At 44.2% G+C, this 72089-nt stretch overlaps 1 protein-coding gene across 2 annotated transcripts; it reads right to left on the bottom strand.

The window, feature by feature from the left end:
- Positions 1-21100: 21100 nt before the first annotated feature.
- On the bottom strand, positions 21101-61547 carry LOC147419138 (uncharacterized). 2 transcript variants are annotated; one of them, XM_086506057.1, is made up of 5 exons: positions 61334-61542; positions 60733-61270; positions 60138-60572; positions 59370-59924; positions 21101-21626 (listed from the first exon to the last, which is right to left on the bottom strand). In XM_086506057.1, exons 2-5 carry the CDS (start codon positions 61159-61161, stop codon positions 21528-21530), a joined length of 1518 nt encoding a protein of 505 aa, XP_086362183.1. In that variant the 5' UTR covers positions 61162-61270; positions 61334-61542; the 3' UTR covers positions 21101-21527. The 2 variants fall into 2 exon arrangements, with proteins under 2 accessions (XP_086362183.1, XP_086362182.1); XM_086506056.1 differs by lacking the exon at positions 21101-21626 and having other exon boundaries at positions 59244-59924; positions 61334-61547.
- Positions 61548-72089: the final 10542 nt, after the last annotated feature.

The following is a 72089-nucleotide window of genomic DNA, read 5'->3' as shown; positions in this document are numbered from 1 at the left end:
TAAGGATGGCAGTTGGCTGATCCTTATTTTGTATGTGGATGACCTGTTGATTGCTGGCAAACACTTGGAAGAAATTTCAGCTTTGAATTCAAAGATGGCAAAATCGTTTGACATGAAAGACATGGGTGAGGCAAGTCATATACTTGGTATGCGCATTGAGAGAGACAGATCAAAGAAGTTGATTTGGTTATCTCAAACAGAGTATATTGACAAGGTTTTGCAACGTTTCAATATGGAGAAGGGAAAGGCATTGAGTGTTCCATTGCCACCATATGTGAAACTTAGCAAACAAGATTGTCCTGTGTCTGAGGAAGAAAAGGCTGAAATGGATAAGATTCCATATGCGTCTGCAGTGGGTAGTTTGATGTATGCAATGATTGCTACACGTCCGGATATTGCATTTGCAGTGGGAGTGGTTAGCAGATATATGTCAAATCCTGGCAAGAAACATTGGGAGGCAGTGAAAGGTATCATGAGATACTTAAAACATACAAAGAGTATGCGCATATGCTATGGTAGTCAGGATTTGAGTGTCAGAGGATACACTGACTCAGATTATGCAGGAGACTTGGATAAGAGGAGATCTACATCAGGCTATGTCTTTACATTGGCTGGAGGTGCCATATCATGGCGATCTCGATTACAAAATTGTGTTACGCAGTCTACTACAGAAGCTGAGTATGTTGCAGCAAATGAGGCATGCAAAGAAGCTATTTGGCTTGGTAGATTGGTTGCAGACTTGGGAATCAAATTAGATATGCCAGAGTTATATTGTGATAGTCAAAGTGCTATAAAATTGGCAAAGAATCCAGTGTTCCATTCGAAGACTAAGCATATTGATGTCAAATATCACTTCATTAGGGAAGTACTTGAAGACAAGCAGATACAACTGCTGAAGATCCACACCAAGGACAATCCTGCTGATCTACTCACAAAGGGACTTCCAGGAGAGGGCTTTGTGCATTGTCGTGAGTTATTGGGCATTGGATAGATGGCAGCCATGTAAATCTTTGTACATTTATGTTCATAGATTTACAGTTACTTAAAGTGCCACATTGGACTTTAAGTGGGAGGTTGTTGGGATTAAAGCCCAAGTGGCCTCTTATGCGGATATGGTTGGCCGCCCGCCTAACTCACTTCCCTCTAACTCTTTGTATATACTAACTTATACTTTGTGAATACTAAGGTATTGGGAGATAACCCTTCTAACAGTTCTCTGCGTACTGTACTGTGTAAGCTCACTGTGTGTGTGTGTGTGAGAGAGAGTCGACCCACGCTCCGCTCCGTGACTTCAAATTCCTCGGCAATCCAAAGTGTTCTTCCCTTGAGGAGGCGAGATTGTTGTAGTAGTTTGGTTTGCGCTTCCTTGTCCTTCAATGTAAGAATACATTGTTGGGGTGGCACTGTTTGTTTGTATCGTTGATCCAAGAGATGGAATTAGACTTGATGTGAATTGGTTGGAGAATATCATTGATCTTGGTGATGGCTTCTTTGAGTGTGTCTTTCTCGGTGCACCATGGGGGGTTGAGCCCTCCAATCCTGACCTTGAGTCCAAGAGACTCTTGCAGTCGGTTTTCTTGTAGTTCTTTTTGTATTTGAGTGTCAATCTTCTTGTGTGTTACCTCATACATTTGTTTTTGTACCGCCGTGACAATTTTGGAGGGAAGCTTTAACTTTGTGGGATTTTGCAAGTAGAGCTTGACTCTCGGTTTCCTTTGTTTAATCAATTAAATGGAGGCGTTGCTTAAGCGACTCATTCTCCTTGATTAGCTCTTGGATGTGCGCCTCCAAGATTGTAATCCGTGCATCTTGACGGGCAAAGGGATCTTTTCTTGGAGCAGCTTCCATTGCAAGAAAGCTCTTGCGGTTGTGGGTTGGGGTACTAGGAGATTATGAACCGGGTGCGGGTTGCACACACGGTTGGCGTTGGCCAATAGGGCCCTTGTGTTAATGGTCACGAGGGTTACACCCCATCAAAAACAGAGGCCATCTCACATTTGAAATCAAGCTTTGGGTTGGCGAGTAGGACAAGTCATCAGGTGCACTTTGGGTTGGCAGGTAGGTCAGGTCGTCGTCGTCAGGTTGGCAAGTATCCCTATGTGAATGGTTGCATGACTATGTAGTAGTTGGTCGTCATCAGATGCTGTCAGCACAACTGCGTCAGAAGATGCACATCAAATTGCAGCTTGCAATGCACGTCTAGTTGTTGTTGTGGGGACGCGTTGATAGGCTAATGTTCCTCCCCCCTCCTCCCCCCCCCCCCCCCCCCCCCCACAACCACAGGGATGCCTCTCGCCCCATGGGGAGACTGTGCAAGCAGGTGAAAGGTTAGGGCTAGGGTTCGAGGAGAGAGAGAGAGAGAGAGAGAGAGAGAGAGAGAGAGAGAGAGAGAGAGAGAGAGTATTGAACTAAAGTTTGACATCACAAAATTCTCTAGATGTAAGAGAGAGAGAGAGAGAGAGAGAGAGATACATAGAATGTGCACATATATAAGAAAGTTTGGTATGTGCGGATGCCTCTAAATGTAGAGATATATGATAAGAAAATTTTATAGTGTGTTCTAACTTTATGAAATCTCACATGGAATTCAGTATTGTCAAAATGTACCATGGGTTGACAATGCTATGTATATTGTCCTCTTTGATTGGTCAATTGTACTTGATTCTTTACTTGCTCAACAAATCTTTCTTGGTCGTTGGAATTCCTTGTAGCAAGGAGCACTTGTTTGATGTTGGCACAAAATGTGTTGGAATATGGAGCACCACTTGTGAATATTTGGGTTCACTTTGTAGGATGTTCCAGATACGTCTCCCCCCCCCCCCCCCCCCCAGCATCATTAGAAATCCCCTTTTTATGGATGCTTTGATGTTTTTTTTTTTCATGATTTTTCTTACTTGTTGAATTCAAGAGATGCACGTTGAATATGTGGATAAGGTTAAGGGCACAATGCAAGAGATACTCGAGAAAAGAGTGCTTGATTTTGTCCCAAATTTTGGGTGTACCATAGTGTTGGATGGGTGGATTAGCTGCAAAATAATCCATTGATCAACACAGTGGTAATTTTCTCCAAGGGCTTGATGTTTTTTGAAGCCATTGACACATCTCCAAAAAACAAGATAGTGTTCATAACAAAGGTGTATGAGAGTGACATCTGCCTTGGAAGTCCCAAAATGGGATGACACTTGTGATTGACAACGCCTCCAACTACAAGGTTGTAGGAATGGCCATCCAGGAGAAATACCATAGGATCACATGGGTACCATGTATAGCCCATACATTGAACCTTCTCTTGAAAGAAATTGGAAAAGATCCATTTATAAAGCAAGTCATGTTGGACACCAACCATTTCGTGAAGTTTCTTAGGGAGCACCCACCCACCTATGCCCTATTTTTGTCCAAGGCACCTAGCAAGGTCAAAATTTATTTGCAAGTTGTGTAGATTGTTTTGGATGGTCTCTTGGCTATTAAACTAGCATTGATGGAGACAGTCACCGATCACAAATGGGAGGATGCCTCTCAAAGTCTCCAAGTTATCAAGACACTACACAAAGTTATGTGTCTCTTGTCAAATCAACATTTTTTTTTCATAATACCCTAGGATCACATGGGTACCATGTGTAGCCCATACATTGAACCTGCTCTTGAAAGAAATTGGAAAAGATCCATTTATAAAGCAGGTCATGTTGAACACCAACCATTTCGTGAAGTTTATTAGGGATCACCCACCCAGCTATGCCCTATTTTTGGCCAAGGCACCTAGCAAGGTCAAAATTTATTTGCAAGTGTGTAGATTGTTTTGGATGGTCTCTTGGCTATTAAACTAGCATTGATAGAGACAATCACCGATCATAAATGGGAGGATGCCTCTCAAAGTCTCCAAGTTATCAAGCCACTACACAAAGATATGTGTCTCTTGTCTAATCAACAGTTTTTTGGCATAATGTGGAGAAGGTATGCATTATTAGCAAAAAATTATGTGGAGCTCTTAAGGAGTTTTGACATTGACAAATTTGTAATTGGTAAGGTGTAGTGGTTGATGTTTGAAGCTATCAGACAAATAAAAGAATTTAACCAATTTATTGGTAGAGAGAAGAGGTAAGTAGCATGGCATATCTCATTACTAAGCATGCCTTCAAGACTATAATGGATTCCATCCTACTACATATTTCAAAATTGAGGCCCAATCTTCTTGTTAAGACTATGTGCAAACAAGCAGGAAGATTGAGACTTTTTAGATGGTGAGCTCTAGTATGTGTAGTGAAAATCAATTGTAGGCAATAAAGTTTAGAAAGTAATGTTTGCAATTAATACTTAGCACAAACACAGCAAACAGAAGACACAAAAGAGATCTAGATTTCTTAATCATTCCAAAAGGTTACAAAAGTTGGTTTTATGATGCAATGGTTATATAGTGGCTATCAATAATTGTTTGTCCATAAGCTTGGTATGAATGATAATGCACGGCCTAGTTGTTTTAGGCCATCTAATCTTGACAAGAGTGCATGTGCCATTGCTGTAGTTCATCACTTGATAAAGGAGAACTAGGTGTGGAGGTTAACTGTACACTACCTGCATTGGAGTGAGAAGGATCTCTCTTTTGAACATGGCTTCGCACTTTAGCATATGTTTCATCTTGCTCATATTTGCCCTTGAGAGAATCTAAAAATTCACTACGAAGTTTCGTGAACAAGAGCGAATTGATCTCTGGCATTCGACTTAGAGCGTCTGCCACTACATTGTATTGGCCTTTGCGATACTGTAATTTGGCGTCATATTCCTGAAGGATTTCGGTCCACCTAGCTTTTCGACCCTTTAAATATGTTTGTTGTATAAACCATTTGATGCTTTCATGGTCAAACACAATCTCGAACTGAGCACCATACAGATAATGCCGCCATGTCTTTAAGGCAAACACTATTGCATAGAGTTTGCGTTCGTAAGCAGAATAGTTATGCTGAGCTGCATCAAGCTTCTTACTTTCAAATGCAATCGACCGTTTGTCTTGTAACAGGACTGCTCCAATAGCACGATCACTGGCATCCGTTTCCAAAATGAATGGTTTCAAAGGATCTACAATAGCCTGTATAGGAGCTGTAGCTAATGCATCTTTGAGCGTATCGAAACTGTGATGTTGAGCGGATCCCCACTGAAAAGCTTTACCTTTGCCTTTTAGTTGATTCGTCATAGGAACAACAATGTGAGCATAGTTTTTAACAAACCTTCGGTAAAAACCTACAAAGCCTAAAAAGATCTGTAATTCTTCCATATTTTTAGGAGGTGGCCATTTCCTGATGGTATCCACTTTGGATTGATCCATGTATAGGCCATTAGCTGAAATAACATGCCCTAAATAATTAATTTCATCTTTGAGAAAATCACATTTAGATTCCTTGGCATATAACTTATTTGTGCGTAACAACTCAAATACCTGCCTGAGATGTTGTAAGTGTTCTTCTTCAGAAGCACTATAAACTAGAATGTCATTGAGGAAAACAATGACAAATTTGTCCAAATATGGCTTCAAGACACTATCCATAAGTGTCATGAACGTTGTGGGCGCATTGGTAAAGCCAAAAGGCATCACCAAAAACTCGTAGTGTCCAAACCGTGTTCGGAATGCAGTCTTAGGTATATCAGCAAGCCGAATACGGACTTGGTGATATCCTGACCACAAGTCGATTTTCGTAAAAATGCGGGCATGAGTTAGCTTATCAAATAACTCATCTACTCTAGGCAATGGGTAGTTGTTCTTAACTGTAACCGCATTTAAGCCTCGGTAGTCTACTCACATGCGCATACTGCCGTCCTTTTTCTTGACTAAAAGGATAGGTGAAGCCCATGGTGAAGAACTAGGTTGTATAAACCCTCTGCTAAGGTAGTCAGCAAGCTCACGTTCCACCTCAGCAACCTCTGAGTAACTCATACGGTTACTAACAGGTTTACAGCCTGCAGCCACGTCAATGCCATGTTGTACTGAGCGTGTCAGCGGTAATCCTGATGGCAAATCATTAGGAAAGACATCTTGAAATTCTTTTAATAATTTTTTGTAATTGATTAGCAACTTTTGCTTGTGTAGAATTAGCAATTGGTGGAATAGAGGAAAGAGAAGCATGCGGTGTTGAGGAATGTTGATTAGAATCACTGTTAGAAAGGAAATGAGACAGTGAGTAACACAAGAAAACCTGTTCTATTTCATTATCAAAAACGAGCTGCATAAGCTCAGCAGTACAAATCAGTGGTGATGAAGGTATATCCTTTTCTCCTAACAACAACACATGTGCACCATGGGATTCAAACATCAAGCTGTTGTGCTCATAGCTACGCTTCAGTGATGGTCCTAAGCTATGCAACCACTCCCTACCAAGAACCACATCAGCCCTTTCCATGTTCATAACCTGAAAATCCAAACAAGTAGAGTACCCTTGTACTTCCAATGGAACAGCTCGTCATTGAGTATCCCATATTTCAGTATCATGTCCATTCATCATTGCTACCTTGTAGCGGTGGGTACTCGGAGTTTGAGGCAGTTTGAGCTTTTTCACCAATCCATAATTGATGAAATTATGCGTAGCACCATCATCTGCCAAGATGCACACCTTGTGCCCTTGCAGATATCCGTGCATATGTACTAACTCATGTGGTCCAAAGGTTTGTTGCCACATGGAAGCTATGAGACAGCATTCATGCACCACCTCAGTGTGTGTTACTTCCACTGTGGAGAATTTTGAGAAAGACTGAAGAGGCAGTAGTTGCACCGTGTGCACTGCTCTCTCCTTCCCCTGAGCAGCAGATTTCCCCTTGGGACAATCATTTTTGCCATGGCCTCTTCCTAAACATTGAAAGCATAACTTCTCTTTCTTGGCTTTATCAAAATCCTCAGGAGAGACGACCCCTGGACCCCTTGGGTTTTTTAGATGCATCTGAATTAGCAACTAGAAATTTTCTTTTATTGTGCCCGTACTGAGTGCGTGTATTACCATTTATACTAGCAGGCACGTTACTATTATGTGTTTTCTTATCATCAGGGTCATCATGAATATGTGCTTTCACTATGGCTTCCTCAAGTCTTTTAGGGTCCTGGGTCTTGACATACTTGTTAAGCTCTGGAGTCAGACTTCGTATGAACCCTCGTACTTGTTGAAAGGTATCCAAGCCTTCCAACTTGAGGATAACGTCTCGATAGTGAGAGATATATTCAAGGAGTGATGGGTATTGGCGCATGGAACATGTGTCCCAAGCCGTCCAATTCCGATCGGCCTCGTTTGTAGGCAAAAATTCCTTGCTAAACATTGCTTCAAAGGCTGCCCAACTCTGTGGTATGATGTTCTTCTCCTTGAGAGACATCCACCATTTGTAGGCCTTGCCTTTCAGAGTTAAGCTCGTTTGCAGAGCTTTTATTGCATCCGGAGTACGCTGTAAGGCATGAATTCCATCCCATTTACTGAGAAAGATGTTCACTGCATCCTTATTGCGGTCTCGGTCTTCGCCCTTGAAAATTGGTGGTTTAAAGTTCTTTAACAAGTCATTCACCTCTTTGGCAGTGAGAGTACACAACGTTTCATTAATTGGGCCCTTGTGTTCCAACGTGCTCATGCATGTGGGTGTCAGCAAGACTCTTAGACTACTGTTGCATTAATTGAATGACTAATGTGGAAAATTTAGTACATTTTTATTTAAAGCTTTAAAATTTTCATCCATGACCGTCATGCGTGTCTGAAGTGCATAAAATTCTTGAATATCGAGCAATTCGTAAGTATCTTCTCCTGCCGCAGCGTCGCGGGTACTCTCCTTGAGAGGATCGGACCGCAAGCCGTCATTGGTAGGATCAGGAGTACTTTGCTCAAAATTGAATGGCATATTGATATCCAAATCCATGGCTACACAGTGCGGTGAAAGAAGTACTCATAAAAAATATACTTGATGTTGAGAGCACTCGCCAAGTATAGGAGCTTTGCTAACTCCACGTGTGCGTTGTAGCACCTGACCGTCGAAAAAGGAAGAACTTGCATAAGCGGCATAGAAAACGAACTCTGAAAATTCGCCCGTGGCTCACAAGACGACTGAAATCTTGTAGTGGAGATGGTTGAATCGTCACTGTTGTGAAGAAGCTTGATTATTGAAAGCTTTTGTAATCAGCGAACGATTATGTTGCATGAACTCCAATTGAAACTGTCGCAATTGTAAAAGTATGCAGAAATCTGGAATTTCTGCAAGGACTGAGCCGAATCGTGAGCCGTCAAGCTTGAGGGAAAACCGACACGGCTTGATTCTCGCACCAAGTATGGAGGTTGAGGCTCGTGACTTGCCTTGCTTGTGGGAAGGACCACCAAGAAGGTCCAAGGCTCAAAACATTGTTGTAATTGGCCATGCCATGTGAAAGAACACGATTTTTTTGAAGAAAAAACTCGCAGGCAGCGTGAGCAGACAACGCGAGCACAAGAGGGAGTGTGTGCGGCTTGCTCAGGCACAATTAGGCCAAACCCTGTGGGAATCCCAACAATGAAGCCATGGCGCTCCTGTCAAGCCAGAGCTCGTGCAATTCTATGCACCACACGCTCGCGTCCAAAAAAGGAAACGTACCCGATTTATGCAAGCAATACTGCTATTTTTGGAAAAATCCCTAAAAAGGCCACGGTTCACACCTTAAAGCCCTCTTTTTAGGAGCCAAAAGTGAGAACGCCTAGAGAGAGAGTGGAAGAGAGACCTCCTAGGCCACCTAAGGTTTGATACCAGTGTAAGAACTAAGGAAACTAGACTAGAGATCCTCCTCCCAACCTCCCATTATATAGGTGGGCTCCTAGCCCCTTGCCCTAGACGGATCCCCTATCCACATTGTCTAGCCCGGCCCTTGGCCGTAGTCCATGACCATCCTAGTCCTTAGGTTACAGGACCCTTGTCCTAACACCCTCTACACTATAACACGGGCATGTTCAAATGGGATTCACGACTTGGAGAATGTGGGCTGTCCAATTCACATTTGTAAATTTGGGGCTAAAAGTAGATTCAAGTAGGCTTGTAAATTCAAGTGATGTGCCACACCACTTTCTTGAATCCACGATCTTCCTCTAGTACTAAAGTCATGTGCTCTAACCAATATGTCCACATGCAATTATTGAAATATGTCAAAAATATCAAGGTAATAATGTAGAGGGCCTCAATGTAGGTGCTCTTACATCCCCTAGAGATTCTCAATGGCAAGTTGGAAATTATCTCTACGAAATTTATACTAGACCTTCATATTGGTGGGTTGCACCAGAATGCATATGTACAAACCCAATAGTTTATACCAAATCATAGTATGTATATGCTCTAGTGAAGCACTGGAATTGTTGAAGTACTTGTCCCAAGATGACGACACCAATTATCTCCACCAAGTGTCAAAGTACAAGCATCTCCTCAACCTAAGAATGGATAATGCGGTTATAAATTAAATTTTACCATCGACAATGGGTACCTACTCCACAAGGGGAGAGTTTGTGTACCGACGGACACAGACATTCGGCGCCAAATTCTTTATGAATGTCATGATAGTCCAAGTGCAGGGCACCCGAGGATTAGAAAAACTTATTCTCTCGTACGACGATAGTTTTACTGGCCAGGTCTACATGGCTTTGTTCAAGCTTATGTCTTGTATTGCCAAAAATGTCAAGTTAACAAGGTAGAGCACCTGAAAGCAGGAGGACTCTTACATCCTTTGGAGATTCCCAATGGAAAATGGGAAAGTATCTCTATGGACTTTATTGTAGGTTTACCAACCACTATACGAGATCATGACTCAATATGGGTGGTCGTAGACAGGTTGACTAAACTATGTAAGTTTATTCCGACCAAATCAACGGTTAAGACACCGGAACTAGCCAAGTTATTTGTGGAAAATCTATACAAATTGTATGGTTTTCCAAGTAACATTGTTAGTGACCGTGATCCCAAGTTTAACAGCCACTTTTGGAGAGCTGTATTTAAACGATTGGGTACACAACTAAACCTCAGTACGACTAATCACCCAAAAATGGATGGTCAAATGGAACGGGTTAACCAGTTGCTAGAGGATATGCTAAGAGCATACGTCAGCAAAAAACAGTCATACTGGGAAGAATACTTACCTATTCTCGAGTTTTCCCACAACAGTGCTAAGCATGTCACAACAGGTTTTAGTCCTTTCATGCTCATGTATGGGTTTCAACCTAGGTCACCAGTTACGGTGGGGTTGGCAACCAAAAAACTCCAACAGGTTAAGGATTTTCTCCAAGACCACATGGATATGTTGAAACTTGCTCGTCAAAATGTCCGGCAAGCACAGGATCGGTATAAGAAATACGTTGATGAGAGGCAAGTTACCTTCGAAGAAGGGGAGGAAGTATTTTTACGTGTGCCAGAACATTCAGAAAGTCTGAAAACTGGACCGACACCTAAATTATCTCCCCGCTATTGTGGGCCTTTCAAAATACTCAAGCGAGTCGGTGATCGTGCCTACAAACTATTACTACCATCACATTCTCGCAGTCATCCGGTGTTTCATGTAAACCGTCTACAAAAGCGGGTTACATGGGGACGACAGCGTCATTGACCAACAGGTTTTGATTGATTACATTGAACCTCCTATCTTACCGCATGAACCTAAACGTGTTCTGGATTATCACCAGTTGTGTACACGACATCACGTACGACAACAAGCCTTAATCAAGTGGAAAGACCGACCTGAAGAAGGTGCCACTTGGGAAAACATTAGTGTTCTTAAGAAGAACTTTCCCACTTTTGTTTTCGAGGATGAAAACTCTTCTTAAGGGGGGAGTAATGTCAGGACAAGGGTCCTGGAACCTAAGGACTAGGATGGTCATGGACTACGGCCAAGGGCCAGGCTAGACAATGTGGACGGGGGATCCGTCTAGGGCAAGGGGCTAGGAGCCCGCCTATATAATGGGAGGTTGGGAGGAGGATCTCTAGTCTAGTTTCCTTAGTTCTTACAGAGGGTCTCTACTTTCTCCCTCTGTCACTCAATTTCAAGTGTTTTCCTATTTTTAGATATCGATTTAGCTATGATTAAGAACTTACAACTCCTAAGTTCCATGATTAAGTATATCTAAAAAGTTCCACAGTATACAGGCTAAAATTGGCTTGGCATACACCCTCCTTGTTTGTCAAAAGGCAATGCCAACAAATACTATATGTTAATCATTGTCGCATTATAATACAAATGCAATGCTCTCTTAGCTTAAGCATTTCCAATATTTGAATTTGCTTCTCGCAACCCTTATTCCAAATTTGGGTTCTGAAACAGACTTTGAATTCCCAAGCCAGTACTATCAACACCACCTAGTTTGTCATTTTGTATTAAGAGGATAGTTTGTTGAGAATCAATAAGTCAATCAATATTTTTGCAAGCACATTGAGCTTGATTTTATGAAAACTCTCACCTTCAATTTTACCATAGCTAGTATTATACATGTAGTTTTGTCCCTATGTGGTAAAGAAATGACAAGAGTTTCAAATTTGCAAGATAGACACCACCAATAAAAATGTGGTCATGCAAGACATAGTTATCAATTACTTTTTGAAATAATTATGCCTCGTGGGGATGGTCACACGTGCACCAATTATTTGTCTCACATGAAACTATGCATAGCTTTTTGTAACTATGCCAGTTTTGACATAGTTGCTTCAATAACATCTTACCAATAACTATGCATCGTGTGACCACTGCCTAAGTCTTCTTAGGAGTGTGATATGTAGTGCAAGATATCATTCCACCTTTGTGTAAGGTGATGAAAAATTGATGGCCATAAATTTTAAAAATGATAAATTTGGCATGTTGATGCATGAGTACGAAAGCATCCAGTTAGGGAACATGGCAATCCTTATGAAGCTACATGCAGGAGAATTGAGGGCCTATGTAATACATAAAAAAGCATCAATACTTTTGAAACCATTTTGTAGGGATCTTTATGCATCCTCCCATTGTTCAACTTGCAAGTGCTATACATACAAATCATGTTGCATGCTCAAACAAATTTGCTACTACTAAAGCTATAACTAGTAAAACAATGCCATTAATGTGGTTAACAAGTGTCTGTGTCATTTCAATAACCACAGACATTTGTTAACCACATTAATGTTCTGCACATTTTCTCATTCTAAAACAACAAGGATGCATAATATTCGATAAATGGTAAATTGAGGTTCAAGTTTCCCACTTGCATACGCAATTAAGGGGTGGCATATGCAAGAAGGTGATTCCATTGAAAAAAATTTAACATAGATCAACCATTCAAGAAAGCAATTAAATTGTGATCTATGAAGCTTTGTCAAATAGCAAAGAACTATCAATGGTCTTCTTGATTCTTAACATAGTTATAGTGTCTACTCTTGAACTTAGGATGGAGAGTCAGTATTTGTTCTTATTGGAAGAGAATTCTTGAAAATAAGAACATTTTTTGTGTTGAAAAATGACCTTTTGAGGCTAATTAGAAAAGAAAAGATGTGCTACCTCTCTCCTAGTAGCTATACTCTAGCTGTTCTTGAAACTAAAAGACTAATAGATTGTGCAAAGAATTTTTAGAAATCCTTTTTGCAAAAATATAGGACACATGATCGTATAAGTGAAGAAAATCCCCAGTTATGAATGAAATAGACCAAGAAGATGCAGACTAATATGCCTATATAACACATGCCCATTTGGGTGTAATACTTTGATAAAAACATAACAATTTGTAACAATGCATGTACACTTCTATCAAGTATAACGGTATCTCAAATGTTGACACGTGCATAAACAACGACTTGTACAAAGTGCTGGTAAATTTGTGTTGAGATCTCTCATAGCAATTCTATCACACTCCACTTGTTATCTTTTGCACTTGCCAAGATTGAATTTGTAAATGTATTGTTCATAATCCGACTTAACGGACATAATCCTTACATTTGGTCCACTAAGTAAAGAGCTATATGAGCTCATTGATGATAGAAAAGTTTTGAAAGGTGTGGCAAGTATAGCTATGAATTCATAGACCATTTAGAAGAAAATATTGGCAAATACAAAGAGGATAATATTTGTGCCAGTGCTCTCTTAGCAATGTCTTCACAATTTTGGAGACTTTATATAAACCTGAAATCAAGAAGCATTATCTCTATTTTTACATTGCCAAGATTTATTTTCTTGATTGCCAATTGGCTGATGACAGATTACAACATATGTTGATAATATAAGAGATTTATAAGCTGAGTGGCATATGTTGATGGAATCTTGCACACTAGTATTAGTATTATGGAAGAAGCTTAACCCGCCAATAAGTTGAGCAGGGCACAAAATTTTGGAAGCTGTGGCACATATAGTTACCAGTTCAAAGACTGACTCAACTAAAAACAAGTTGGCAAGACCATTTTGGCCAATTAAATTTTGCTAGTTTATTATGCCTAAGAGGCATCTATCACAACGCCTTCACTACCTATTATTTAAGGACCTAAGAATGTGAGGATTACCCTATTGCAATCGTTGAGCATTTGCTCTAAGCGTCATTTTGCTCTTTCATAGCTTTATCTGGTGTCAATTGTACAATTTCCAATATTTGAATACATATCAGTTTTAGTCTCTTATCTTCGTATTTTCATTTCAATCTTTGTTTGGTTTGTTTACTATCTTAAGTCTGAACATATGATCAGGTCTGATTAGCTCCAAGTCTCTAACTTGGAATAATTGTCAAAAGTAACCAATTCATTCCAAGAAGATATGACAGGGATCAAGACGCTATGATCATCAAACATGTCAAATTTGGTTCAATTATAACGAAGGTGAGGGAAAGCCTAAATTACGCCCATGGAGCCTGATTCTACAAAATCTTCAGAAACAAAGCAATTGAAGTCCAAACGGAGAAATATGCTTCACAATTCATTAAGACTAATTGGAGGCTCTGAGAGAAAGTGAGTAGGGAAACCCAGCTATGTATAGTCTAAGTAGGCCAAATAGAGCCTCATTCTCACTAGTGACCTTTGGAGAAGAACTCATGGGACCTTCCGACACGTGCTTGTTTTGCACGAGACATGAGGAGTGAGTTCCAAACCTACTAACAAACATGTTTAAATGCGGGTATGTCAATGGGATAGCTCAGACAGACCCCAAGTTAGCAAAACCTTTCTAAGAAAGACGAACGCAAAGATAAACGTAGCGATCAGGTCGATGCACCAAAATTGACCAAACTGGAAGGGAGCCCTAGCATAGACATATAGAACATTCCCACAAGCTTAGATAGCCATGTGACTGGGATCTAGAGGGGTCTATAAATAATACGCTCTAATCTTGCCAAGTGGCAAAATCAATTTCCAACTTCACAAGAGGCTCCCATACAGAGGTTATAAACAAGAGGCTTCCATATAGAGGTTATAAACCATATACCTTGGTGAAATTTCACAATTCTCCCCCAAGTTTATAGCATCCATGATGCATGCTGGTAGTGTGTTTCTTCCAAGGTAGTGTGGTTCAACGAGTTATATGCAAATAACATCGTGTGCACAATGATACTTACAAACATTAACATCTTTTGGCAATTTCCATATTTCATGAGTTTTAGGAGTGACTTGCATGGGTATATCCAACAATAAACGTTTACATTTAATCAAGATAATCAACTACTCAAATGCATAATACTTGTCATCATCTTTGAGAATAGGGGCAAATCGTACACAGAGGGGCTTGTTTGCAAGAAATGACAAACTCTAGAGGGATTGAAGTGCATCATATGCTATATTTGTACCTTCACTATCGTTCAAAATGTTAGCAATAGACTATATATCCTTCATAATATCATGAGAGCACCCAGATAGCATTCCAAGTTTAATAGAGAAACAACCATTTAGTTTTTAAATCAGCATAGGCACTTAGTCAATTTAACCATTACCACCTTTTCTTCTTCAAAAAACAACCTAGAATTGATGAATTGTCAATTGTAATCTCCATTGAAACAAGTATACGGAATCATGAAATGGAATGGCCTAGCACGAAGGGAGAGGCTTGCATACATGTGAGGCAACCTCGTCATCTAAAGAGTACAAAAGTCCCTTGACTTTTCAATGCCATGAGGGTTTTCAACTCCTATATTAATTATCACCAATCACTTTTGCAATTTAGATGTTTTGAAAGGTTTTTTATTTTTCTGAAATTGTGGAGACATATTGAGATCATAGATAGACGTCTGTAAGGGGCTGCATCCATGTCACCATGACAGTCGTTTGAGATTCCGTAACGGAGTTCATCAGGATAGCGACCTAATGTACTCCCCTATCTATGTTTTCTCGTGCCGTCAAGGTCGTTGGTCGGCGGGGTCGACGGGCAGTGCATCCTGGCCCTTCATCAACTGTCAATTCTGGAGCGGAATCTTCGCTGCAGCCGACGAATTGACAACAGGTCAACAGCCGTAATAATCGAACTGCAACCTCTCAATCATTGCGAATGATTCCCAGCCCAGTCAGCAACTGTAATTAATCGATCAAGCTCTTTTCAATCATTGTGTTAGGTGCAACGGAATGAATGTTGTATTTTCTCAAGATTAGTGATCTTTATTGCTCAAGGTTCCTTTTAGTTCTTTAAGGAAAGAGAGAGCTTTTCGTCTTGTAGAGTGTTGTGGTCACGGACAAAGTGAGTGGATATTGTGCGTGCAAGTGAATGAGACTGAGAGAAGGAGAGAGAAGAGATACGACACCCGAGAGGTTGTAAAACCCTCCTCCGAAGGCCCCACTCTCGCCGACGAGAGTGGTCTATGTCTTGATTGCACAAAGGTGTACAATGCGTATGCAATGGATTGATGCAATGGGACTATGCCGATGACGACGACGGTGATGACGACAACGACTTGATGGCTGAAATCTGAGATCTTCTAATCGTTGAATTTCTTGGACTGTTTCAAGGCTGAAAATGACTATTTTGGCTGCGTTTTCATGGCTGAAAATGGGGGAGCATCTGCAACCAATTTGGAGGCTAATCTGCTACTGTGCATAGGCTGAAAACTGCGAAGATCTACTGCTGGTTTGGGCTGAGCATTAAAAACGCTGATGCTGTCCTGTTCTTGCCAAAAAACGCAAGGCAGTTTGGGGGTCAGAAAACCAAAACGCTAGGCTTTGTGGCTGAGGTTCTGGCGTTAGTAATTAGCTGCAAAAACGCTAAGGGCTGAAGTGGTTCTGTCGCGGGAAACACAAAGAATGGGGCTGATCCGCAAGCATCTGCTAACGCTAGGGCACTGTGGTCGATGGCGATCACCGCAAGAGAGGAAAACGCCAGGGCTGCTGAGTTGATGCAAAAACGCCAGGGGTGGTCTGAGGGGGGTACTGTTGAGAAGTTGCCTGTTGAGCGGGAAGCTCCTGCTGCCTCTTCTGCTAGAAAGTGCTAACTTGGGTTTGCTTATATATTAACTTAGCAAAATTGCCCTACCTACTTTTGTTGGAAAGTCACTTAAAAATAATAAGTGAAAATCCCAATAAATAGGAAAACGGGCTAAATGCACTGGAAAATTCCCCTAATTGATGCTAATGGATTCTGATGGGAATTCCGATGATCATGTTGTGTGCAGCCGGAGGATATGCATCTATGCTAAGTGACTGGGCATGCACGGTCTACGAATAGACTCACAAAAGTGTCAGATCACTGCTAATCTAAACTGACTGGACTGACTGAACCCCGTTGTGGTGTAGCTTGTCCACAGACACATAGGGTTGGGATGTGTCACGTGACATCCCCTCCTTTTCAAAGTGAAGTACTGGTACCGAACTGTATGGCGTCGAGAGAGATCGCCAACAGCATCCGGAATCCTGGAAGGGACTCTTCGCCGGCCCACTCTGATGTGTAGGTCGTGCGGTACTTGAATTTCATAAAGGTCTACAACACTTGCCTCTTTGGGCCGCGCCGAAAGCGACACAAAGTCTTCTGAATCTCCTTTCTTGCTTCAACTTCATCTAGAGTACTGCTTCTTTCGTCTTCAAGAATCTCCATGGCTGAAAATTCCTGAAACCATCTCCAACACAACCATGAACATACCCATTCCATGTAAAGTGAAGGAAAAAAATCTTGTCTTCTCTAAAGACTGTGTATGCAATGTCGAGAAACAAATACACGGAGTGACAACCCGTTCATCAAACACATGCAAACAATGCGCTCGAATCTTTTCTGTTTGATCGAAATCAATCAACTGTGGCAAATCACAATGGAAATGCCCATGCTTGGTGCTCATACAATCATGTGCTCTTTCGGAAACTGTGTCATGTCAAGGAAGAGACATGGAATGAGACTTCCTTACATACAAACTTTTCAACTTTTCATGAACAATCCACATACATTCGTGCTCATCCCTGAGAGAAACGTGCTCAACATACAATATGTCATGCCTAGGAAAAAGGATCACATAACGATACTGACTAAAATAGAAGAAACCGTCACGAATGAAACACTCGAACAATGCGTGCGTATTAATCATGCGAACACATAATACTTCCTGTGATGGTTCTTGAGACCTAGGCACAAGAGCCAAGATCTGTGCTTCCTGAAGGGGTTCTTGAGTGGGTTGTTTCTGAGGGGGTTCTGTTGACCTAGGCTCGAGAGCCAAGATCGATCCTTCGTGATCTATCGAATCTTCTTGTGGGGGATCTGTGGACCTCGACTCGAAAGCCAAGATCGGTTCTGCGTGATTGATCGACTCTACAACGAGGTTAGCTTCGCTACGAAAAGCATCCACTAACACATCATCCTTGTGAACAATCACATCTTCTTCATGCAACTCATCATGCTTGTGAAAAATCACATCTTGATCATGCAAATCATCATGCTTGTCATTGTCATCCAAATCATTATGCAAATCATTGACATCCAAATCATCATGCAAATCATTATCATTCTCATCATCATGCAAATCATTATCAATCAAATCATCATCATGCTTCACACAATCATGCAAATCCTGTGTATCATCCTTTGGAGAAGAAGAGACTGAGAGAATCTCCTTTTCGTGATTCTGTGCAAAGTACGTCTGTACTTGAGAAAAAAGTCGCAACATCTCTTTGTTCTGTACATCGCTCTGTTCTTTGAGGGCTTTGTTCTTACGATCAAATTCTGCTTGTTTTGCTTAGTTCTCTGCGTGTCTGCGTTCCATTTCTTCGAATTCACGATCCAACGTGGCTTGTCGTTCTTTGGCTTTCAAGCGTGCTTGCTCACGCTCACGCGCTATGACTGCCATTCTTACTGCATTTCTTGCTTTGCGTTGTAAAGTCTGTTCTATAAACAACAGTTCCAACTCCTCCTTTGGAGTTAATGCAATCGGTGTCGTAGATGGGGAAGGGTCGGAAAAACCTCCTGGTGGGGAAAATTCTTCTTCGCCTCTCTCATGCTCATCACTTCCAAGCGAAATATCCATTCCGCTTCGAGTGATGACCATTCTGAAGTCGTGGGTTCTTGTGGGTTCTTGTGGTTTGGGTTCTTAAGTTCTCGAGGAACTTGGGTTCTTGGGGGATCTTGGGTTCTTAAGTTCACGAGGAACTTGGGTTCTTGAGGTTCTTGAGATCCTTCATTCGTGAGAATCTAGGGTTCTTGAGGTTCTTGAGTTCTTGGGGTCTTTGATTCGTGAGAATCTAGGGTTCTTGAGGTTCTTGAGTTCTTGAGAGTCTTGGGGTTCTTGAGGTTTTCTTTCGCTTGCAAATCGCGTTGGAGAAGGATCTTCTCTTCACCCGAGTTCTACCCTTTTCTGCGGGCGCACCCTTTGGTGGCCTTGCGCTCACACCAAGGTTGCTTTTTCCCACCTCACGTCGATTGGCTGGCCGCTAAGTGCACGGTCCGCTCTCAATGAGTGAAAAGAGACACAAGGGGAGGCTGGACAAGCCCTTCTTTCTTGGGATTCCTGTCACTCTTCAACAAAACACGATTAGGAATCGCCACGCCCAAGTAAACTTGGGTTCGTGCGATCACAACAAGCAAAAAAAATATTGTGGTTCTTGTGGTTCTTTCCTTGAGTAATGCAGAACACTTCCAAAGCTCTGATACCAATGTTAGGTGCTGCGGAATGAATGTTGTATTTTCTCAAGATTAGTGATCTTTATTGCTCAAGGTTCCTTTTAGTTCTTTAGGGAAAGAGAGAGCTGTCCGTCTTGTAGAGTGTTGTGGTCACGGACAAAGTGAGTGGATATTGTGCGTGCAAGTGAATGAGACTGAGAGAAGGAGAGAGAAGAGATACGACACCCGAGAGGTTGTAAAACCCTCCTCCGAAGGCCCCACTCTCGCCGACGAGAGTGGTCTATGTCTTGATTGCACGAAGGTGTACAATGCGTATGCAATGGACTGATGCAATGGGACCATGCCGATGACGACGACAGTGATGACGACGACGACTTGATGGCTGAAATCTGAGATCTTCTAATCGCTGAATTTCTTGGACTGTTTCAAGGCTGAAAATGACTGTTTTGGCTGCATTTTCATGGCTGAAAATGGGGGAGCATCTGCAACCAACTTGGAAGCTAATCTGCTACTGTGCATAGGCTGAAAACTACGAAGATCTACTGCTGGTTTGGGCTGAGCATTAAAAACGCTGATGCTGTCCTGTTCTTGCCAAAAAACGCAAGGTAGTTTGGGGGTCAGAAAACCAAAACGCTAGGCTTTGTGGCTGAGGTTCTGGCGTTAGTAATTAGCTGCAAAAACGCTAAGGGCTGAAGTGGTTCTGTCGCGGGAAACACAAAGAATGGGGCTGATCCACAAGCATCTGCTAACGCTAGGGCACTGTGGTCGATGGCGATCACCGCAAGAGAGGAAAACGCCAGGGCTACTGAGTTGATGCAAAAACGCCAAGGGGAGAAGATGCAAAAACACCAGGGGTGGTCTGAGGGGGGTACTGCTGAGAAGTTGCATGTTGAGCGGGAAGCTCCTGCTGCCTCTTCTGCTAGAAAGTGCTAACTTGGGTTTGCTTATATATTAACTTAGCAAAATTGCCCTACCTACTTTTGTTGGAAAGTCACTTAAAAATAATAAGTGAAAATCCCAATAAATAGGAAAATAGGCTAAATGCAGTGGAAAATTCCCCTAACTGATGCTAATGGATTCTGATGGGAATTCCGATGATCATGCTGTGTGCAACCAGAGGATATGCATCTATGCTAAGTGACTGGGCATGCACGGTCTACAAATAGACTCACAAAAGTGCCAGATCACTGCTAATCTAAACTGACTAAACTGACTGAACCCTGCTGTGGTGTAGCTTGTCCACGGACACATAGGGTTGCGATGTGTCACGTGACACATTGCCACTGATTTTAAGCCACATCAGCACCCGTAATTCACCCCTACCCTCATCAGTGCGTGTTCTCTGCTGAACTGTACCTCTACTCTTGCAAGTTGTATTGGACATGCAAGGCGAATTCACAGGTGCAGCAGCAGCCCGGCTAGAACATCGAGTGTGTAACATGCAACGATCGTGGCCCGCCTTCCAGCAACACTTGACGGGAGGGAAAGGACACTCAGTGTCCTTTCCCACATAATAATGGCTCCTGGCCTCCACCGGTCGCCAATGGGTTGCCATTATTATGTGGAAAGGACACTGACCCCGTCAAGGTCGGGGATCGCGGGGCACTGCATCTGAGTCGTCAAAAACAGTCATTCCTGGCACGAATTTTCAGGGCAAGGTGTCAGATCTCTGGCACGTCAGCGATCGGAATATTTGGGATCAAAGGACAGTTCTCCTGCTGACAACTCAGCATTCGGAATCTCCAAGTGTGTGGAATCATGACAAGTCAGCTCGCAGAATCTGCAGGTGACCTGCTCAGTCACTCCCCCCGACCATTGACGGCCGGGAATGGCCCCTCAGGGACCATTACTCCCACTATAGCCTGTTTGGCACCTCATCCATTCCAATCAAAGCCGTTCTCAGCCCCAAAGTCGAGTTCCAGTCGAGTCCAAAGCTGTTGGTAGACCATTCACCCGCAAAACATGTCCAACCGCTTACCTATGCCTGTATGTATTCGTGCGTGCATGCATATGTGATACTCGCACAAGGAAATGTTGCATGGAAACACTAATCTTTCTAATAACCTTTGTACCATTTGCAGATGATTTTTAAATTCAACTTTTAGTCAGAAAACAAGGGGCAATAAGAGAATAATTCATTTCGAAAGAAGCAATGTAGAGGACAGCTTGTCACAGTGCATCATAATCATGAATCTTAAATAGCTTGATCAAGGGTTTAGATCATAATCATCAAAAGAATTGAGAAAAATCTGTGCATATCATTTTGGAGAACTTTGTTCCCAAAAATCTGGCGGCAAGCAGAAGCTTTACTTGTGCATGAATCCGCAACAAGTTGATAGCTTGCATTAAGAGGATCATTGAGCAGAGAACAAGGGCAGCTTGCCAATGCATCATCCAAACACAAGCAACCCAGGCATGTGGCTTAAGGCCCTCTCGTAAATACCTCGAGCGTGATAGAATTTGGTTCTCCAAGCATAACCTTAGCCTTAAAGTTTACCTTGCAGACAGGCTAACTAGGGGTAGCTCCAAAGTTGCTATGTTCTTTTCTTTACATGCTCAGCGATTTTCCTCTTTGGCAAGGAAAAACTGTTATTCCTAGCAATTTGTCCATCATACCAGTGACTTTGCAGCATTGCCTTCTAGGGACCTGCAATAAATGAATATAAAACAAAAACATAATTAAACCCACGAAAAGCAAGCTGCGTATTTGTACATAAATCATTCACCCAACTTTGCTTCAAAGCATTATACATACCAAATGAAACTTCACTTAGAGATGGGTCTCTCCTGCCTCAGTAGATTTACTAGCATTATTTTTACCAGTCTTGGGGAAAACTTACGTTCATTAGGCCCTATGTACTAGTAGCCTCTATAAAACTTTACACGAAAATGTCAACCCTCAATAGACTCTACTCTCGTCCCACTCTTGTGAAACTTTATAAGACAACCATCTAGCACATTCGAAGATGTGTGCAATATGCACTAGAAACTACTGTATTGGTGCACATACTTTCGATGAGCACGTAGCAGATTATGATATGTTGTCAGAAGCCGCAGCAGAAGATGATGCCAAATATAGGTGCCTTTCCTAGACTAGATCAGATATGGACCTCAGAGACGAGCCACAAAACTCCATACCAGCAGTAACAGACAGGCATACATGGCACACATGACAAAAACTACCTCACATAGACCAAGCACAACAACAAAACAACCCTCACTCCCAATGATATACCCGTGGGAGAGACCAGAGCACTATCAGCTCCGCACAAAGAGGTGATAACCTCTAACACCCCCTCTTATCTCCTTGATGGACTCTGAACAGTGAAAATGCTAGGTGATAGCTGAAGGAGAAGCTCGTCCATCCCGAGTCAGAGAAGACACAAAGCAATAATCCAGCTTAAACTTGCTCTTCATCACGCGTAAAAGTAAAGAATTGGCATCTGTGAATGTCCATGCCTATAACAAATCAATCAAAACACACCTATATCTTGAAGAACACAGCATTGAGATTTGGCACTCGAGTATCTCCATCATCTACCTTGAATCAACTAAAGCCGACTGCTGACCTCCCTCCCCCCAAATGGACATACTCTGCTGCACTCTAGGTGTCACAAATGGGTGATGTGGCAGCAGACCCCAGGAAACACATTGACAAGTGGCAACAGTACAGACCCCCGCACAATGCGCTGGCAGGCTGACGTGGCCACTGTACGGATTTTGCAAATTTTGCGGCGGCAATTGCGGAGCTGCTGACGTGGCATTGCGTACGGAAATCCGCTGGCTGAATTAGCAGCTTTTTGGGATAATTGCTTTTGTGAGAGAAGCTTTTCAATTATTGCTTTTGGGCACCCCTTGTATCGATAAATAAGTGGGCAGGGCCTCACTTCTCATAGCATCTGGACGCAGAGTCTGAGAGTGAGCACCTACCCACTCTCTTGTACTTTGAACACAGATTAATACAAAAAGAAATACCGAAAGGGGCGCCAGTCTTTGGGGCCAATATCTCTAGGCACAGAACTATGCCGGGCCGTGTCAACTCAACTGTGAATTGTGAACTGTTTTGAAGTGAATCTCTGTTGTGTCGCGGTAGAATCTTGACTTGGGGTGTCCAAGTTTGTTATAGTGGTATCAGAGCACGGCTGATTTCTCTTCTACCAAGAAATCCGATCCTTTTCTCGCGACACTTATGGATTCCAACAGAGATCAATCGACTTCTTCTGCATCTGCGAATGTAACAGACTTGGACACTCCAAGTCAAGAATCAACCGCGACAGCACCAAATAACCACTTCAAAACAATTCACAGATCACAATAGATTTGCACTGGCCCGGCGGAGTTCCGTGCCTAGAGATATTGGCCCCAAAGACTGGCGCCCCTTTCGGTATTTCTTTTTATATTAATCAATCATCAAAGTACAAGAGAGCGGTTAGGGTTTCACTCTCAGACTCTGCGTCCAGATGCTCTGAGAAGTGAAGCCCTCACCACTTATTTAAAGATACAAGGGATGCCCAAAAGCAGAGCCCCAAAAGCTTTTAAAATAAAAAGCATCAGTTCTCTCTCTCTTTTAGAGAGTCTTCTCGCTTTTTTTATAAAAAAAAGCAAAATTCGCGTCGCTCATCATTTTTCAAAAATAAAAATAAAAAATTTATCCAACCTCCGCGATTTCCAGAAATTAGGGTTTCTGCTGTCCGCCACGTCATCACTTTGTGACATACCCCCCTCTTGAAAGCATTGTAATCGACCGCGATTACGCCTGCAAAACCGACAAAAGCCATAAACCGTCTTAGCAGACACTGACTGTTAGTACCTACGTACTAGGAACACACATCTAGCACATGTACAAAATCGACAGTCACATCACACAACATCACAGGACATCACTGGACATCACATGACATTCAACATTCATTCGGATCTTAGACCATGATTTATCGGCAATGTAGCTAGCAATCACATCTAGGTCCAATCGGGACCTCATCCATGTCCGATTGACTAACCCCTATTGCAACCATGTCTATTCGAGATCGATCAGACCAAAATGCTGCAGTCATTTCGTCTATCAGTTCCTGCACTCACAAGAAGTCAAGAACAAATCAGTATCATAATCAGGAATTCCATTTCATAAAGTCATCCAGCAGAGTACTGTCAGCTCTCAGTATCCCTGAAGCTCAAAAAGACATCGACTTTAGTATCAAAATCGAGGCATCTGTTGACAAAGGAGAGGAGTGACTCCCCTCTTGTGCATCCCACTGCACCAGACCTCCGGCCAAGCTGAATTCTGGGTTCCGTTTGGAGTAGACTATGCTAAACCAAAACATAGAGGTAAAGTTTCACAATCCGAGGAGTATCTGCTAGGTCCTCCTCCTCCATCCACTTCGCATCATGCAGGAAAGTTCTTGAACTAAACCAAGAACCGCCTTCGGACTTTACCTTTCTTCGTATCGTTATGTGCCAAAATCTGTTCAGGAACAAGGATCTCCTCCTTTTCTTCCACCTCGGGTTGCTCATCAGGCTCCCCATCATCAAGCACATCACCCTTAACAGGTTTCAAGAGACTCACATGCAATGCATTGTGAATCCTCCAAGTATCTGGCAGTTTCAATCGGAAGGAGACATCATTTATCTTGTCAGTAATCTGGAAAGGTCCGTAGTATCGCATACTAAGTTTGGAAAAAGCCTCTCCTTTCCCTTTTTCTTTCGTAGGCGTGCCTTCTCAAAACGTAAGAGCACCCAATCATCCTCCTTCAATTTCAAATCGCGACGATGGCGATCCGCTACCCTTTTCAGTCGTTCTTGAGACTCCTGCAAAGTCTCGCGAACCTTGGCAAAAGCCGTATCCAAATCTCGCGAATATTCATCCGCTTCAAATATCTAATCTTTCGTGCTCAGGAAGGATGGAACCTTCGCAGCACTTTCAACAATCTCACATGGCGTCTTCCCCGTCGAAGAGTGTATCGTGTTATTGTAGGCAAACTCCACCAAAGGTAAATATCTTTCCCATTGAGTCTTCTGATCTGAGATATAAGACTTCAATAAATCTAGAACCACTGAATTGGCAATCTCGGATTGCCCGTCAGTCTACGGGTGGAACGATGACGAGAACTGCAACCGCGTGCCAATGTTCTCCCAAATTGCCTTCCAAAACAAACTCGTAAATCTGGGGTCTCTGTCGGAGACAATTGTCTCAGGCATGCCATGTAATCTGAAAATCTGGGCCACAAACAGTCTCGCTAAGTGATCCGGCTTGACTGTTTTCTTCACTGGAATGAAATGAGCCTGTTTGCTAAATCTGTCAATAACAGTCCAGATACCATCGTGACCACTCTGTGTAATCGGGAGATCAATAATGAAATCCATTTCAATATTTTCCAAGGGGCGGGTGAGTATGGGTAAAGGCTGTAACAATCCCTGTGCCTTATGCCTGTCAAACTTGACCTTCTCGCATACAAGCAACTGCGCACAAACTCTTCCACATCCTTCTTGAGTCTCCGCCAAAAGAAATATCTCTCTACCCCTTTCATGGTGGTAGCAATGCCGCGGTGACCCGTAAAAGGTGGACAGTGGCATTCAATCATAACCTTTTCCCTCAACGGCTGTGTAACGCACAACATAGTCTTTTTCATCAAGTAGCCTTCCCGAAGGGAGTATCAAGCTACTGTCTCCCCATTCCGTATCCGTGTGAAAATATCTGCAAAATCTGTATCTGTGGCATACTGATCGACCATATCCTCGAAGCTCCTATGATGTATCGCGGAAAATAGCCAGAACCAGCGATTTCCGAGACAAAGCATCTGCCACCACATTCTTCTGTTCTTACACATGGACAATCTGGAAGTGGAACTGTGACAAGATGTTCGCCCACTGCATCTGCTTTTCCGAAAGCTGCTTCTATGACAAGTAGCAGCGCAAACTCTGATGGTCTGTAAAGACAATCAAATCCGCTCCGAGTGGGTAATGCCGCCATTGAGTAAGAGCATGGATAACCGCCAAAAGCTCTTTCTCATAAATCTGTGCTGTCATCTCCGGCCTAGAGAACAAACGGCTCTCGTAAGCTATGACATGGCCTTCTTGCATCAAGACCGCACCCAGACTACGACCACAACCATCACAATATACTTCGAATGACTTCTGCAAGTCCGGCAAAGTCAAAATAGGTCCCGTAGTCAATTTCTCTTTCAATGTCTGAAAGGCAGTCACCTCTGTGGGTCCCCACGAAAAAGGTACTCCTTTCTGTGTCAAGATATGCAAAGGGGAAGCAACCTCTGCAAACTTTCGTATGAACCGCCTGTAGTACGAACACAGTCCCAAGAAGCTTCTAACTTCATGGACATTCTTCAAGTCGGGCCAATTACGAATAGTCTCTATCTTGGCCGGATCCATTTGCACTCCTGCTGCTGACACAATGTGTCCCAAAAAGTGTATCTCTGGTAGGAAAAATTCACTTTTCTTTGCATTAATCACTAACATGTGATCTCGTAATGCCTGAAAGACTTGAAGCAGATGATCTCTGTGTTCCGCCTCATTCTTGGAGAAAACAATGATGTCGTCAAAGAAAGTGTCAACAAATAGCCTATACTCTCGAAAAATCATGTCCATCATCCGGTTAAATGTCACAGGAGCATTGGTTAAGCCAAAAGGCATCACCAAAAACTCAAATAACCCAAAAGTCGTCCGAAAAGCTGTCTTGTAGACATCTCCTGGCGCTATCCTCATCTGATGATATCCACTCTTCAAGTCAATCCTGCTAAAGCACGAGGATCCTTGTAACCTGTCAACTATATCATCGATCCTAGGAATCGGAAATTTGTTCTTGATGGTGATTTTGTTGAGAGCGCTATAATCGATGCACATTCTCCGAGAGCCGTCTTTCTTCAAAACCAACAACACTGGAGAGCAATACGGTGAAGTACTAGGCTGGACAAGACCCTTTTCCAAGAGGTCTTTCACTTGGTTCATAATCTTTTCATTTTGTACTCGGCTCACACGATAAGGTGGTCGATTCGGTGGCATGCTTCCAGGTATCAGATCAAAGGTTTGATCTTCAGGCCCTCTGAAAAGCAATCGGCATGAGTGTGGAGAAAAATCTTGGAGTTCTTTTGATCAGGTCAAAACATATTCAACCTTCATCCAATGTTCAGTTCTCTCCCAAAAGAATGAGTAAGAAACTGAAGTTCATCAAGTACAATCTCTAAGCCCTTCATTTATCAAAGTCGCTTTCTCGGCCAGGTAGTCAACCACAGCGTAGTTCTTGTGGTACCAAGGGATCCTGAGTAGAACGTCACTCGCGTGCCCTGAACACCCCTGTCATTGCAAACGAAGTTTGCCAATGCTCGGTGTAATGGCAACATCCCATCCGGGTGCCAGTCGAACTACCTCCGCCTGTGGCGTCAGTCTATCGGGCGTAATTCCAAATCGAGCCGCCAATTCCAAGTGAAAAGAAGTTGGCCTTGGCCCCTTCAAAAGAGTTTCCTGATCCTTCACTTTGCCCGAAAAGCGGTAAAGTTTGTACTTTCATTCATTAGATTCGGTGCAAGTCCCACGCCATGTGGTACCAGTTCTGGGGTAGGTCAGATTGCCAGAGTGAATGGAAAAGCCCCGCTTCGCATGACTCATCAACTCCTGAATAGAAGCTGACTTCTGTTCCAAGCAGTGATCTCGGATCTCTGTAGGTAGACCCAAGGTAAACCGCTCAATCTGTTCTCTGAACGAGATCTTCTTGAATGAAGAGGCGAGTAGAAAAGAGCTCCAGAATCTTTCACAATAAGCATTGATTGTATCTTTCTTGGTCATCCGAAGATAGTTCCAAGCAGCTCGTACATCTCGTTCATATTCTTGCGTCAACCAAGAAGAAATAAAAAGCTTCTTAAATTTCAGTCATTTAACTGGCGCACTCTTGTTAAAAGAAGCGTGGACCACCAAGTACAAGCATTCCCCTTAAGGTAAGAGGTAGCTCTCCGAATCTTGGAGTGCTCTGAATAGCGTCCTCCCACGAAAGCGATGTCAAACTGCTTTATAAAAGACAAAGCCTTCGAAGCATCTGAGTATCCTGACAAGTATCAAACTTGATGGAGTGGCCATCTTCCTTAAACTCTCGGACTTTCTTGCTTTTATCTTCGAGAAAGTCATACTGGTTGGCTTTGTAAAAATTCTTCTTGTTCGCATAAAACTTTCCGTCATCGGAATCTGAGCTATCTGTAGACGAGTCCTCAGTAGAACTGTCAGTCTTTGGGCGAGATGTAGCCTTCTTTGCTTTTTTCTTGCCCTTTCCGAAGCTTTGTTTCTTGCTTCGCTTTTTACCTTTTCTGTCTTCATCGCTCGAATCCGAGGAGCTAGAAGAACTATCAGAAGAAGAAGAAGAAGAAGAACTGGGTACTCTTTCAAACTTGACGCGCTTCTTCAATTTCTTGCCTTCTCAAATGTCGACTAACGACCCAAATATCCCGGGAAGTCAGTGCCTTTCTTCTGCTTTTTGCCGTGCTTTTTGCTTTTCTTTTGCACGTCGAAAAGCTGAGCAATCCGTGCATCAACCACGTTCTCCAGTTCCTTCTCCGTATATTTCTTGGAGACAGAAAGTTTCTTGAGAGCGGGTTTCGGGAGTGGTGTTGTGGTTCTTTGCCACTCCATCTGTACCTTTTCCAAAGAGGTCTGGTTCATATATTTTGCCATCTTCGGGTCCTTGGCAAAATTGAGCATCATCTTTGTTGCATCGCCGATCAACTTGCGACGCTCCATCTCTCGCCGCTCCGTCTAAGTAGGCCAAGGCGGGCCATACTCTCTGCCGGAATCTTCGTTGTGATCCCTACCCGCATCTCCAGATGCAGAGGGAGTCGACTGATCATTGCCTCAAGCCATAGGTGCCGCGAAAAAAAAATTCGGGGATCGGATTTCCCGTAGAAGAGAAATCGGCCGTGCACTGATACCACTGTAACAGACTTGGACACTCCAAGTCAAGAACCAACCGCGACAGCACCAAATAACCACTTCAAAACAATTCACAGATCACAATAGATTTGCACTGGCCCGGCGGAGTTCCGTGCCTAGAGATATTGGCCCCAAAGATTGGCGCCCCTTTCGGTATTTCTTTTTATATTAATCAATCATCAAAGTACAAGAGAGCGGTTAGGGTTTCACTCTCAGACTCTGCGTCCAAATGCTCTGAGAAGTGAAGCCCTCACCACTTATTTAGGATGCCCAAAAGCAGAGCCCCAAAAGCTTTTAAAATAAAAAGCATCAGTTCTCTCTCTCTCTTAGAGAGTCTTTCTCGCTTTTTTTATAATAAAAAAAAAGCAAAATTCGCGTCGCTCATCATTTTTCAAAAAAAAAAAATATCCAGTATCCGCGATTTCCGAAAATTAGGGTTTCTGGCAGAAATTAGGGTTTGCAGGAATTTTAGGGTTTCTGGCAGAAATTAGGGTTTCTGCTGTCCACCACGTCATCACTTTGTGACAGCGAATGCGAGAGGAGATCGCGGAGAAGATTCTCATGAGCAATCACAAGAGTATGGCCCACCTTTGCCAACTCAATCTAAGAATGAAGAGATGGAACGTCGACAATTGGTTGACAACGCAACAAAGATGATGATTAAACTTGCGAAGGATTCAAAATTTGCAATGCAAATTTTGACTCAACAATCTCCAGGCATGTTGCATATCTTCCTCGACAGCTTCTCCGCATCTGTTGTTGAGGGGGGATGTTAGATTTTTGTCATCACCAGATGCTTCGCACACTGTCCACAAGCTCCTCACTTTCACGTGCATTGGCCCTTGGGTTGTCCACCCGTACACTTGCTACACAGGGATCTCAGGCACATTTAGGGTTGTTCAGCACATTGCCCACTTAGACCTGTTTTGGTCACTTCACATTCCCCCATTTATATTGGAGGGTCATTTATCAGGTAGGGTGATTTATTAGGCATTTGCCCGACCTACCCCTGTTCTCCTATATATAGGAGCAGGGGTGTCCTCTTTTCCATCGTCTCATCATTGTACATGATTTTCCATCTGGAGTATATTGGCTTGCCACTCTCTCTCTCTCTCTCTCTCTCTCTCTCTCTCTCTCTCTCTCTCTCTCTCTCTCTCTCTCTCTCTCTCTCTCTCTCTCGTGAAGAACAGCATACGGTTTTGCCACAACAAATAGGGTCTCTCTCTCTCCCCTGCGCGTAGCCAACCATGGTTCTCCTTGCGCACATCTACCACGCTGCTCGCTTGAACCTTACGCACACCGATTGCCGGCTTATTAACGCAAGTCCATACCCTTCTTTGCCTATATTAATTTTTTGCTTGGTTTTTGGAGGTGGTTCATGTGCCTGAAGGCATTTTCCTTTGATTTCTCCTTAAACCCGTCAGCTTATCGCCTCTTAGCTATAACCTGTTCACACCTAGCCACTCTCTCTCTCTCATCCCGCAAGCACGCACGCATTGAGCTATGGCGATAGAAGATGGTAACAACCCGTCCCGTTATGTTAAGCTTGTGAAGGAGCAAGAAGCTTCTAAAGACATAAAACAAGGCGAGCTCAACCAACCCATGCCCATGCCCGTTCCCGAGGTCATAAGCGCTTCACCAGCTTGCAAGCCACATAGAAAGGCAACCTTCATGCGTACAAACAAGCGAATAACACAAATGGAAAGGGAGATGAAAGAATGGAAAGCAAATACGGAAGGATGGTAGAAAGAGAAGGCCAACCTTCTTCAAATGTTCCTCAACGAGGGCGCGCAATGGAAGAAGGAGAAAAGAAGACTTGCACACAGAGCTACAAGCACTTAAGGCGGATTCACAAGCACTCAAAGAAGAGGTCTCAGCCCTCAAGCGAGAGTTGGTTGATAGAGCAAGCAGTGGACTAGAGGAAGGGAAATTCCAACCCTCGGTGATAGAGGAAATCAAGGTCATCAACGAGCAAGTACGGATGATCAAAGAGGAGGAGAAACAGAATGTGGTAAAGACATCTTCGTGGATGGATGTGATCACGAAGACACAGAAGAAGGCGGATGAGGCTGAGAAATGGATAGAAGTCGCTAAGAAAGGGAAAGGGAAAGGGAAAGAAACCACATCTGTCCCCACTCCTACAATCATCAACATGACTCTAGAAGAAGAGCAACGAAGGAAAACTAGAGCTTTGCACATACGAGTAACCGGTCTAAAAGATCGAGATGATGAACTTCTCCGCATGATGGGTAGTGAGGCTACTCATACAAAGGCATGAAGGGTAGGGAAGAAGGCACAAGGAAATGGGGAGACTTCAAAGGAGAGAGCTTTAATCATGCGTTTTTCATCCATGGAGGCAAAGAAGGACTTCTTGAAGAGGCATCCTACACTAAAGAAAACCCTTGGAGATGACCTCACTCTCACACAGCTTGCGCATATGAGAGAGGTATTGCCACAGATTCAAGAGGCAAGGGAGAAGGGAAAGACGGCCTTCTACAGAGATGGTCGGGTGGTGATTGTAGAGCGGCACTCCACATGACCTTGTGAGACCTATGGGACCACACTCAAAGTTGCCACCTGGAATTGTAATGGATCTATGCGCCTTGATGTGGGTGCTTTTGAGGATAGTTTTACGGGAAAAGACATAGTCTTCTACTCTAAGACACATCAGCAAGCCCCTGGGCAGTCTATGCCTCACATTAGTGGATACAGATGGGAGACAGCCTGTAGACAAGAGACACGTTCAGAGCACAGAGGGCGGGGCTCAAGAGGAGTGGCAGTGTTATTCAGGGAGGAGTTGCAGCCATTGATACATATAGACCGCAGGGATGAGCAAGCTAGCTACATGTGGGTGAGATTGAGAGCAGAGACGGGCAGATATCTTTACTTTGCTACTTCCCCCCGAGTACGTCAGTATATGCACCACCCAGAGGACAATCCCCCTTTTCTATTTTGGATGATGACATATGGGAGTTCTCTAGAGATGGTGACATCATCATTCTAGGGGACTTCAATGCTAGGACTGCCCATCATCAGACAGTATTTTATGATACTTCAGAGGAGATGCTGAGAGAGCTGGATGTTGCAGAGACGGGCCTATCCAGACTATCACAAGATGAAGAACACACTGAGTATGGACGACACTTGATAGACATGGGGATTGCACATGGATTGGCCATCTTGAATGGCCTACAGAGATTTCCCGCTATTGGGGGTTTTACATGCTTTCCACACGGACATGGAGCCAACACAGTCATGACACAGCCGAGCCTCATCTCTAGTATCCACGATCTCATGGTTGGACCCAGACCTGTTGGTGTGGCAGTGGATCGTGCTCTTGTGTCATTGACCATCTCTTTCCAGTTTAGTGTAGCACACAGGCTACGGGCAACAGCCCCTACTCGCTACACCTTCACGCGGGAGACGGACTTTGTATACATAGATGGGATCTACAGACGCCTGTGCACAGAAGAGCCAGGGCGACCTCTGGAGGAGCTTACTACTATACTGACACAGACATTACATGATGCAGCAGCAAAGGCATACCCACACACCCAGCCTGAGCAGAGACGCCGTTCTGGGATCATGCCCCATAACAGCTGGTATGATGAGGAATGCCGCGAGACTAGAGCTAGACTTCAGAGGAAGGTGCTTTTGGGGGACATCACTCACAGACAGTTACAGATTGACTTCCGACGCCTAGTGCGGCGGAAGAAGAGGGCATTTTTGGCTCGCCTAGAATAGGATCTATACCAGCTATTTCTGAGTCAAGAGACGCCGTTCTGGGATCATGCCCCAGAACAGCTGGTATGATGAGGAATGCCGCGAGACTAGAGCTAGACTTCAGAGGGAGGTGCTTTTCGGAGACATCACTCACAGACAGTTACAGATTGACTTCCAACGCCTAGTGCGGCGGAAGAAGAGGGCATTTTTGGCTCACCTAGAATAGGATCTATACCAGCTATTTCTGAGTCAGGATTCACGTGAGGCATGGCGGCTCTTTCATGAGCACCCCCCCCCCCCCCCCTGCCATTACCTCTACAGAGGCCTGGGGCCAGTACGCATCATCTCTGTACACAGTTCCTGGACAACCGCCCCTTCCTGACCCCCCCGATCCATGCCCACACATGTGCTTTTTTCACCGCTAAGATGGGGAAGAAGGCCATTGACAGGATGAGGGATGGGAGAGCATATGATCATGATGGCTTAGTGGCTGAGCATTTCATGCATGCCAGAGATCTACTAGCAGAGCTTCTAGCAATTATGTTTAACCGTGCCATGTGTGAGGGCTTGCTTGATACTTGGAGCCTATCTACTATCGTACCTATTTTCAAGTCAAGAGACCCTATGGAGCCTGGGAATTATCGCACTATCATGATTGGACACAAATTGGCACGGTTGTACGCATCCATTCTTGAGCAGCAACTGAGTAGATGGGCAAAGAGAGAGGGGATGCGCGCAGCACCAGGCAGGCAGGGTTCAAGAAAGGTTTTTCTACTCTTGACCATATCTTGACACTCAGAGCCATCATTGAGGAGGGCAGATCACATGGGAGACGGATCTATTATAACTTCGTGGACTTCCGCAAAGCATTTGACACAGTACCCAGAGCTAGATTGATGCGCAGATTACAGGAGATGGGAGTACCCATAGAGCTCATTTGGGGGGTCATGGCATTATATGGGTCGGTAGTGGGGCATGTACGCACCTCGGAGGGTCTATCTACACCAGTTTACTCCACTATTGGGGTGAAGCAAGGCTGCCCGCTCTCTCCTACTCTATTTGGTATGTATGTGGATGAGGTTTCTGACTACGTTGAGAGAGATGGTGATAGAGGTGCACAGCTTGCAGGGACATGGATTCCACTATTGTTATATGTTGATGATATTGTGTTGATCTCTGACTCTCCAGAGGGGATGCAACATCACTTGGATGCTTTGCATAGGTTTGCCCATGAAAATGGTTTGTCTGTCAACCTTGGTAAAACCAAGGTCATGGTATTTAATACCACCCCACAGTGGATCAGGAGGTCAGCACCCGCATTCACATACGGCCAAGAGATAGTGGAGTATACAGATGCTTACACTTACCTTAAAGTGGTTTTTAGTGGACCAACATTTTCATTGAGGAGAGAAGCAGAGACTAGATTGACCAGAGCCCATGCAACATTGGGTAGTTGGAGAGGATGTGTTCACAAGTTCAATTTCAGGAGCCTCGGACGAAGCTCTGGCTCTTTGACACTTTGGTGGCTTCTGTATTGCTCTATGGAGATGAGATATGGGGACCTTCATTGGATCATCACGGGAGGACGGGTCACACTGATGGATGGGGAGACATGGAGAAGCCTCTGGTCTCTGATCTCGCGGCTCATTAGAGCCAAGGCTTCAATACCACGTGCCATTATCCCAGCAGAGCTAGCTGCCCCTCCACTAGTGGTTGAGGCACTCACCAAATCTGTCTCCTTCATACACCGCATGTGGGAACTTTCCAGAGACAGATATGCCCGCCTTGCACTTGAGTCCTCTCAAGAATTAGCCATGCAGGGAGATTCAGCATGCTGGTATGGGGAGATGACATCATGGTTTCAGGCGCATGGGTTCAGCATAGACAGATTGCCCCCCTTCTAGTACTCATTGGATGCACCCTCTCTGACTCTTACACAGTCCGAGATCACCAGGCTCATCCGCCAGGACTTGACTCAACTAGACACCAAGAGGACATGGATACAGCCAATACAGGAGCTAGGCACGAAGATGGCTTTCTACAGAAAGCATCTTCTCCAGCTTACGAAGGACGGTTTTGTGACGAGGCCCAGCTACATGGACACCCACTTGTCACATGGGATACGATGTGCTATTGGCCAAATACGCACATCTTCACACCGACTGCGGATCGAGACTGGGAGATACAGCGGAGTACAAGCAGAGGCAAGGACATGCCCCCTGTGTGACATGGAGCCTGAGACAGAGTTGCATTACACATGCCACTGCCCCGTCTACGATACGAGGCCGCTTCCACTACTTGTTCAGAGAGGGATTTGGACCACTCTCCAAAGTCTTGTGATACGAGGATCAGAGATGCCTGGGTTTATTTTTGCTCGAGCTGCGCAGACATAGAGAGAGCCTGACAAGAGAACAGGCTAGGCAGTCTCAGAGACAAATCACAGACTTCTTTAGAGCAGACACTAGACACCCAGAGGAGCTACCACCACAACAGAGCTCGGCGCCTTACACGAGAGGCACACTGATCGATCGACCGACCGAGATGGGGAGATCCAGACGCCCACGACTGCGGAGGACTGCACAGCATCGACGGAGTCTGCATCAGAGGATCCGGATCACTTTGGCCCGACAAGCACGACGCTCAGTCAAACTACTGACCATGGAGGAGATTGATGAGATCTGCCAACGACCGATGCTGAATCTCTTGTGATTTAGTTATCCCAGCTAGCTGCTTAGTTCACACCTAGCAGTTTAGGATTCCATAGCATAGTATTTTTATTTTGTCATTTCATTACTTTTGTTACTCTGACTTTGTATCAGATCCACCATATTGTAACTTTCTGGTCTCATAGGTCACTTTGGCATTTTAAAGACGTTAATATAACATTTCATTTCATCTCTCTCTCTCTCTCTCTCTCTCTCTCTCTCTCTCTCTCTCTCTCTCTCTCTGCGTATCCTCTCCCCCCCCCCCCCCCCTTTCAGCCCGCAGGTGCATACATCCGACAGACCTGCAAAAATACAGGGAAAAATTTCACAGTTTCGAAATTTTTGAAATTCTACAGGAAAATACTTTTTCAGGAATTTTCACGAGCAGGGAGAAATTAGTAGAAAAGGAAAATGTAGGATTGATATGAGGAAAACAGATGTATGCATTATGCGAGACATGGATGTATGCGTAGTGTGGATATAGTGGGTTGGCCTCTCTTGCAGAAGTGCAAACTGGGTTTTGTTTTTTGTTTTTGATGGAGGCCATGATCGCTTCGCTAGTGTGTAAGCCCCATACGAAGGCAACCTTTGTGCTTACAAACAAGCGGATAACACAAATGGAGAGGGAGATGAAAGAATAGAAAGCAGATACGCAGGGATGGTGGAAAGAGAAGGCCAACCTTCTTCAAATGTTTCTCAACGAAGGCGCGCAATGGAAGAAGGAGAAAGAGGACTTGCACGTAGAACTTCTCCGCATGATGGGTAGTGAGGCTACTCATACAAAGGCATGGAGGGTAGAGAAGAAGACACAAGGCAATGGGAAGACTTCAAAAGGGAGAGCTTTAATCATCCGTTTCCCATCCATGGAGGCAAAGAAGGACTTCTTGAAAAAGCGTCCTACACTCAAGAAAACGGGCATATTCCTTGGAGATGACCTCACTCTCACACAGCTTGCGCATATGAGAGAGGTAATGCTAGAGATTCAAGCGGCAAGGGAGAAGGGAAAGACGGCCTTCTACAAAGATGGCCGGGTGGTGATTGTAGAGCGGTGCTCCACATAACGATGCGAGACCTATGGGACCACACTCAAAGTTGCCACCTGGAATTGTAACGGATCTATGCGCCTTGATGTGGGTGCTTTAAAGGATAGTTTTATGGGAAGAGACATCGTCTTCTACTATGAGACACATCAGGCCCTTGGGCAGTCTATGCCTCACATTAGTGGATATAGATGGGAGACAGCCTGTAGACAAGAGACACGATCAGAGCACAGAGGGCGGGGCTCAAGAGGAGTGGCAGTGTTATTCAGGGAGGAGTTGCAGCCATTGATACATACATCCCGCAAGGATGAGCAAGCTAGCTACATGTGGGTGAGATTGAGAGCAGAGACGGGCAGATATCTTTACTTTGCTACTTCCCCCCGAGTACGTCAATATATGCACCACCCAGAGGACAATCCCCCTTTTCTATTTTGGATGATGACATATGGGAGTTCTCTAGAGATGGTGACATCATCATTCTAGGGGACTTCAATGCTAGGACTGCCCATCATCAGACAATATTTTATGATACTTCAGAGGAGATGCTGAGAGAGCTGGATGTTGCAGAGACGGGCCTATCCAGACTATTACAAGATGGAGAACACACTGAGTATGGACGACACTTGATAGACATAGGGACTGCACATGGATTGGCCATCTTGAATGGCCTACAAAGATTTCCCGCTGCAGGGGGTTTTACATGCTTTCCACACAGACATGGAGCTAGCACAGTGGATTATGTCATGGCACAGCCGAGCCTCATCTCTAGTATCCAGGATCTCACCGTGGGACCCAGACCTGCTGGTGTGGCAGTGGATCATGCTCTTGTGTCGTTGACCATCTCTTTTCAGTTTAGTGTAGCACACAGGCTATGGGAAGCAACCCCTACTCGCTACACCTTCACGCGGGAGACGGACTCTATATACATAGATGGGATCTACAGACGCCTGTGCACAGAGGAGCCAAGGCGACCTCAGGAGGAGCTTACCACTATACTGACACAAACACTACATGATGCAACAACGGAGGCATACCCACATACCCAGCCTGAGCAGAGACGCCGTTCGGGGAGCATGCCCCAGAACAGTTGGTATGATGAGGAATGCCGGAACACTAGAACTAGACTTCAGAGGGAGGTGCTTTTGGGGGACATCACTCACAGACAGTCACAGATTGACTTCCGACGCCTAGTGCGGCGGAAGAAGAGGGCAGGGTTGTACGCATCTATTCTTGAGCAGCAACTGAGTAGATGGGCAGAGAAGGAGGGGATACACGCAACCGGGCAGGCAAGGTTCAAGAGGGGTTTTTCTACTTTTGACCATATCTTGACACTCAGAGCCATCATTGAGGAGGGTAGATTGCGTGGGTGACGGATCTATTGTAGCTTTGTGGATTTCCGCAAAGCATTTGACACAGTACCTAGAGCTAGATTGATGCGTAGATTACAACAGATAGGAGTACCCACAGAGCTCATTTGGGGGGTCATGGCATTATACAAGTCAGTAGTGGGGCATGTACGCACCGCAGAGGGATAGAGACTACATTGAGAGAGATGGTGATAGAGGAGCACAACTGGCAGGGACATGGATTCCACTATTGTTATATGCTGATGATATTGTGTTGATCTCCGACTCTCCGAAGGGGATGCAACGTCACTTGGATGCTTTGCATAGGTTTGCCCAAGAAAGCGATTTGTCCGTCAACCTTGGTAAAACCAAGGTCATGGTATTTAATACCACCCCACAGTGGATCATGAGGTCAGCGCCCACATTCACATACGGCCAAGAGACAATGGAGTATACAAATGCTTACACTTACCTTGGAGTGGTTTTTAGTGGGCCAGCATTTTCATTGAGGAGGGCAGCAGAGACTAGATTGAACAAAGCACATGCAACATTGGGTGGATTGGAAAGGATGTGCTCACAGGTTCAGTTTCAAGAGCCTCGGACGAAGCTCCGGCTCTTTGACACTTTGGTGGCTTCTGCATTGCTTTATGGAGGTGAGATTTGGGGACCTTCATTGGATAATCACAGGAGGACAAGCCGCAATGATGGATGGGGGGACATGGAGAAGCCTCTAGTCTCTATGATCTCGCGGCTCATTAGAGCCAAGGCTTCAGTACCACGTGCTATTGTACGAGCAGAGCTAGCTGCCCCCCCCCCACTAGTGGTTGAGGCGCTCACCAGATCTGTCTCCTTCATACACTGCATGCGGGAACTTCTCAGAGACGGATATTCCCGCCTTGCACTTGAGTCCTCTCGACAGCTAGCCATGCAGGGAGATACAGCATGCTGGTATGGGGAGATGACATCATGGTTTCAGGCGCATGGGTTCAACATAGACAGATTGCCTCCCTTCCAGTACTCACTCGATACGCCCTCTCTGCCTCTTACACAGTCAGAGATCACCACGCTCATCCGCCAGGACTTTACTCAGCTAGACACGAGGAGGACATGGATGCAGCCAGTACAGGAGCTGGGCACGAAGATGGCTTTCTACAGAGAGCATCTCCTCCACCTTACGGAGGATGGTTTTGTGACGAGGCCCAGATACATGGACACCCACTTGTCTCATGGGATACGATGTGCTATTGGCGAGATGCACACATCTTCACACGAGCTGCGGATCGAGACTCGGAGATACAGCGGAGTAATAGCATAGGCCAGGACATGCCCCCTGTGTGACATCGAGCCTGAGACAGAGTTGCACTACCCATGCCACCGCCCCGTCTACCACGAGATACGAAGCTGCTTCCATTGCTTGTTCAGAGAGGGTTTGGACCATTCTCCAGAGTCATGCGGTACGAGGATCAGAAATGCCTGGGTTTGTTTTTGCTCGAGCTGCGCACACAGAGAGAGCCTGACGAGAGGACAAGCTAGCCAATCTCAAAGACAGATCACAGACTTCTTTAGAGCTGCCACTGGACACCCGGAGGAGTTACTACCACAACAGAGCTCGCCGCCTCACACCATAAGGCACACTGATCGACCGAGCCACTGAGCTGGGGAGATCCAGACGCCCACGACTACGGAGGACTACACAGCATCGACAGAGACTGCATCAGAGGATTCAGATCACTTTGGCTCGACATGCACGACACCCGGTCAGACTACTGACCATGAAGGAGATCGATGAGATCCGCCAGCGACCGATGTTGGATCTCTTGTGATCTAGCTATCCCGGCTAGCTGCTTAGCTACTTAGTTCACACCTAGCAGTTTAGGATTCCATAGTATTTTATTTTGTCATTCTGTCATTTTGTCATCTTGTTACTCTGACTTTGTATCAGATCCACCACATTGTAACTTTCTGGTCTCATAGGTCACTTTGGCCATTTGAAGACGTTAATATAACATTTCATTTCATCTCTCTCTCTCTCTCTCTCTCTCTCTCTCTCTCTCTCTCTCTCTCTCTCTCTCTCTCTCTCTCTCTCTCTCTCTCTCTCTCTCTCTCTCTCTCTCTCTCTCTCTCTCTCTCTCTCTCTCTCTCTCTCTCTCTCTCTGTGTGTGTGTGTGTGTGTGTGTGTGTGTGTGTGTGTGTGTGTGTGTGTGTGTGTGTGTGTGTGTGTGTGCGCGCGCTACAACATGACCAAGGTTCACTTCAGTCAAGGCAGTCTAGAATAGGAAGTGATATGGCACTTTTGTGAATCTGTTCGCACACCGTGCATGTCCAGACACTTGGAGTAGATGCATATCCTCTAGTTGCACACGGCATGACCATCAGATTCTAGTCAAATCCCATTAGTAGCATTTTTACAGTGCATGGACCTATTTTCCCTATTTTTGACATTTTTCACTTATTATTTTTAAGTGACTTTTGTTGGAAAGTAGGTAGGGCAATTTTGCTAAGTTTGTATATAAGCAAACCTAGCGCTAGCACTTTCTGGCAGAAGAGGCAGCAAGGACCTTGACATCCACAGTGCACCTTCTTAGCAAGACCCCCCCCCCCCGGCGGATGACTTAGCGTTTTCAGCCAAGAACAACCGGCGTTTTTCTCCATTGCAGATCAGCCCCAGCGTTTTACATTGCAAACCAACTCAGACTCTGCAGATTCCCTAGCGTTTTTGCAACAGGACAGGAAACAACCCTAGCGTTTTTGCATCTGCCAGGCATTTCAGCGTTTTGCATATCTATCGCGACGGAACCAACACAAGCACCAGCGTTTTCAGTTTTCAGCACTTAGACATCGTAGAACAAGTCCCGAACCTTGCAGATCTCACCTTCCCGCAGCAGTTCCTCGCCGCACGGTGGGATCCATCGAAGTTCACAGATTCAGCCCGGAAAACGCAGATTTCAGCATCTGCGTTTTTAGCGCGTGGTCATCGCATCATCGCCATCGACATCGTCATCGACATAGAGTCAAAATTCAGCAAATAGAAGGTTTGCAGATTTCAACCATTAGCAGTTTCAAATTTCAGCCCGTCTCGTCGTCGTCCTCATCGTCGGCAAGTCCAAGCGTTGTAGAGATTTGTCCAATCAATAGTAGACGGCTCTCGCCATAGAGAGTGGGGCCCTTGGAGGAGGATTTGACAACATCTCCGGTGTCGTATTCTCTTCTCTCTATCTCTCAGTCTCATGCACTTCCACTCACAGTGTCCATTCACTTTGTCGGTGTCCATTGCACTCTCTCATTAAGAACGGAAGGCTCTCCCTTCCCTAAGTGAAAAGAACCTTGAGTACAGTTCGGAGCACTCATCTTGAGCAGAGTTCAACATTCACTTCCGCTGCACCTAACATGAAGTGACTTGCACTTGCAAACTGGATATTTTGTTCAGACCCCGATGGTGGATGTGCTCCCACAGGTTGACTTTCCCCAGGATCTCTTTTGGCTCTCTTTTGTCTGATATTGTGTGCTTGCCTTGGAACGGTAGATCATTTCATCGTAGCTTATATACCCTCAAGACGACTCTTCTACCGGAAGATTGCAGATATTGCGGTCTCTACTCAGGGACAACCTCTCCCTTGAATTGCTTCTCCCGTCATCTTGTCTACTATGGTGGACGGTGCCTTCCCTACTGAGCCTCTTCTTCCATCCTGCTCTTCCTTCCTCTTCTGCTCGAGCTTCTTTGACTTGGACCTGCTACCGGTTTCCCACCTTGGCAGCTTCCTCTCCTTGTGGTCAGAGTGTTCCTCTTTAGCGCGGGTCCCCACATTTTCCATGTCTTGTCTCATGTTGCTACACTGAATTTTCTCCATCTCAGTGGTGATCATCACCGATGGGCTATTGAACGCTCATCTTAGGTCACTTCCTTATATATATATATATATATATATATATACACTCTTCAGTGACTTCTTTCGTAGCTTGCCACTTCATCAACTTCCTTGTGTAACTTGATCACATTCGCCTGACCTTTGGTCATCATCACATTGGTGCTGTACGGATTGTCGTGTTGTTTGGTTGGCATCATCATCCTCTTCTCCGGGATTCACATCTTCTCCAGATTTACCAGGCATGTTGCATTTCTTCCTCGACAGCTTCTCCGCATCTGTTGTTGAGGGGGGGTGTTAGATTTTTGTCATCACCAGATGCTTCGCACACTGTCTACAAGCTCCTCACTTTCACGTGCATTGGCCCTTGGTTGTGAGTTGGCCACCTGTACACCTGTTGCACAGGGATCTCACGCACATTTAGGGTTGTTCAACACATTGCCCCCTTAGACCTGTTTTGGTCACTTCACATTCCCCCATTTATATTGGAGGGTCGTTTATTAGGTAGGGTGATTTATTAGGCATTTGTCCGACCTACCCCTGTTCTCCTATATATAGGAGAAGGGGTGTCCTCTTTTCCATAGTCTCATCATTGTACATGATTTGCCATCTGGAGTGTATTGGCTTGCAATCTCTCTCTCTCTCTCTCTCTCTCTCTCTCTCTCTCTCTCTCTCTCTCTCTCTCTCTCTCTCTCTCTCTCTCTCTCTCTCTCTGTGTGTGTGTGTGTGTGTGTGTGTGTGTGTGTGTGTGTGTCTCATGGTGTTCCATTGTCTCCATCCTCTCCTTTTCTCTTGCACACTCTGACAAGAGCCACCCATCAAACCGGCACTCAAGAAACCTCCTTCTCCGAGGATGTTTACAGAGCAAGAATTAGAAAAGGTGGTTCAGACACAGATCAACCGGCTTTTGGACACGAACAATAAAGCCAAAAAGCACGACAAAAAGCACAAGAAAGGAACTGAGTTCCCGGGTTATTTGGGTCGTCAATCTACTTTTGCAACGGCAAGAAAGCAGAAGAAGCGTGTACAATTGAAGGACTACCCAGTTCTTCTTCTTCTTCTTCTTTTGACAGTTCTTCTAGCTCTTTTGACTCGAGCAAAGAAGACAGAAAAGGGCAAAAGCGAAGCAAAAAGCAAAGATTTGGAAAGGGCAAGAAAAAGGCAAGGAAGTCTAAATTTCGCCCAGTTTCTGACAGTTCTACAAAGGACTCATCCTCAGACACTTCGGACTCGGATGATCACATGTTTTACGCAAAGAAGAAGCATTTTAATAAAGCCAACCAATATGACTTCCTCGAAGATAAAAGCAAGAAAGTAAAGAGAAGGTGGACAGTCAATTAAGGTTGACTCTTTTTCTGGATTTCGAGATGCTCCGAGGGCTTTGGCCTTCATACAACAATTTGACATAGCTTTCTCTGGAGGGCATTACTCAAAGCACTCCAAGATTTGGAGGGCTACATCTATTTCTTCAAGGGAAATGCTCGAACATGGTGGTCCACCCTTCTACAGAGAAAGGAAGCTCCGGTTAAATGGTTGAAATTCCAAAGGCTTTTTATTTCTTCTTGGCTGACTCAGGAGTACGAACGAGATATACGAACTGCTTGGAATCATCTTCGAATGACCAAGGGAGATTCTCTAGACGCTTATTGCGAAAGATTTTAAAGCTCTTTTCTACCAGCCTCTTCATTTAAGAAGGTCTCATTTAAAGTATAGATTGAGCGGTTTTGTTGCGGACTTCCTACAAAGATCCGAGACTACTACTTGGAACAAAAGTCAAATTCTATTCGAGAATTGATGGGTCATGCGAAACGGGGTTTTTCCATACATTGGAGCAATTTGACTTACCCCACAGATGAGATCTTGACTCAGAGAACCCAACAGACTTCTTATAATGAAAGTAGAAAGAGTGAGTTCCCAAGAAAAGAAGGCAAGGATTCACGACCCCGGCTCACTCTTCGAGAAAGGGCCAACTACATCAAAGAGGGAAAGTGTTTCGGATGCGGGGAACATGGGCACGTCTCCACGAAGTGTCCTAAAAACGCAAAGCAAGAACAGAATGAAGACGAAAAGGCAAGATGAAAGCAGGACTGGTTCCAGATTGCATGGATACTGACCCAAAGCACAATTGATGAGAGTACATAACTTTGTTGAGCTTGGGGCAAAGTGAAAGATCAAGAAGCCCTGATTTTCTTTGATGGAGGAGCCAAGGCCAACTTCATTTAATCTAAATTGGCGGCGCAACTCGAGAGTATACCCGATCGGATGGGACCACAAGCAGAGGCAGTTCTAGCGGCACCCGGACGAGACGTAGCCATTACACCTATCATTGACAAACTTTTTTTTTCCCCGAGAAAAAGATTCTTTTATTAATTAACGAAACTACCCATAGGGCTACAACCACCTCTACTAGAGAGGGCTACAGCAATCAGAAGGGAGACTCTCCCAATGAATTTCGGTTGCATTGTCAAGGGTATTTCGGGCACGAGGACTTCTACATAATGCCCTTGAGGTTGTGATGTCCTCCTTGGAGTCCCTTGGTACCATAAGAACAACGCCGTGGTCGATTATCGGGCGAAGAAAGCGACATTGACAAATGAAAAGGGCCGAAAAATTGTACTTGATGTGAAATTGAAGGGCAAGTCTATCCATATTGTATCGGCTTCGGCCGTTTCGAAATTAATGAAATCCAGTCTGTTTGTTTACTCAATCTTTTTGAAAGAGTTAAATGATGAACATAGGACAAATATGTATGAACTTGATAAAGAACGCCAAGATTTTCTCCACTCATGCCGATTGCTTTTTTGAGGGCTTGCCAAGCCGATTGCCACCAGCTCGTCTTGAGGAACATACCATTGATCTGATAACTGGAAGCACACCACCGAACCGGCCACCTTACCGTGTGAGCCGAGCCCAGAATGAAGAGATTATGAACCAAGTGATAGACCTCTTGGAAAAGGGTCTTATCTAGCCAAGTACTTCACCCTACTGCTCTCCGGTGTTGTTGGTTTTAAAGAAAGACGGATCTTGGAAAATGTGTACTGATTATAGAGCTCTCAATAAAATCACCATCAAGACCAGATTTTCGATTCCGAGGATCGATGATATTCTTGACCGACTACAGGGATTCTCTTGTTTTAGTAGAATCGATTTGAAGAGCGGATATCATCACATCCGAATCGCGCCGGGAGATGTCTACAAGACAACTTTTTGGACAAGCTTTGGTTTATATGAATTTTTGGTGATGCCTTTTGGCCTTACCAATGCTCTAGCGACTTTTAACCGAATGATGGACAGGATTTTCAGGATTTTTGGTGATGCCTTTTGGCCTTACCAATGCTCTAGCGACTTTTAACCGAATGATGGACAGGATTTTCAGAGTAAAAATCTTTTGTTGGCACTTTCTTTGATGACATTGTAGTCTTCTCCAAGGATGAGGTAGAACATAGACAACATCTACTACAGGTCTTTCAGGCATTGCGAGATCACAAGTTGGTGATCAATGCTAAGAAGAGTGAATTTTCCTTACCGGAGATAACTTTTTGGGATACATCGTCTCAACAATAGGAGTACAGATGGACCCGGCCAAGATTGAGACTATACATGATTGCCCGATTTGAAGAATGTCCATGAAGTTAGAAGCTTTTTGGGCCTATGTTCTTACTACCGGCAGTTCATTAGAAAATTTGCAAAGGCTGCAAAGGCTGCTTCCCCTTTGCATATCTTGACACAGAAAGGAGTCCTTTTCTCGTGGGGACCCACAGAGGTGACTGCCTTTCAAACTTTGAAAGAGAAATTGACTACAAGTCCAGTTTCGAATTTGCCGGATTTGCAAAGGTCATTCGAAGTATATTGCTTGTGGTCGTAGTCTGGGTGCGGTCTTAATGCAAGAAGGCCATGTCATTGCCTATGAGAGCTGATTGTTTTCAAGGCCGGAATTGACATCACAGATTTATGAGAAAGAGCTTTTGGCGGTTATCCATGCTCTTACTTAGTGGAGACATTACCTACTCGGAGCCGATTTTACAGTATTCACTAATCATCAGAGTTTACGCTGCTTCTTGTCACACAAGCAGTTATCGGAAAAGCAAACGCGGTGGGCTAACATCTTGTCACAGTTTCACTTCTAGATTGTCCATGTGCAGGGACAGAAGAACTTGGTGGCAGATGCTTCGTCCCGAAAGCCGTTAGTCTTGGCTATTCCCGCGATTCATCATAGAAGCTTCGAGGACATGGTAGATCAGTACGCCACAGATCCAAATTTTTCATATGTATTCAGTCAAATACATAATGGGGAGGTAGTAGCGGGATATTCCATTCGGGATGGCTACTTGATGAAGAAAACGATGTTGTGCGTTACACAACCATTGAGGGAAAAGGTTCCAGGTCACTGCGGCATTGACGCCACCTTGAAAGGTGTGGAGCGATACTTCTTTTGGTCGAGACTCAAGAAGGATGTAGACGATTTTGTACGCAGTTGCTGAAACCGGCCTGTTCAATCCAAAAAGGGCGGTAGACTTTACTTTAAACCTTGATTTAGCTTTCACCCATTATTAGTCGTCTATTTTACCTGTACTTTCAAGACACAACAAAGGGGAGAGGGATACAGGCTACTAGATTGCACCTGTATGAGTAGACGGACACCAGATTGGCCCCTAACTTAGGCACCCCTTTCGGTATTTCTTTATTGTTCAAAAGAGGGAATAAACGTTGTGGTTCCCTACAAGCTGCCCCGCACAAACTCGGCTGAATTTCCACTGTTCCAGCCCGATTTCGGCAACATAACTGTACTAGAACCCTTCACAGTCAGTATTCCCACGCATTGGCCGACTTTCCCGACGCATACGGGCACTTTGCAAAACCTGGCGAGAATCTGCAGCACTCTGTTTTCAGCCCTGAAATTGCGCCAGATCACCTGTACAGCGGTCCCCTTGCGTCCCCGAACCTCCTGGGGGTATTAGGGTCCGTTTAGGGCCAAAACCCTAAACCTGCAAAAATACACAGCAGGCTGTAATTTGCTGTTTCGGGCTCCGTTTCGCGTGCCGGTCGCATCCGTAGCAAGCCCTCGAGCTCCCGCACCTGTAGGGCTACTTGCCCTTTGAATCGGACGAGATTTCTGGCGTGAAACCTCTCCGAATTCACCTGTACCTGCGGGGGGATTAGCCGCTAGCTAATCCAGTACCTGTGCAAGAGGCTCTTGCCTCGGCAATCGCGCATGAACCCACACAACTGTACATTGGTCAAATGAAGAGCCCATTAGTGGGGCATAACATACTGCCAAAGGGGAGAGAGAGGGCAGTGCGTAGCGTGCAGGGCATCACTCCTGGCACCGCATTGTGCATAAGAGGGAAAGCAAGCACTCCATAGCTCTTAACCTGTGACCAAACTAAAAATGAGGCTCTCCCCTCTTCAAATTCAGCGCCACTTCTTGTTGCATGAGGCAAGTGCACCAGAATGTGCCACTTGGCACATTTACAAGCATTTTCCCGTTTCGGGGTTGCCGCCTAAAAATCTCCCAACCGGTTGCCCAGTTGACTTCACGGCAGAGTAAGAAAATGTTCCCCTTGTCATTCCGGAGGTAATGACGTCAACACATTTTCAGGTCCCAAAATAGCAGTTCCCTAAATTTTAGGAGATGCTGCCATTGTATCTTTCTAGGTCATCCGACCCTCTTTGTACACTGCGGCCACATCCAGAACTGAAATGTAGCCTCTGTAGCAAAGGATTCCACTTTGGCTAGTCAATGACCCCACTTGGCTAACCATAGTCCTTGTCCAACCTTAGTGCTCTCTTGCCCTCAGGCCTGGACTCCCTCTGGACAGTTCCACACTAGCTATGCAATGCAGGGCAGTTAGATTTCCCGAGGGGTGTTTCCAAAAAGTGAAAGTAAATAGATAATAAGAAAGAAATCAACAAAAAGGATAGATAGTAGTCACACGCTGGTGACAGTTGCCTCGTATGCCAGAAGGTCAAGTTTGACAGGCATAAAGCACAGGGATTGTTACAGCCTTTACCCATTCCCACCCGCCCCTGGGAAAGTATTGCTATGGATTTCATTTTTGATCTCTCGAAGACACAGAGTGGGCACGATGGTATCTGGACTGTTATTGACAGATTTAGCAAGCACGCTCATTTCATTCCAGTAAAGAAAACAGTCAAGGCGGATCATTTAGCGAGATTGTTCATTGCCCAGATATTCAGATTACATGGCATGCCTGAGATAATAGTCTCTGACAGAGATCCCCGATTCATGAGTTTGTTTTGGAAGGCTATTTGGGAGAACATTGGCATACGATTGCAGTTCTCGTCATCTTTCCACTCGCAAACAGATGGGAAATCTGAGATTGCAAATTTAGTCGTATTGGATTTATTGAAGTCTTACATTTCTGATCAGAAGACTCAATGGGAAAAGTTTTTGCCCTTGGTGGAATTTGCCTACAATAACACGATCCACTCTTCGATGAGAACGGCGCCATTCGAGATTATTGAAGGTGCTACAACGGTTCCACCCTTCCTAAGCACGAAAGGTAAGGTTCCACCCTTCCTACGACGGTTCCACCCTTCCTAAGCACGAAAGATAAGATTTTTGAAGCCGACCAGTACACGAGGGACTTGGACACTGCTTTTGCCAGGGTCCAAGAGGCTTTAGCGAAATCTCAAGAAAGACACAAGAAGGCAGCAGATCGACACCGTCGCGATTTGAAATTCAAGGAAGACGATTGGGTGGTCTTACGTTTTCAAAAGACACGCCTGAGAAAGAAAAAGGCAAAGGAGCGGCTTTTTCCAAAGCTTAGCATGAGATACTATTTTCCAGATTTAAAAAAAAAAGATAAATGATGTCTCCTTTAGATTGAAGTTGTCCGATACTTGGAGAATTCACAATGCTTTTCATGTGAGTCTCTTGAAGCCTTTTAAAGGCGATGTGCCCGATGATGGGGAGCAAAATGAGCAACCCAAAGTGGAGGAAAGCGAGAAGATACTCATTCCAGAACAGATACTGGCACATAAAGATAGAAAGATTAAAGGTAAATTGATTAGGCAGTTCTTGGTTAAATTCAAGAACTATCCTACATTGGATGCGAAGTGGATGGAGGAGGAGGACCTAGCAAATACTTCTCAGATTGTGGAACTTTACCTTGAAGCATTCGGTTTAGCATAGTCTACTCCGATAGAACCCCGATTTCAGCATGGGTGAATCTAGTGCAGTGGGCATGCACAAGAGGGGAGTCACTCGATTACCCCGATTTTTGATACTTCTGAGCTGACAGTATTCTACTATATGACTTTATGGATTGGAATTCCCGAAAATGAATATGGTACTGATTGATTTGTACTTGACTTGTTTGAGTGCACGAATTGATAGACGAAATGACTGCAGCATTTCGGTCTCATAAATCTCTATAGACATGATTGCAATATGGATTAGTTAAATCGGGCATCTGTGAGGTCCCGACTGGATCTAGATGCGATTGCTAAATACGTTGCCGATTAATCATGGTCTGAGATTTGGAATGATTTTGTATGTGATTTGTCCTGTGATGTCAAGTGATGTCCTGTGATGTGACGGCGATTGGTACATGTGCTAGATGTGTTGTTCCTAGTGCGTCGGTACTAACAATCAGTGTCTCCTAAGACAGTTTATGGCCTCTGTCTATTTTGCAGGCATAATCGAGGGCGATTACAATGCTTTCAACAGGGGGGTATGTCACAAATGGGTGACGTGGGAACAGACCCTGGGACACATTGACACATGGCAGCAATACAGACCCCCGCACAATGCGCTGGCAAGATGACGTGGCCAATATACGGATTTTACCCTGACGGTAATTGCGGAGCTGCTAACATGGCATTGCATACGGAAATCCGTTGGCTGAATTAGCAGGTTTTGGGGATAATTGCTTTTGTGAGAGAAGCTTTTCAATTACTGCTTTTGGGGCTCTGCTTTTGGGCATCCCTTGTATCAATAAATAAGTGGACAGGGCCTCACTTCTCAAAGCATCTGGACGCAGAGTCTGAGAGTGAGCACCTACCCACTCTTGTGTACTTTGAACACAGATTAATACAAAAAGAAATACTGAAAGGGGCGTCAGTCTTTGGGGCCAATATCTCTAGGCACGAAACTACGTCGAGCAGTGTCGACTGAAGTGTGAATTGTGAACTATGTTGAAGTGAATCTTTGTTGTGTCGCGGTAGAATCTTGACTTGGGGTGTCCAAGTTTGTTACACTAGGAGACTCATCTAAGGTAAATTGCTCGAGAGCACCATCACTCTTGACTGACAACACACGTCCAGATACTCCAGAAGCTAAGGTTAACATGCTCATGGATCGCTTTCTCATCTCCTTCATGTGCAAAGTGCACATTGATCGAGCCGATGAATGCGGTCATCATACAGTGGAAACAATTGTTGAAGCCTCAAGTGAAGGACAAGCCAAGGTGAAGGCGATTAAGTCTTATATCAATAAGGGAACCAATTCTTTTGCACTGACGGCGAGGCAGCAGCAATAGATGATGCATCATGTGTAGGGATATATGCCACCCTTCCTATGCTATTTGGGCAGGAATATACAGGGATAGATATGACCCTTAAGGCAATTGAGAGATCAATGAGGTTTTCTTTGGACTGAAGTTGCCAAACACTTGACAGGTGCTAGAGGACAAGAAGCTTCAAGAGCAACCTAAGGTAGTAGGAATAGAGGAAATTCTTTTACCCAGGCAAATCCTAGCGCACAAGGAAGTGAAGGCTAAGTCAATAGTTCCAGAACCATATCCTGCTCTGGGTGCGAAGTGGATGGAGCACTTGGCACATACTCCTCAGTTGTTAGATATTTCACCTTGAGGCTATTGGTCTGGCTGCAACCACTCCAAAAGTGCATGTCAATTCAACATGTTGACTCTAGTACAATGCGTCCTACGCAAGAGAGGAGCTACTCCACTCCTTTATCACAGATCACCAGCAAATTGAGATAGATTCAACCATTTTGTCTCTAACATTTTGGGGGTATTGATGTGCTGGCAGGACTTTGCCCGGTGACTGCTATATGTATTATGACATACACATTCATAGTTTATCATGTGACATGATACGTGATGTTATGATTGGAATTCCAAAATGTGCGATTGAAGTGTTCAAACAAATCATGCTATATCAGGTGCAACAAAAGGGTTTGAGGATTTTAACTCAGATCTAGTACTTCGCACAAACACAAGGTTACTTTACTTCACTTGACAATGAAAGAGAGAAGCAAAGAGCGAGAGAAAGAGAAACAACACCACACGTTGAATTCCAACCACCCTCAAGAGCCCCCTTGCTCTATTGCCGAAGCAAGTACTTGCTTTAATTACTTACACAAATGCTAATACAAGGGCTAAATGCTGAATACTAAGTGTTGATGCTTCATGCGGATAAACTGAAACATGTTAGGGCTGATCTGATGCAAAATGCTGAGGCTGATCTAGTGCAAAAACGCTGGGCTGAACTAATGCAAAAACGATGATGATGTTGGGGTGTTGGCAATGAAAACACTAGGTGTTGAGGTGTTGTGGGCACTGGATGCCCTTGCGTATACAAGGTTTCGATGTCCTAAAAATTGAAGGCCAAGTGACTCTTTTATAGGTTTTTTTTGCCATTTGCCCTACCTACTTTTTATAAATGTCATGTCAAAGTCGCTTATTAACAATTAACTTACGTTATTGTTCATATGCCTATATGCTCTAAGTGATTGTATGCAACTACGACCTGCCTCATCACGCATGTCCTTCTAGATGCTCACAACTAAAGACCGATACTGATCTGTAGCAATAGCTTGTCCACGTGGCTCAGTGCAATACGCACGTGACATCCCCCTTGTTAAAGGTGAGACAACAATTGTGGAACTTCTTCCTGTGGATGTTTTCTATACTCTTGATGTTGAATGCTTCTGATGCATGTGGATGTGTAAACCGGTAAAATTTGTCCAAACTTACGGATACTCCGGATGCAGGTATTGCTGCGATGTAAACACCGACCAGCCAAGTTACTAGGTAGCCTTACTACTAAATACTAACCTTGGTGTGTTGACTTTGCCTTGCGAGCAAGTGTTGTAATAGACTTGGACACTCCAAGCCAAAAGACCTAGTGCAACACACGCGAGAGAAACTTAAAGAACTGAGCAACAGTGAACATAGAGAAAGAGACAATACGGCACGGTGGAGCTCCACGCCAAGAGATATTGGCCCCAAAGATTGGCATCCCCTCTCAGTATTTCTTTATTATTATTCTTGCACAAGTACAAGGTCCAAGGGTCCTCTATCTCCGTGGTGCTCCCAAGCTAATCTGCAGACAGAGGAGGCCATGGCACCCTTTGAAGACCCTTGGCCAAAAGGAGTACATAAAGCATGAATCTAAAAGCATCTAAATTCCCAAAAGCTAGCGCCCCATGGATTATCGTTCGTATTGCCACGCCAACAACAGTTCCGCGTTTTGCGCCTCAAATCGTGGGCGTCCGTACAGCCTGCCACATCATCAACCGCTCGCTAGTTTTGGGTCCAGCTTTAATTAAAAAGGTTTTTAGGCCCCTCAGTCATGGTGCCATAACTTGGAACAACTTATAGATAAGTTTCTTTAAAAATTGGGCCTCTCGGTCGAGTTCCATAAGTTGGTCACACTTCTGCTCGCTCTTTCACTAGGGTTCTAGTCCCTTTCTGTTCGAACTCCGTCCTTTAGGCCATGCCACGCCATCACTTTGTGACATACCCCCCTCTTCAAAGAATTGTAAGAGCTTTTGCAAAACAGACATAGAACAAAAACTAGTTCAACAAACACTGACTCTTAAGTACTGACGTTCTTAGACGACATTTATCCAACACTTGCACTAAGACAAAAGTCGTTGAACATTCATATCACATTCACATCACTATCCCCGTCAAGATCTTATTAGATGAGAATCATGATCATTGTAACTTATTTAGCAATCACACCCAGACCGCACTGATCTCTGACGGATGTCTTGATTGACTAAATATTGTTTCTATCATATACACATCACCCCTCAAGTGAACAAGACAGAAATGTTGCAATCATTTCATCTTTCGAACATGCACTTAGACAATACACACATGAGAGAGCACGTGTAATAGATTCATTTAAGGAATTCCCATTTCAAAGTACTTCTTTTTATAAAGTCATTAAACAGAATCCTTTGCGCCCTTCAGTATCCTTGAAATCTCAAAAAGAAATCAGTGACTTTACTTCATCAAGATAACCTATGACAAAGGATCGGAGTAATTCTCCTCGTGCAACGCTTACTGCACCAGATTTAACTTGCTGATTAATCCATAATTCTTGGAATGGTTGGTGCTAAACCAAAAGTTCAAGGTAAAGTTGTAAAATCTGAGGAGTATCTGCTAGGTTCTCCTCCTCCAACCACTTGGCATCCAAAGCCGGATAGTTCCTGAACTTAACTAAATACCGACATGTCAGCTTACCTTTCACTTTACTTTCCTTGTGAGCCAGGACCTTGAAACGAATGAGGAGATAGGATCTCCCGGCCACACAAACCGCCTACAGATGAATGTCGGACGAACCACCCAACCATAGCCACCATCCGGCAGCTCCCCCGTGCTGGGGCCAGCGTCCAAGGACATAGGCGTGCACCTGTAAGACCGAGCGTCTCATACCTCCTCGAGGTGACCTCGCGCAATCCTAGCCTCACGGGCTAACCACTGGCACTCTGCCAGTGGTGTCGATAACCGTAAATGAGGCCTTGGCCTCCCTTTTATAATAATGGCCGACCACACTGGTCGGGTTCACACTACGTCCACCCGAACACTGGACGCCCATCCCGACGCCATGTGGGCTAGATCCCCTCTCCTATGAGCGGGACATAACATACTTCCCCCCTTAAGAACCATTGATGTCCTCATCAATGAAGTGGGGATATTGAGCCTTCAAAGCTCTAACAGGTTCCCAAGTAACAAACCTTTCAGATTGGCCCTTCCATTTAATCAAGTACTCGTCATAAGCCTTTTGGCGCAAATGACGGGTACGATGATCTAAAATTGCTTCTGGTTCTCGAGGAATATACTCAGTTTGCATATCTTGCCATACATTCTCCTGGATAGGCACCACAACTTCGGCTTCGCCCAATTTCTCTTTAAGGCGGCTGACATGAAACACTTGGATGTACAGTAACATCCGAAGGAAGAGCCAGTTTGTAGGCAACTTGGCCAATTTTCTTTGTGATCAAGAACGGACCACAATATCTAGCTGAAAGCTTATAATGCTTTCCTGTTCGCATAGTCTTGGAATCCTTGGGTATCTTCAGATAAACCCATTGTCCCACATCTAGAGTCCTTGGAGATCTCTTTTGATTAGCATAGGTAGTGACTCAATCACGAGCCGTTCTTAAACTATCTTTAGCCAATTCGAGCATCTCCTACATGTCATACAGGAAATCACAAGCTTGGCAGTCCTTGATTTTCTCTAAGCCAATAGCAATCGAGGATTTAGGCTCGAATCCATACATCAGCATGAATGGGCTAAATCCAGTAGCACAATGCTTGCTACTATTATAGGCAAACTCTAAATGTGGAAGATACCTTTCCCAGTCAGACTGCCTATGAGAGACATAGGCTCTCAACATGTCCTCTAACCTCTGATTCATCCTCTCAGTTTGTCCGTCGGACTCAGGATGGTCAGAAGACGACATACTCAACTTCGTCTGAAGGTGAGCAAAGACATCTCGCCAAAATCGGCCAGTGAACTTAGTATCTCGATCACTGACGATATCTTTTGGGAGACCATACAGCTTATAAAGCTGATCGACAAATAAAACCGCCAACTCATGGCTTTTTACTGTCGACTTCGTTGGTATAAACTTCGCCATTTTTGTGAGTCTATTGACCACAACCCAAATAGCGTCATTGCCCCGACTAGTATTAGGCAAACCAACGATGAAGTCCATGGAAATACTCTGCCACTTGGCATCTGAGATTTCCAATGGGTGTAGCAGGCCAACTTTCCTAAGGCGCTCTGCCTTATTGACTTGACACTGAGCGCATCTCTTCACATAGCTCTCTATGTAAGAGCGCATTCTTGGCCAATAGAAATATCGCTTGACCAAAGCTAAAGTTCTCTGGATGCCTGGGTGCCCAGCGCTGGGAACATCGTGGCATTCCCACAAAATCCTTTGTCGAATCTCATTGATTTCCGGCACGCAGACTTTACCATTTCTAAACAATAGTCCACCCCTAATGGAATATTGTCGTTGTCTCGTCTCTCCAGCACGACTCACTTGGGTCTCCGGACCACCCAAGCCTGTATGCGAGTCATGTCCCACTTCGACCTCGTTCCATATCTTGTCAAAATGGCCATCGGAACGACATAGCCCTCGGAGAGAGAGAGAGAGAGAGAGAGAGAGAGAGAGAGAGAGAGAGAGAGAGAAATCCGTCGAGATTTCAGCCATAGACAAGGCATTGACCTCAGGAATCCTATTGAGCACATCGACAACTCGATTGCTTGATCCTTTCTTATAACAGATCTCAAAGTCAAACTCTTGCATAAGCTCAACCCATCTGGCCTTCCGGCCTCTGAGATCACCCTGATCACAGATATAGCGCAAGGAGTGATGATCCGTCCATGCAACAAACGTAGAGCCATACAAGTAGTACCGCCATTTCCCCAAGGTGTGGACTACAGCGTAAAGCTCCTTCTCATACGTTGGATAACGCATCTCAGCGTCAGAAAGCTTCTTACTTTCAAATGCAACAGGACGTCCATCCTGGTATAATGCCGCACCAATAGCATAATCACTAGCATCCATTTCAACCACAAACGGTTTGGTAGGATCCACAATGTGCAATATTGGCGCAGTAGTCACCAAGTGTTTTAGGGTCCGAAAGCTCTCGTCGAGACGCTCATTCCAAACAACAGGGGGATTACCTTTGCGACGAGGACCCGAAGTCTACGGGCCTTTCACCCCTCCTTTTAAAAGTTGTGTAAGCGGAGCAGCAACTTTAGAGTAATCCTTGATGAACTTGCGAAAGAATCCGGTAAGCCTAAAAAGGACTTTACTTGGCGCACATTCTTCAGAATGGGCCAATTTCGCACTTTATCCAACTTTTCAGGGTCGACGCGAATTCCATCGCGAGTAATGATGTGACCCAAGTACAGAAGCTCTTTCTTAAAGAATTCACATTTAGAAGCCTTAGCGTAAAGCTTCTCAGTTCTCAGTACTTCGAGAACAGTACGTATATGGACTAGGTGCTCAGACAAACTTCGGCTGTAGATCGAGATGTCATCGAGAAATACAACAACGTAGGCATAGAGGAAGTCTCAAATCTCAAATGCAAAGAAACTGGGATATGACCAGAGAACACAATGCTAGGCAAAATCGTGATTGTCCCCCCATGAGGTGATGCCAAGGGGAACACATAAAGACTATCTAGTAGCTCAAGCAGACGACAGGATTGCCTTCTAAAACCCCACGAAAACTGCAATTACTGTGGAGTGCGAGCGACAAATGAAGTATGCCGAGCATCTGTACCAGAAATTGCAAAAAGAAATTTGTCCAAGCATCCTCTCACACAGTGCTACATATGATAAAGATCGGGGTTGAATGGCTCACCAAACCTTAGTCATCTCTACGTTGTTGAAATCACCGCCAACGTCCCACGAATCCATAGTAGCCAAGACATCTACAATCTGTTGCCAAAAGTCGAGTCTCTCTTGAGCTGAAGTGGGGGCATAGATGCACATCACACCAACCAAGGTATCATCAATCTCTAGTAATCTACATTCCTCTACTATGTACTAGAGTACCATGGTCACGTACACAATGGCACCAACGAGGTCCCGCAAAAATGCATATACCACTACTAGAATACTATTGTTCCATCGCAGTTTCCCAAAATGTATGAGAATCCCCAATTAACAAGTTGCCACATCTACGATAACTGTCTATACATAACTTGTGCTCTTGCACAAGGAGTATATCCACATCTCCGTGTACACGAGAACGTAAATCTCTACGAAGAAATGTTTGGGACTATTGATGCTAGTGTGATGCAAGCCATTGATATTCCAAGTGACAATATTTAAATCCATGTATCAACCAATGATGAATCTAGAACCTCAAAGGCATATATCAATCGTGTCAACAGCTACAAGACTAAGGATCAAAGTTGAGCTCTCTTGATCCCTAGACGAAGTCCTCAAACAAGAGCTAATGGAAGCGCATCCTCATTATGTGGTAGTGGCCGTAGAAGTTGTCCTGGGGCAAAGGAGCAAGCAACTGTAAACCAAGAACCAAAGTAGTCAAAAGAGCAAACCACTGTGGAGACACTCGCATGATACGAGAGATCGAGGTAGTATAGTCCCCGAACAGAACAAGTGTAGCTATTGTACAGCTCTTATGCTTTGTGCCAGTCTGTCTATGGCAATGCATAATAGCATGCAGCTTGCCCAAGTCTGGATAGCTTGCAAGGTGTGGCGAAGAACAAAATCCATCTCATTGAAACTTTTGTACATGTCCCCATGACAACAAAAGGTAGGGAGGAGAGCATGGGACTCTACCGGCTACCTAGAAGAGAGCGTGCCTTCTGTGCATGCCATAAAGTGTACAATCGAAGCAATAACAGACCAATGCTATCATCGTTATACTCAACTCTAGAAAACTCTCAAGCTGTCAACCCTCTAGCTATGAAGGATCGAGAAACATGAGGGGGTGGTAGGACGCACAAGAGAGGTGGAGAGGGTGGAGTGCCATGTGTGAGGGTGGGGAGATTAGGGTGGGTGGCAGGGGGTGATGGAGCTACAGTGTCAGTGGGTGGGGGCCGAATGGGAGAAGAGACTAGTGAAGATGGCAGAGGTGGGATGTCAATCTCCATAGTCAAATGTGAGGTAGTCCTGGGTGGATGCCGCGAAGTGGAGGGTATGTTCGATAGTGGATGAACCGGCTGAGTAGCTCAAACCTATGAGATTGTCGGGGAGACATGTTGTCGAGATGGTGGATGTGGTGATACAGGTAACAGGAGGCAGTGGCCGCAGAAAGATATGGTGACAAGGGGCCTTCTGCAAACCCTTCACTATGCCCTGAGGTGGGGGATGGTGTGGCTCAAGGCGATGAGAAGGGTGGAAAGGGCAAACTCTCACCATGTGCTCAAATTGATGGCACCTAAGACTGATTAGACGGAACTGCTCTGTGGTGGGATCGTGAACCGTATTATATCCGGAAAATTGTGTCACAAGGTACGTAGACTTGTATCCGCGGTGTGCGGATCTTTGTAGCTAGTGATCCTAGTATAGCCATGCCCACCTAGCAACTACTACAACTACACCACTGTAACAGGGAACGGGAGGAACACAACCCAAACGTTCCAAAACGGCGTTCCATACGAGTCCCGTTCCAAAAACGGAGATGGGAACGAAACACCATTCCGGAACGGGGTGTAACCGGAATGGTGTTCCGGAATGGGCGGAACATGAGGCGGAACAACGAAACGCGGGGCGGAATGGGCAAAAGTAGGTATTTGGGGGAAAAAAAGTGGGCTTTTGGGGGCAGATTTAGGGCTGTTCGGGGAACATATTTGGTGCAGGGGTAGATTTGGGGGCAGTTTTGTGGTTGTTTAGGAGTTTATTTAAGACTAAGCTGAATGGAGGTAATTCAATCCTTACTTTAGGTGGACCGTTCCGCCCCGTTCCCATTCCGGCCCCCCCTCCTCCTCCCCGTTCCCGTCCCGTTCCGGACCCTCCCATTCCCGTTCCCCGTTCCCGTTCCGAGTAACTATGAACTACACTAGTGACGCAACCTGAAAGATGGACCTGACGGAGAGAGCGATCGGGAAGCGAAGGATCCACCACTGGCGATCAAACTCCTCAACATCAAAGTCTGGTGTCCTACGCTCTAAAACCAACACCCAAGTCCCTACAACAATAGGAGAGCGATTGTAGAGAGACTCGATGCAACGGTCATTTGAAAGTTACACCTGAACGATGCCGCGGCTAACCATGATGAGCTCCAAGATGCTACTTTTGGAGCCACCGAGGGCAAACTGTAGCCACTCCCGAACTATGCCGCGGGTGAGGGGAGAGGCCCATCATGCGCCCAACCAGCGTCTCTTCTTGAAAAATAAAAAACACACAGCTGATTCTCTATTGCATTGACCCCCTGTAGGCGCCCAAAGGTGTTGACCTATGGGGAAGTAAATCTAATACAACCGCCTGAAGGCAAAGTATAAGGCTGCCCACAGACATAGAACCTGTAAAAAGCCAAGGCGTACAAACTGAAACATAACGACAGTAGGCTGAACGATCTATATAACTGAAAAAACCAGGGGAACAACCCCTCCTAGTGAGGGTAAAAGTGCCCTGGGGACTAGGTAGAGAACCGAGAGGAGAAGGCATCCACCAATGCTTCTAGAAAATAAACACCTCATAGCTTCTCTCTCTCTCTCTCTCTCTCTCTCTCTCTCTCTCTCTCTCTCTCTCTCTCTCTCTCTCTCTCTCTCTCTCTCTCTCTCTCTCTCTCTCTCTCTATAGGTCATGAGTTCAACTCTCCTCGTCAGATAGATCTTTAAGGTCTCTTGGGATAGTTTCCTACAACGTTCAAACAATCTCATGGACATCACAAGGTGGATATTTACAAGATTCTACATGTCAAGTTTCGCATAGCATGCATATTGATGTGGAAAAGCAAGTGTGTCTCATTGATATAAACCTACACAAAGACGATTCCACCTTGAAATCAGTACGTGTTGAGCCAAGCATTCAGAAGGACGAACATGTAATGTTTCAACAAGAGGTTGAGCTCTTACCAAAAACCATTGATCACTCATGGGCTTGCTTAATATACGAATCCTTATCGCTTCCTTCGGATGAAAGACAATGGGTAAGCATAATGACTGCTGCTTTTTCTCGTCAACAGATGAATCTCGCTTGTAAGTACTCACAACTCTCCCATCCTCATCCAGGTATATATCCTCTATGTAAAAAGAAACTGGCCTGTGGCACACGGGCCTTAAAGACTTCCTTGTGTCCAGATCAAACTCGCCTCTACTCTGTTTTGAGTTCCAAGCCTTGAATGTTATTTCTGGCCGCTCAAGTTCACGCGGTAATATGACATAGGGAAACACTTGCACAACATAGCCAAGGGAAATGGATAATGACAGCTTCTGCTCTCGGTCATAGCATATGCAATGTTGAAGGAAACTGCTAGGTTCTATATGCATAGAATACATAAGGTGCCGCAAAGAGGTCAGTGCATCAAGCTTTGGAAACATTGGATCCACCTCCTCCAGATGATGCATGGATACAAATGGCGATATGGGATGGGCCGCAAGGAGACCAAACACATTGCCATGGACATCAAACTGTAAAACGAAACGGAGATCATATGTCAACCCTTAGTTCAGCTTAAGTGAACCGTGCTTGTATGTACCACAAGTATACTTTACCACAAGTACATGTGCATATTAAGTTACCAGTACATGTGCATATTAAGTTACCAGTACATGTGCATATTAAGTTACCGTTTCTTTTTCCAGATAATTCCCTGCTGGGACAGTGCAAATGTGCAAACATACCTGATGAAAGCCAGCTTCTTTTGTGAGAGGTACTCCAAGCTCTGTGATGCATGCATGAAGACGATCGTCACTTCCAATCAAGAAAGTATACCTCTCCAAGCATTCATCAAGCATTCTTGATAGGGCCTCTGCAAGCGGATAACTAATTGCAATTCCTCCTCCACCGAATGCCATGCCATGGCTGAAATGAGTGTTTGAGGCATGACTCTCTGATGGATATCCTATATAATACATTTCATTGTGATCGTATTTCTTGAGCACACGCACAAGATTATAAGGTGAAAAAATAGTATCATCATCTCCTAGAACAAACCAACACACATTGGGTAGGCCCAGTTTGAAAACCTCTTGAATGACGCGTGCAATGCGAACACCTGAAGGCTGCCCTGTTGAATAGGTGTATTTGAATCTGCTGATGTCTTCTGAAACAAGGACCTACATATGCACATCAACATTAATATCTTTGTGGATCTTGCAGCCATTTGGCATCACCAACAGCACTTATTCGAGAACTATAGAAAAATTGTGCAATGGTCACAAAATAAACTAATGTATCCACTTTGATATGGAAACCACAGCAGATGTTGCAACTAACCTGTGGAAGAATTGCTGCATCTCCTTCAAAAACCTCTACCTTCTCATCGAGCCAGAGAAAACCTAGCATTTCATCGGGCCTCCACCAGAGCTTAACATACTCTTTGCGCTTAGACCAAAGCTGAGCAGATCCTGCTATGTTAAACACAATGTTGTGCAAGGAGATGTCTGCGCTTTCAGATTCATTGCCCTCATGCATGTATAAGGAACCCTGTAAGGGTGCCAGAGGCAGCAAATCTTCCTCCCAAGGAAAGGCAACTGGGCCTCCTTGCAATTCAGGCCCTCCTAGCCAGCAGTCGGATTTATAAACAAAAGCAAGCCATGACAACACAAGCAGTGTAAGAACAAGTGCAATAATCACAACTGTTGTTGTCCTACGCTGGCGCCATCGACGATGAGCTTGAGATCTCTGGGAGTCGTGGCGGGGCATGATTGACAAGCTGGTAAGGGCCTAACATTTCCTCAGAAGGCTGAGGGCTTGGAGATGACGGACATCATAAAGATCCAGATATGGCGATGATACCCAGCGTTGCAGACATCTGGAGCGATAGCACTCTTAAGAGACAGAATAAAAGAGAAGGATGCACGTTTGATGGACTTACCGGGCTATGGCGATGGCAAAGAGGAAGACAACGATGATGACAAAGGAAGGACAGATTATCTTTATGAAACCACAAGCAGTATAACTATCTTCCATGCACCTTTCCCTCCATGCCTTCAAACATTTAAATTGTTGGCTGATGCATAAATGTTTTCTCAATTTACGAAGGGCTTCACATGTATACACGTTTTCTCAAACTATGTATAACATGCCTACGGCCATTTACACATCGTCTCAAGGCTCCCACAATAACATTGATAGGAAGTCTATACACACAAGTCGCTCGCAAAAAGTCAGTTCAAAAAATAAGGCCTAGCCTATTGCTTTGATTCAGTGTGGGGTCGAAGCTTGTTCCACTTTTGACAAGAGATTAGGGTCACCCAAAGTTTTACCAATCCATTTCTTTTATGACTTGATGTGCCACCCGCAAGGCAAGTCAGTACACCCATCGACCTAACTAACAACCTTACCTGCCATATTCCAGGCATGGCTCTTAGCATTGCTCACTAACAGCACTGATCTTAAGCAAATATCTTGGCTAGAATTGAAAAGTCCACAACAACCAAAGTGTGTTGCTTAGGGATTTCAATAATTGGCTACCAAAACTCGAGTTTTGCATTTATGCTCGAGAAGGAACCCAATGCCTCCACTCTAGAGAGGGGCAACACCGACCTCCTCCAATTGGATTCTTATTAATTGCTTTTTAGCGTACTCGTGGGCGTGTGTGGATACTGTTAAAGTTATGTGATGTTGGGGTATAAAGCCCAATGTGGTCGCCCAGGTAAGTGGGCGGGCCGCCAGGTATGTACACATATTCTTTTGTAAAAACCTAATAAGAACTCACTATGCTCTACACATTACAGTAGAGCGAGTTCACCATATCGGCGTGCTCTTCTTCTCGCACTCTCTCTCGCGTCGCACTTTCGCTCGTACTCCTTCAACTGGTATCAGAGCTCAGATCGAGGCTCGGGGCAGCACTGCAAGAGGCTAGAGTCACCAACTCCGATTGGAGTGAAATTCGACAGGCGAAGACACGGCCCCAAATCTCATGGGACAGCCCGAAGGGCTAGGTGTTGTCAGAATTTCATTCTGAGGTCATCTCGGCCACCATTCGGCTTCGACAAAGGTCTGCGCAGGCCATTTTCAACTACATGGTCTCGGCGGGTGCAGATCCAACTCTGCAAATTTGGGGTTTTCGGCCTACGACTGCAGGTGCTGAGGATATCGACACTCCCAGAGTGTTGATTTGTGGTTGTCTACACATCGAAGGACGGCTCACAGTTCTTGGAGGCGTGTCACATACGACACGGGCGCATCTACACACAGACTGTAGGCGACATCCACTAGTTCATCAGGTAGCTTGTGTTTGCTGCTTGATATTCCAGATTTCATCCTGACATTGCAGGTACTTCCACATGGGATGTATTGTCAGAGATGATGTATGTCTGTTGAGGGTTCGCTGGCTGTGAGTCACGCAGCAAACAACCGCCGCAGCGGTTACAGCATACAGTGGGAAATTTGTGGATGTATGACTTTGTGGGAAGTCTATGTACTGTCAGATTTACTGCAGCCTTTGTTGAGGGTCGAGTGAGGTTTTATTGAGCTGGGGGATTCTCGAATGTTGAGATCCTTTCGGTGATACAGGTCTTGGAGCGATCCCTCGAGCACCCTTAGATAGGCAGCTAGGATGTATTGACTGTGAGTTAGACAGTTGGGATTGCATCTTTGCTTTACTGCCGTTGAGGCATTGTCGTAGTCTATGCTTACAGGACAGTGACAGGATAGTGAGAGACAGTACAGGTGCAGGACAGGTTTACCCGCAGCTTACAGTGTCAGAGAGACAGTGTTTTTTGAGCTATTTTTTGGTCTGTTTTTAGTACACCATAGCCATTTTACAAAGGAGACTCTGCCAAAATTTCTGCAGAATCTGAAGCTTTCTTGGTTCATTTGACAAGTTGATATTGGTTCAGAGGTCAGTTTATAGGGGAAACTCTGCCGAATTTTTCCCAAAAAAAAAGTAAACTACTGTGAAGCGTAGCTATGGCTGGATCACAGGACACTGCTCTTTACAATATTAAGAAGCTGGATGGAACCAATTTCCCATTGTGGAAGAAGCAGATTTGGCACGTGTTGGTACAAAAGAAGTAGATAAAACCTATAAAGCTCAAGGGGATAAAACCAGAAGATATGGACGAAGATGAATGGAGCGAAATGGATGAATTGGCACTTTCTGCCATTATGCTGACTTTGGCAGAAAGCGTTTACTTCAATGTAGCAGACAAGATGTCGGCTTATCAAGCATGGTTAAAGCTGAGTGATCTTTATGAGAAGCAGAGTGCAGCTTCACAGGTATACTGGCTTAAGAAGCTTGTTGACTTGAAGATGAAAGAAGGGACACCTATGTCCAATCATCTGAATGAATTCAACACAATCTATAGTCAGTTGTCAGCTCAAGGTGTCAAGTTTGATGAACCTGTTAGAGCTATGTTCCTGTTGATCACATTGCCGGAAAGTTGGGACACTTTTCGCACAGCTTTGAGTAATTCTGCACCTCCAGATGGTTTGAACATAGCAGGTGTAGAAGGAAGTCTGCTTACTGAAGAAACCAATAGAAAGACAATGGACAAAGGCAAAGGAACAACCTTAGTTGTCAGGGGAAGGACCAAAGAAAAGTACAAAGGTGGAAAGAGGAATCAGTCTCGTAGCAAGTCCCGCAGTGCTAAAGGCAAGAGTGACATAGAATGCTACCATTGTGGCAAGAAGGGTCACATGAAAAGAGACTGCAGAGAATGGAAAGCAGAAAAAGGCAAAGAGAAAGCTGAAGACCATGGTGAGAAGAACAAGTCCTCAGTGAAGATTCAAGAAATAAATGTGACAAACACTGTTGCAGAGGATGACAGTCTAGTGTCAGGAGACATCTACTTCTTGAAGAATACAATGGACTCAGCTCTTCTTACAGCATCTGATGGAAATGCACTGAGTGACTGGATTATAGACTGAGAGGCATCACTTCATGTGTCTCCAAACAAGGAGTGTTTTACCTCTTATGTGACCACTAAAGATCATGTTCGGCTAGGCAATGGGCAGACATGTGAGATCTTAGGTGTTGGAGATGTTCAATTGAAGTTTCAGAATGGCTCTTCTTTCACGCTGAAGAATGTGAGACATGTTCCCGCAATTACAAAGAGCTTGATCAGCACAGGTTTACTTGATGATGCTGGCTACGTCACCACTTTTGGACAGAACATGTGGAAGATATCCAAGGGCTCTATGACAGTAGCACATGGAGTAAAGTCTGGAGGACTTTACATGATTTATGTATCAAATGTCTCTGAAAATGTAATCAATGTAACCGAGCAGCCGAACGTTTCTTTGTGGCATAGCCGGTTAGGACATATGTCCAAGAAGGGAATGGAAATCTTGTCTCGTTCTGGTTATTTGCCTGGCTTTTCATTTAATGATTTTGAATTCTGTGAACATTGTCTGTATGGTAAGCAAACACGGCAGCCACATAAGCAGAGAAGCAGTAGAAGAGATACACAGTTGGCACTTGTTCATAGTGATTTGTGTGGACCTATGCCTAACCTATCTCTAGGGGGAGCTTCTTACTTTATGACATTTATAGATGATTACTCGAGGAAAGTATGGGTTTACTTTCTCAAGCACAAGGATGAAGCGTTTAGTGTTTTCAAAACATTTGTGACACTTGTGGAGAATCAGAGTGGCAAGAAGCTTAAATGCTTACGCACTGCCAAGGGTGGAGAGTATGTTTCAAAGGCCTTTCAGGACTTTTGTGAGTCAAAAGGTATAAAACGTGAACTTACTGCTCCTTACAATCCTCCTCAAAATGGTGTTGCTGAGAGGATGAATAGGACCATACAAGAGAAGGTCAGAAGTATGTTGTCTAATGCACAGCTGCCAAATGGGTTTTGGGCTGAAGCTGTATCAACAGCTGTTCATCTTGTAAATAGATCTCCTAGCAAGGTTTTGCAGAAGGATTCAGTGCCAGAGATGGTATGGTCAGGCAAAATGCCCTCATACAAGCATCTCAGAGTCTTTGGTTGTGAGGCATATACTCACGTTCCAAAGGAATTTAGGAACAAACTTGAGCCAAAGAGTAGAAAGTGCATCTTTCTAGGCTATGGTAATTCTGGTGAGATGGGGTACAGACTTTGGGATCCCGAATCCAAAAAGGTTGTCCGCAGCAATGATGTTCACTTTAATGAATCCGAATATCATTCTAAACCAGAGAGGGTTGAGGAGATTAGAAGAGTTGTCTTCCAAGAAGATGGACCTGCACGTGCAAGACAAAATGTCAGTGCTCGAGAGGAGCAAGGACAGGATAGAGTGGAACCACAGGTTGTGGCTGAGCCTGAGCCACCTATTGTGCGTAGATCCGGACGTGTCACGCGACCTCCTGATAGGTTTGTTCCATCTATGAACTATGTCATGTTGACTGATTGCAATGAGCCTTCATGTTACAAGGAAGCAGTGCAAATGAAGGACTCCGAGAATTGGCAATTGGCCATGCAGTCAGAGATGACGGCTCTGCATAAAAACCAGACATGGAAGCTAGTTAAATTACCACGGGGAAAAAAGGCTCTACCCTGTAAATGGGTTTACAGGTATAAGATCACCGCTCATGATAGTCATCCAAAGTACAAAGCAAGGCTTGTTGCCAAGGGCTTTAAGCAAGAACAAGGCATTGACTTTGATGAAGTCTTCTCTCCGGTGGTCAAGATGACTACATTGAGATGCTTTCTTGCATTGGTTTCCATATTAGATTTGGTGTTGCACCAAATGGATGTCAAGACAACGTTCTTGCATGGTGATTTAGATGTGGAAATTTACATGCAGCAGCCAGAAGGGTTTGTTGAGAAAGGCAAGGAAGATTGGGTATGCCAGTTGTTAAAGAGTCTTTATGGCTTAAAACAATCACCGAGGGCATGGTACCATAAATTCCACAAGTTTATGCTTTCTCAAGGCTACAAATGTAGTGAGTTCGATCACTGTCTATATACAAAGAAGGCTAAGGATGGTAGTTGGCTGATCCTTATTTTGTATGTGGATGACATGTTGATTGCTGGCAAGCACTTGGAAGAAATTTCAGCTTTGAAGTCAAAGATGGAAAAATCGTTTGACATGAAATACATGGGTGAGGCAAGTCATATACTTGGTATGCGCATTGAGAGAGACAGATCAAAGAAGTTGATTTGGTTATCTCAAACAGAGTATATTGACAAGGTTTTGCAACGTTTCAATATGGAGAAGGGAAAGGCATTGAGTGTTCCATTGCCACCATATGTGAAACTTAGCAAACAAGATTGTCCTGTGTCTGAGGAAGAACAGGCTGAAATGGATAAGATTCCATATGCGTCTACAGTGGGTAGTTTGATGTATGCAATGATTGCTACTCGCCCAGACATTGCATTTGCAGTGGGAGTAGTAAGTCGATACATGTCAAACCCAGGCAAGAAACATTGGGAGGCAGTGAAAGAAATATTGAGATACCTGAAAGCTACAAAGAGTATGCGTATATGCTATGGGAGTCAGGAGCTAAGTGTAAAGGGTTTTACAGACTCAGATTATGCAGGTGACTTAGACAACCGAAGGTCTACGTCAGGGTATGTCTTTACATTGGCTGGTGGAGCAGTATCATGGCGTTCTAGATTACAAGATTGTGTTACTCAGTCTACTACAGAGGCTGAATATGTTGCAGCATCAGAGGCATGCAAAGAATCAATTTGGCTTAATCGACTAGTAATAGATTTGGGAATCAAAGAAGAGATTCCTGTGTTATATTGTGATAGTCAAAGTGCTATACAATTGGCTCGCAATCCAGTTTATCACTCAAAGACAAAGCATGTGGATGTGAAGTATCATTTCATCAGGGAAATGCTCGAGGATAAGCAACTTCAGCCTGTCAAAGTTCACACCACAGAAAATCCTGTTGATCTACTTACAAAAGGACTTCCCTCAGAGAGCTTTGCGCATTTTCGCAAGCAGTTAGGTGTAGGGTAGTACATCACTTCTCTACATCTCTTGTATATTAGCTTGTATAGTAGCTTCTCTCACACTTAAAGTACCACATTGGACTTTAAGTGGGAGGTTGTTGGGGTATAAAGCCCAATGTGGTCGCTCAGGTAAGTGGGTGGGCCGCCAGGTATGTACACATATTCTTTTGTAAAAACCTAATAAGAACTCACTATGCTCTACACATTACAGTAGAGCGAGTTCACCATATCGTCGTGCTCTTCTTCTCGCACTCTCTCTCGCATCGCACTTCCGCTCGTACTCCTTCATGTGAGTGGATTGGAATATTAAGAAGATTGAAACACATGAGTTTTGACGAAAGAAACAAGGTTTTGATCTTTTGTTTTCATTGTTTTTTTAACTAAGTGCACTCTCTACAATTTTGACTAGTTAGTTGTGTGTTGTGAGGGGGTATCTAGTTGAGTGTAAACAAGGATGATTACCCCAATCCTTTTCAATGAGAGATTTTCCTCATCCTCTTCTATTGCAATCATCGGAGGTGTGGTAAAGGCCACCGCCCTAAATCCATCGTATCATGATATATAAGTCTTTTCCTTCCAGTTCTAGTGTCCACTCTCCCCAATAATATCACCCCTATAATGCAGTGGTTCTCAAGCTTTGTAAGGAAACAATCTTCTCCTTTGAGTTTGGAAGGTGAACTGTTGCATGTCGTAGACACATCACTACCTCATTGCAGAGTGGTCCCTTAGTTCCAACTTTTGGCCAATAAGCTCATCTCTATAAAGTCATCCAAAAATTTCAACAAGGTTTTACTATTGTTTGAAAATATTGTTAATTTTGACAAAGTTTTTGGTGTACTCCCCTTCTCTACATTGTCATGTGTTTTAAACACCTTGCACACATTGAACAATGGGTGCTCTGTTTTAAAAAAAGGAAATGTTGCAAGAAAGGAGAATTTTTTAGGAAATGTTAAAAAATAGATAAAAATGTTTTAATTCAATGTGAGCCCAAGAGTTCGATCCCAAGAGTCTTGTGCCAAATCCCAAGGGTCCTCATGAAACTTAAACATGCATTTTTGCAATCAATTGCAAGACAAAAAAAACCTTCCTCTAAAAATCTTTGAAAAAGCAAACTCAATGCTCGTTGCAACTTGGAACTTGCAAGTAAGGATTGTTTGCAAAGCTTTGCATGCCTTTCCCGGATCCCATTAGACAAAACAAAATCTCAAATTTTGATGTATTGGAATAAGGTCAATATAGAAGAATAAGGTGCTTGTTGTCTGACTTTAAGACTACAACGTCGTTCTTTTTAAGGTGTAGATTGAAAGGACGCCACTAACATCCAAAGGTTTGAATGCTTCAGCTACTGCTTTGCCTAAAGCCCACCATAGATATTGGAAATAGAAACATCCACTAACAATAAAGTTAAGAATACACCTTGCTTCAAAGAACAATAAGTTTGAGTATGATTTGCTCGTAGTTGGTGTGTGTATATGCGTGTGCACATGCATGTGTTATGAAGAATGGACGGGATGATAGGTATAAGTGAATGATAAGGATGCCTTCTTGTCGCTATTATGTATCATCTCTTCTCCCCTTCCACATGTTCTTTCCCACTTGCCACATGTGGAGAAGGAAATGGGTGATATGCCAAGGGAACCTATTGCATCTAGCACATCTACTGTCCCTTTTTGTGAGAATTCTCTCTCTCTCTCTCTCTCTCTCTCTCTCTCTCTCTCTCTCTCTCTCTCTCTCTCTCTCTCTCACACACACACACACACACACACACACACACACACACACACACATGCACAATGTCTTCTTGAAGCTAACACCTAATTACTAAGCACCCAAAAAAATGTCAATGGTGTATGTCTTTTGCCCATCTAAAGAAATTTTCAACTGTCTCTCCCATCTTTGCCCATGACATTGTTGTTATAGAGAGAGAGAGAGAGAGAGAGAGAGAGAGAGTGTGTGTGTGTGTGTGTGTGTGCATGCGCACGCTACCCCTGCCCCTACCCTCGTCTAGAAGTGACACGAGAAGTAACTCAAGAGATCAGTGGTTAGGGGCACCCATGAGGGGCATGAAGGATCCAAGATATTGAATTGCCGCACGGGAGGGGGGGTGTTAGTGCTGGACTTTTTAGTTTCTGTAGGCACAATAGTTTCAAGAAGTTGCAATGGGCAAAGTGCTTAAGGTGTTGGACTTGGAGGTGGAGGGTGGGGGCTCAATCATGTCTACGTCCAACTTAGAATCTTACCCTTTTACTCGACAATCCACATTGCCATATAGCTGCTCTCAATGCCATCAATGCCTTGATCATCTCGTGTCACTTATGGCTATGGCAACCCCAACCCAACATTTCACAAGGGGAGTGTTTACAAAATGGTACCTTATGTCAGGTTCAAATTGCTAGAGTTTTGAAGGTCATCTATTGGGTTTTCCCATCTAGAGCTTGTGCGTGAGGGATTCTTTGTGGCTTTGTTGGGCATTGTGAGGCTTTTTTAGAGTATAGGCATCATGGGGGATTTTTCCCAGATTTTGTTTGGTCTGCCACTTGCGGCCTTTTGTTGAGCACCTATTTTCATGTTTTTGACCCTTCATAGATTCCTTAATTTGACATGGGTTAGAGATGTGGGCCGGTCATTTTTATTGCTGCCCTCCGGGGGGGGGGGATCCTGGCATTGTGTTGTGCAAAGCTTTGTATTCTTTTGCTAGCACATTTCCCCAAAGGGCTTGTCCTATCTCTCTCTCTCTCTCTCTCTCTCTCTCTCTCTCTCATGTATGTTCCCATGCCACCACACACCTTCCACTACCATTTGCCATGATACCAAAGCCTAAGATAGACGATGCCTAGTGTATTCAAAGCACAAGAAGGAGATATGGGCTATGTTTTTCGGCCAATAGGAGGGAGAGATCTTGCTGTGATTTTTTCATGGAGAGCACCCTTGTACTAGGATTTTTGCTTCAAGAGGAGGCTGATTTATTTATACAATGTTTTTGTCGTACATTTTTCAACCAGTTTTTTACTAAGGAGAGTTGTTGATTTTCAACGCGGAGTTAGATGATGTTTGGGCTACATTTTGAAGATTTAAGGTGATAGCGGGTTAGACACTTTTGTGTGGTAGAGAGGAGTTGATTTTGGACCAATTCAGCCCTTGTTGAGAAGATTGGAGATCCTTGACAATAGGTGGTATTAAGCTAGATTGTGTTGTGCCCATGTAGACCGTTTCACTAACTAATAGCTATGAATGAGGGTTATTCTTTAGTAAAAGCTTTGGACAAAAATACAATTGCTTGTAGCCTACAAACAAGCCATCGGCAAACTTTCTTGTGTTTCCATAACCTTAATGTACATTGTAAACATGCACACTTTGCTTGCTTCCATCTTTCCATTTACCACTCAAAGCATAAATTATGCATATGTTCAGTTGGATATTCAAACACATTGAGCACATCCAATGCTTAGATGGATCTAACTTTGCACATGCTTCCACACATTCCAAAGAGTGAGTGACATTTCCACTCTCTATTTGACCATGTATTTTAATCTATATGGATGGTAGTTATGTGGACATCCACCATCCCTATTCTACAAAACTAAAATTGGACGATCCTCATACTATCTCTTGAAAAAGTGGATGTTTGCCATCATTTTTGAAGAGGGTTTTGTGAATAGTGGAAGCATAACATCCACATCATTATAAAACTAATAGTAGCGAGGTCGACATTATTTTTTTTTAAAGCACATCCGTCTAAACAATTAAGGCACCTTCATGAGCAACAAGATTAGAGAAGCCTTTGTAAACTTATCAGGAAAAATTTGGACTCTCAAAGGAGCTCTATAAGGATGTTTGACTTTGTCTCCCTTGTCCAAAGGGGGCAATCTCATAGGGTCCATGAAAGCCCCATCAAGTGACATATCTGGAAAAGGATCTTTGAAAGTAGGTCCTAAATGCACAACCTTTGACACCCCCACTCAAACTTAAAATGTAGGAGAAGATTTCATTTATAAGATTGAGTTGTCACATCAAGAAATGGAATCTTCTCGCATGCTATGTATCAATAGAAAGATCTCAAAGAATACATTTCAATTCCAAAAAGTTCCACAAGTTTTGAGGACATTTGTAAACGTTTTACCATGCACATATTTCAATCAAGAGAGAGAAAGTCATTAGGCTTATAGAGCCCTTTTGAGAGTCCAAATTTTCCTTAATAGTGCTAAGCACCTAGTCAAGGTGATGCCCAAGATGTAGAAGAATTAGTAAAGATTCCACAACCAAGATGCAAAAGAATCATAGGATTCTAACCTTACTAAGCTTCCTTTCCTACAACTACTAGCTGATGAAGAATGAGTTGACAAACTAGGAAAGTATACAACGTTTTGTGAGGGCAACTAGAATCACACAGAGTAGGTACCCAAATGCGGTTCCGTATGCTTACACCTTGAAGGTACAAGACTTGCATAGCTTTTGAGGTCAAGCCCAAAAGCTCTCGGGTTTTCTCAATGGACTCAATGTCGAGATGCAATTTCATAATCATAGCTTGAAGGTGCAAAGCTTGATAGCATGGCTTGCATAGCTTTCGACGTCGAGCCCAAAAGCTCTCAGGTCTCAATGGACTTGATGTTGAGATTCAGTTTCGTATAATCACAGCTTGAAGGTGAAAAGCTTGATAGTATGGCTTCTAATTAATGGATTCAAAGCAGCCTATACATGGTTTTATATGCCTCCTTCTTGAATGTAATGAGCTTAGTCCATATG

This window comes from Adiantum capillus-veneris, chromosome 29 (assembly GCF_014529385.1).
Source record: "Adiantum capillus-veneris isolate H3 chromosome 29, ASM1452938v2, whole genome shotgun sequence".
NCBI lineage: Eukaryota > Viridiplantae > Streptophyta > Polypodiopsida > Polypodiales > Pteridaceae > Adiantum > Adiantum capillus-veneris.
This window is presented reverse-complemented; position numbering and strand designations above follow the sequence as displayed.

What these genes read in the sequence shown, in the direction of transcription:
- LOC147419138 (XM_086506056.1), bottom strand. Translation starts at nt 61,161, where the DNA reads ATGCCCCGCCACGACTCCCAGAGATCTCAAGCTCATCGTCGATGGCGC. An exon ending in ATGCAGCAATTCTTCCACAG is followed by an intron (nt 60,573 to 60,732) that starts GTTAGTTGCAAC and finishes GTGCATATGTAG; the next exon opens with GTCCTTGTTTCAGAAGACAT. An exon ending in AAGAAGCTGGCTTTCATCAG is followed by an intron (nt 59,925 to 60,137) that starts GTATGTTTGCAC and finishes TTCGTTTTACAG; the next exon opens with TTTGATGTCCATGGCAATGT.